Consider the following 71,903-nt stretch of genomic DNA (forward strand, 5'->3'; position numbering starts at 1 on the left):
TTTTGGAACATTTGGGTAATTTTCATATCTCAGCCATTGTAAATAGTGCTGCAATAAACATAAGGGTGCAGGCTTTGTTTTGAGTTAGAATTTTTGTGTTTTGGGTAGATTCCTGGGAGTGGAATTGCTGGGTCATATGGTAGATCCATGTTTAATAATTTGAGGAACGTCCACAAAGCTTTCTGTAGTGGTTGGACCAGTTATAATCCCACCAGCAGTGTAAGAAGATACCTTTTTCTCCACATCCTCATCACCATTTGTTGTTTTCAGGTTTTTTTTTTTTTTTTTAATATGGACCTTTCTCACAGGTGTGAGGTGGTATCTCACAGTGGTTTTGATTTCCATTTCCCTGATTATAAATGATGTTGAACATTTTTTCTTATTCCTGTTGGCCATTTGTATTTCCTCTTTGGAGAAGTGTCTTTTTAGCTCTTATGCCCATTTATTGAATGGTTGTTTGCTTTGTTTTTTTGAGCTGCACAGAAACATTTAATTTGATGTAGGGCCTCAGCTGTTTTCTCTTTCTTTGTTTTCCACTGTTCTTTCTCTTTTGTTTCCATTTCTGGACAGAAATCCTCAAAGATGTTTCTGAAGTTTAAGTCACAGAGTGTTTTGCCAATGTTTCTTCTCTATAGTTTTATGGTTTCAGGACTAACATTCAAGTCTCATCCATTTTGAGTTGATTTTTTTGTGTGATGTGAAATAGTAATTTCATTTCATTCTTTTGCATGTGGCAGTCAAGTTTTCACAGCACCGTTTGTTGACGAGGCTTTCCTTACTCCAGTGTATATTCTTTGTCCTTTTGTCATAGATTAGTGTAGTTTTATTACTGGGCTTCCCTTTTGATTCTATTGGGGTGTGTGTGTGTTGTTGTTGTTGTTGTTTCAATGCTATGCTGCTTTTATTGTAACACTTTGTAGTATAGTTTGGCGTCTGGGAGTGTGATGCCTCCATTCTCCTCCCCTCTAGTCAGGAGAGCCTTTGCTATTTGGGGTTTCTTTGTGGTTCCGTATGAATTTCATCAATATTTGTTCCATTTCCTTGAAGATTTTTCTTGAGATTTTTACTGGAATAGCATTGAATCTGTAAATTGGTTTTGGTAGGATGGCCATTTTGATGTCTTCTCCTATTTCTTTTAAAAGTATTTTGTAGTTTTCCTTGTAAAGTTCTTTCACCTCCTTTGTAAGGTTTATTCCCAAGTATTTAAATTTTCGGGGGGTACAATTGTAGATGAGATGATTTTCTTAATTTCTTCCTCTTGAGATTGATTGATTTATTGCATATAGGAAGGCTACTGATTTTTTTTTGTGTGTTGATTTTATAACCTGCTAATTTACTGAACTGGTTTATTGTTTTTATTAATTTTTCCATGGAATTTTTTAGGATTCTCTCTTTATATTATTGTATCATGTACATATAGTGACAGTTTCATTTCTTGTTTCCTGATTTGGGCTCCTTTCATGTCTTTCTCTTACCCAATTGCTCTAGCTAGGACTTCTAGCACTACATTGAAAAGCAGTGGTGAGAGTGGACATCCTTGTCTTGTTCCAGATCTTAATGGGAGGCTTTCAATTTTTCACCCTTGAGAATGATGTTAACTGTGAGTTTGTCATATATGGCTTTCATTATGTTAAGATCTTTCTCTTTTAAACCAAGATTTTTGAGTCCAGCATAAATAGATGCTGGACTTTATCAAATGCTTTCTCAGCATCTATTGATATGATCATATGGTTTCTATTGTTCTTTTTGTTGATGTGGTACAGTAAGTACATTAATTGATTTTTGGATGTGAATTGTCTCTGTGTCTCTGGGAAAATCCCGCTTGATTGTGATGTATAATCCTTTTGATGCATTGTTGGATTCAGTTTGCTAAGATTTATTGAGGATTTTTATCTGTTTCATTAGGGAGATTAGTCTGTAATTTTCTATTTTGTGTTGTCTTTGTTTGGTTTTGACATTAGTGTAATATTGACCTTGTAAAATGAATTTGGCAGTTATACTTCTTTCCTCACTTTGTGTAGGATAAACATTAATTCATCTTTGAATGTTTGGTAGAACTTGTTTGTGGAACCATCTGATCGTGGGCTTTTGTGTTTTGGGAGGGTTTTGATTACTGCTTCAATTTCACTGCTTGTAATTGGTTTAAGTTTTCGTTTCTTCTTTGTTCAGTTGGGTAATTGTATAGTCTTAAGAATTTGTCCATCTCATCCAGATTGTTGAACTTGTTTGCATATAAACTTTTTTGCATAAGCCCATAGTAATATAAACTTGTTTGCATATAAACTTGTTTGCATGTGTCCACAAGTAAAACTTGTTTGCATATGTCCATAGTAATCTTTTTTATCCTCCGGATTTCTACTGTGCTGTTATAGTTTCTCCTCTTTCATTTATAATCCTATTTATTGGAGTTTTCTTCCTTTTTTTCTTTGTGAACTTTGTAGGGGTTTGTTTATTTTGTTAAAAGTTTTTGAAGAACCAGCTTTTGGATCTTTTGGATTGTCTCTTTTATTTATCTTGCATTTATTTCTGCTTGCATTTTTATTATTTCTTTTTTTTCCTACCGGCTTTCAATTTTTTTTTTTTTTGTTCTTTAATTCCTCAAAGTGGGAGATTAGGGGCCTCCCCTGGTGGCGCAGGCAGTTGAGCGCCATGCTGTGGAGCTGTCCGCAGCTTCTGCAGCACAGGTTCCATCCTGGCTGGCAGGTGAGAATTCCACATGGCGCAGCAGACCTTTCCTCTCTCGCCCACTGCTCCCCTCTGCAGTGTATTTCATCAGTCTGCCTGTTCTGCTCCCCGCTCTGTCTCTGGTGAATCCTCTCATCCTCTTGCGCATCTGGCTTGTACCCCAGTTCTTGTGTAAAAATGAATAAAACAACATCTTAAAAATAAAAAGTGGGAGATTAGGTTGGTTCTTTGGATTATTTCTTGCTTCTTGATATGGGCCTGTATTGCTTTATACTTTCCTCCTAACACCACTTTTGCTGAATCCATAGGTCCTGGAATGGTATGTGATCTTTGTCATTGCCTCAAGGTATTTTTTTAATTTTTTCTTTCATTTCCTCAATAACCCAATGGTGTCTCAGTAGCATGTTGTTCAGTCTCCATGTAGTGGGCAATGTCCTTGCTTTCTTTTCATGGTTCATTTCTTGTTTGATGCCTTTACCATCTGAGGAGAGACTTGGTATGATTTCTGTCTTCATGTATTTTTTCATGTTTGTGTTGTGACCCCCGTGTGCTTCATCTTGGACAATGATTCACTTGTACTTGAGAAAAATGTGTAGTTAGTTTTGTTTTTTTTTTTTTTTTTTTTTGAGGGAGTAGCAGTGTCCTATAGATGTTTATTAGTTCCATATGATCTAGATTTTCATTTAGGGCTATTGTGTCCTTGATTATTTTCTGTCTTGTTACTCTGTCCCTTAGTGAGTGTGCAGTATTGAAGTCTGCTACCATAAATGTTTCCAGAGCTGACAATAATTGTCTAATGTATTTTGGGGCTCCCTCATATGGTACGTATATACTGATGAGTGTTATGACTTTCTGGTGTATTATCCCCTTGATCATTATATAGTGTCCATGGTGTCTCTTGTCATCATTTTTAGTGTGAAGTCTGTTCTATCTGCTATAAGCATGGCTACCCCTGCCTTCTTTTGGGGCCATTTGTTTGTTTGAAGAATTGTTTTCCAAACCTTTACTTTCAATCTGTGCTTATCTTTAGAACTTAAGTGTGTTTTCTGGAGGCAGCAGGAGTTTGGGTTCTTTGTTTGAATCCAGCGTGCTACTGGTGAGTTTAGTCCATTAACACTTAGATACATGGAGTCTGTTATTGCAATTTGGTGATTGTTTCCTGATTTTCTTCACTAACTTCAGTTCTTCCCGTTCTTTCCTCTGTTGGTTTAGATTTTAAGGCTTCTTGTAATAGTTCTTGGAGTGGGGATTTAATCATAATGAATTTCTCAGTTTGTGTTTTTATAAGAAGGTCCTTAATTTTCTCTCACAAAGGAAGGAGAGCTATGCAGAATAAGGTATTCTTGGCTCTTTTCCACCATGTTGTTGACATCATTCTCCCAAACCTAATAAATTTAAAAGGACATAAATAATATAACGTATGTTCACATACAGGGCAGAAAATACAATATCTAAAAGAAATATGGGAACATAACAAATATGCGCAAATGCACTTCTACATAACCAAAAGATCAAAGAGAAATGGAAATGGAAATTAGAAAATACTTTCAGAATAATTATAATGATAAAACAGCATCTCAAAATTTATTGGATGTATGAAAGCCTGTAGAGGGAAGTTTATAGATGTAAATAACTAACTTAATAAAGAAAATTCTATAAATAATTACAAAAAGGTCCTCTTTAAATCAAAGGAAAAAGAGGAGCAAAGCTAAATCCAAAACAAGCAAAGCAAGGAAAACTAAATAAGTCAGAAATGAATGAAATAGAGAAAAGAGATACAATACATAAAATAACTCAGTTAAATGTGTTCCATTGAAAGTCCAATGAAGGGCCTCCCGGGTGGCGCAGTGGTTGAGTGCTGGGTTGCAAAACTGCCCGCAGCCTCTGAAGCACCAGTTCAATCCCTGGCTGCTCTCCGGCCACCCGAGGAGGGTCCCGCATGGCGCGCAGACCTCTCCTGCTGCCCGCTGCTCCCCTCAGCAGTGTACTTCGGTCCTTCTGCCTGCTCTGCTCCCCACTCTGGCTCTGGTGAATTCTCTCACCCTCCCGTGCTTCTGACTGTACCCAGTGCTTGTATAAATAAAATAAATAAATAAATCTTTAAAAAAATAAAAAAGAAAGTCCAATGAAACTGACATATTTTCAGGTAGACACACTAAAAAAAAGAAAAAAAAAAGAATCTAACTTTTTGTGTATGTAGTGAAAGAGGGACTTTATGCGACCATACAAAAATAAAGAGAATTATAAAAGAACTCCTTGAAAAAGGATATGCCAAGTATTAGAGAACTTAGATAAATAACAGATTCATAGAAAAATATCAACTACGTAAGTAGTTTAAGATGAAACAGGCAATTTAAACATACCTATAATATTACAAGATTGAATCAGTTATTAAAATCTACCCAAATATAATGCTCTAGCCCAAATGTCCAAATAGTTTCAAAGTATATAGACAGTAAAACTACCCGATTCATTATATGAGGCCAATATTGTGCAGATACCAGAACAGATCAAGTTGTCATAAGTAAAGAAAACTGCAGGCAGATATCTCTTATGGATATACTCTCAAGAAATACTCAACAAAATATAGTAAATCCAAGCCTAAATAAGGGACCAGGAAAAAGACTAATTATAATAAAATCAAAATCAAAATCAAACAGCAACTATAAAACAGAGGCACACTACAGGGTGGGGAGAAGGGAGTAGGATCAAAACAGGGGTGGTGGGAATTTTACAGGGACAATAACCAAGATGAAAATGTATACATTGTACAAAAATGAAAAACGGGGCCTCCCCTGTGGCACAGCGGTTGAGCGCTGAGTTGCGAAGCTGCCCGCAGCTTCTGCAGCACCCGTTCTATTCCTGGCCGCCTGGCAAGGGTCCCACATGGCACGCAGACCTCTTTGGCCGTGCCTGCTGCTCCCCTCAGCAGTGTACTTCGTCAGTCTGCCTGTTCTGCTCCCCGCTCTGGCTCTGGTGAATTATCTCACCCTCCCGCGCTTCTGACTGTACCCAGTGCTTGTATAAGTAAATAAATAAATCTTAAAAAAGAAAAAAAGAAAAACAATGTAAAAAATATACGAAATAAAAAAAAATAAAGGAATTTTACTAAGGGGGAAGAAAAGAATGAAATTTTTTCAGTTGTCTTCTGGGGGGAGGGGGGGTAGAATAAAATGTCATTATACAATTTTCCAATCTGACAAAATCTACAACACCAAGAATGAACCTTAATGTAAACTATGGACTTGGGGCAATTATAGTGTATCAGTAGAGTTTTATCAGTTGTAACAAAGGTGTTAGTCTGTGGGAATGTTGGTAATGGGGGAGGTTATACATATGTGGGTACAGGAGCCATATGGAAATTAATGTACCTTCCCCACAATTTGGCTGTGAATCAAAAACTGCTCTAAAAATAACATCCTTTAAAAAATGAAAAAAAATAGTAAATCCAACCCAGCAACATATAAAAAAGAATTATGCAGAATAACTAAGTAGAATTTATTCCAAAATCAAGCCTGAGTTAACCTCCAATTCAATTACTGTAATACACCAAACCATGTAATAAAAAACAAAAACCTCAAGCTTATCTCAGAATGTGTTGTAAAGGATTTGACAAGAAGAGCCTGGCAAGTTGGCAGCAGAGTGAAGATACCGGCTCACCTCCTTCTTATATTCACAATAAAGTACAGCAGAACAAATTCATATCCCCTGAAAGATGAGCAACAGTTCAGCGGAACCGGGTGGGGAAATTTTTAATTGAACTTTGGTGCAGGGAATATAAATCATAAGGGGGACCCTCCACAGGACTGAACAGGTCTCCACAGAGACCCTGCACAGGAGGGTCCCACACTGGGGACCCTGGAGATCCAGCCCTGGGGACTTTGGAGGGGGTGCACAGAGTTGGTCTCCAGGACAGGGGGTGCACTGTTGGAGCACCACAGGGGCAGGGTGCAGAGTAATGACTGATGAAACTGGTGCTCCCGATAGAGAACAGCCGGAGCCCAAACTAGAGAGAAGGGGCAGGTGGATTCACTTGTCTCTCCTATAAGAGACTGTTATTTGTAGTGAGAGGTTGTGATGTTCTAAACAACAATCATCACTGAACCTCCTGACTCCCCCTGCCCACCAACTCCCCACCCTCCCATATCCCACTCTCCACACCGCCTCCCACCTGCTCCAAACAGGGTCAAAACACAACTAAATATTTTGTTATGTTGAGCCGTGTGAGTTCTTTGTATATCTTTGTGATCAGTCCCTTAGTTGAATGGAGTGCAAAGATGTTTTCCCAATCACTGGGGTGTCTCTCTGTTTTGGTTAATGTCTGTGTGGCTGTACAGAAGCTTTTCAGTTTGATGTAATCCCAGATGTTTATCTTTGCCTTCACTATCACTGCTTTGGATGGTGAGTCTCTAAGATGTTTCTGAGATGTATGTCTTGTAGTGTTTTACCTATGTTTTCTTCTATATACTTTATGGTTTCAGGTCTTATGTCCAGTTCTTTTATCCATTTTGAGTTGATTTTTGAGCACTGTGAGAGGTAGTGGTCTAGTTTCATTTTTTTGCATGGGGTGGTCCAGTTCTCCCAGCACCATTTATTGAACAAACTGTCCATGTTCCATGCATATTCTTTGCTCCTTTGTCAAAGATTAGTTGTTCATGTAAGTGTGGCATTATTTATGGGCTCTCTATTCGGTTCCATTGGTCTGTGTGCCTGATTTTGTTTCAATACCAAACTGCTTTAATTATTATGGCTTTATAGTATAGCCTGAAGTTTCCTTTCTCCTTTCTCCTTTGTTTTCATCAGTAGGGCTTTGGATATTTGAGGCTTTTTTGTGGTTCCATATGAATTTCATTAATATTTGTTCTATTTCTTTGAAGAACTCATGTCATTCGCAGCAATGTGGGTGGAGCTAGAAGGAATTATGCTCAGTGAAATAAGCCAGAAGGAAAAAGAACAATATCAATATCGGATGGTTTCACTTATAACAGGAATATAGGGGAACAAAATAAGACATCAGTATAAAAAAAAAGTACAAAACACAGCAAAGCAAAAAACAGATAGTTATAAATCAGAGACATACTGCAGAGGGAGAGGGATGAGAGGGAGGGAGGGAGGAGCACAGGGGACTGTGGTGATGGTGCATGGGTGCCTTGGGGAAGGAAATTGTATGGGGATTCAATCTGAGGGGGAGGGGGGAAGCAAATATTGTTTAAAAAATGATGTTAAAAATAAATAAACAAATAAATAAATAAAACCTGGGGAGAAAAAAAACCCACAACTAAATACATCCACTAGATGGTATTTAATATCAACTGGATTTTAACCCAGGAGAAAGCAGCCCAGGAGAAAGCTGTGCACAGGAAAGCTCAGTTTGTGTCCAGTGCTGAATTAAGTACTCAAACTTAGCATAGGGGCTGAGGTTAGCATAAGTCTATTCAAGATATTTAGGGTGAGGAGTTGCCCTAGAGGAGGGGATCACTGTGGACCCCTCCCCACAACTCTGGTACCTACAGCACAGGAGGAAGCTTGAGTCCTTGACACTCACTGGAGCTGATTCTTCAGGCCTCCTGCCCTGGATCATTTCCCTTATTACTCCTCATCAGTAACAGTTCTCCCATCACCCGAACAGGTGCAAAGGTGGCAGCCTGCAGTTTAGCCCTGGTCCCTGCTATAAACACTATAGTGAAGATACAGAAGAACAAATCACAAATGCTGGAGCAAACAACAACCAAAACCCTGAGAGAAGCCTCCATCCAGGAGACTGTGGAATCTGCCTGAAGAGGAGCTCAAGTGAACAGTTATAACACCACTGAACTTAAACAAAAAATGCATGATGTAAATCAGGAACAGAATAAAGACTGAGAAATATGATACTGTTATATTTAGAATCAGCATCAAAATATTAACAACAAATAAGAAAATACAGGGCTTCAATAACAGATGTACATAAGTAATGGACAAAATGAATGAACTCAAAAAGGATAATATCAGAGAAAATGCAAATAAAACAAATAGTGAAAAAATTTTAAATGAAAATAGTGTAAGACCGGGAGAGTGTAGCCCCTGCACCATTGTTGTTGGAAGTCAGGGACCTCACGATTCCCCTCTGGAGCTGAGAGGAGGGGGCCCTACAAACAAAGGCCAGCAGGAGAGCCTGCATGCCTAGCAAGGCTGCTGCAGGCCCCACACACCCTTTTGGACTTAGAAGAGACAGGGAGAGATCGCCATCAAGGTGAACTGTGGGCATTGGGAAGTGCAGCCCCTGCACCAGAGTTGGAAGTCAGGGACCCCCAGGATTCCCCTCTGAAACTGAGTAAATACAGGGGGAGGGGATCTTCCACAACATCACTACCCTTGTGGAGTCCTCTGTAGCAGAGCTGGACTCGGTCTGGCCACCCGTTCCCAAATCCCAAAAGGAGCACCCAAAAGCAAGGCCTACCAGAACCAGCGGCACAGTGTCCTCATGCATAGAACAAATTAGAAAACAAAACAACAGGGAGAAGGGAAAATACAAATAACCAAGAAGCCCTCGGGAGGAGGGCACACCACAAAAAGAAAATCAGCCACCAGAACTCAACAACAATGACATGGAAGAACCCCTCGGCCTGCCAGACAGACAATTTAAAATTGTCTTGATTAAAAAAAAAAAAAGAAGATGAAAAGGAAAAGAAAGATATGAGAAATGTAATGAATGAATTGAAGAATGAAATTGAGACCTGACAGAAGGAAATGAAGGAAGCGCAGGGAATGAAAAAAATGAGTGGAGGAGCTAAATTTAGAACTCTGAGAAAAGCAACAAAAACAGAAATGATGAAATAGAAGAACTAAATAAAAAGAACCAAAAAAGAAAAGAAAAGATATGTCCAAAGGAAAAAGAATGAGGAACTACTTCGAGAACTATCTGACACCATGAGGAAATGAAATATAAGAGTTATAGGTATCAGAGCCTCCTGGTGGCGCAAGAGTTTAAGCACCGTGCTATGAAGCAATCTGCAGTCTCTGCAGCACCAGTTCAATCCCCGGCCAGCCAGGGAGCTGCCCACATGGCTCAGCAGACCTCTCCTGTTTCCCCGCTGCTCCCCTCAGCAGTGTATTTCAGCGGATCTGCCTGTTCTGCTCCCCACTCTCTCTGGCGAATCTTCTCACCGCCCCCGTATCTCTGGCCTGTATGGAGCTCTTGTATGCATAAATAAATAAATATTTAAAAAAAAAAAGTTATAGGTATCAGATCTCCCTAGTGGTGCAAGGGGTTAAGACACAACCTATGAAACTATCAGCAGCCACTACAGCAGGAGTTCTATCCCCAGCCAGGGAGCTACCCACATGGCACAGCAGACCTCTCCTGACTCAGCGAAGAATTTCACTCAGTCTGCCTGTTCTGCTCCCCACTCTGTCTCTGGTGAATCCTCTCACCTCTGGCCTGTACCCCAGTTCTTGTATGCATAAATAAATAAATAAATCTTTAAAAAAAAAAGGAGTTATAGGTATCCCAGAAGGCAAGGAGAGAGCCCAAGGCACTGTGAAAATATTCAAGGAAATTAAGCATGGAGTTTGGTGATTGTGTCAACATTGCTTCATTAGCTGTAAAAAAAAAAATGACAACTTTAGTCACGTAAGATGTTGAAGTGGAAATGGTGTGGGATAAACAAGAACTGTATTACCTTTGCAACTTTTCTGTAAATTTAACAGTATTCTTTAAATGTTATTTTTTAAAACGTACTCAATACTAAATAGGCTGTAGAAGGAAAAATTGATCTACTTTCCGGTTTTCCCAGGTTTTGTTATCCAGGGACTGGAGAGAGGGGTTCTGGGAGAAAAGCTGGAAACCTCACACCCAGGGCAGGCTCCGGAGTCTCCTCTCCTCTGAGCCCTGCCTCTCTGACTCCTCACAGAGCATCTCACCCCAGGACGCAGCCCCTCAGGACCCCCAACTCTGCCCACCTCAGCCCCCGCCCCGTCCTGGCGGCTCCACCAAATCCGGAGCAGCGCGGCAGCGCCCCCGTGTGGCCACAGGGCTGAGCACAGGAGCCCAGAGCCGCCCTTTCTCCTGCTCAGCCAGGCCCTCCCCAGGCTCCCTGGGCCCCCAGCGGCAGGACAGGGATCTGCACACAAGGGGGCGCCCAAGTGCTGTGTCAGTTTAAGCATCCCCTTGTTTTGTCTCCGGTGGTCTCTGGGACATAACAACTGGCCCCTAGGTTCTGGGCAAATCCCTAAATATACAGGTCGCCTCAGTCTCTTGGGATGGAAACTTAGATCCCAGGGTCCCTGTAATTTGTTTCTGCTTCTGCTTCCAAGGATGAAAGCCCCTCCTGGGAATCGCCTGACATTCTCTATCCTTGGAGGAGGGGAGGGGCCTAGGAGAGCCCCCAGGGCGCTGGCTAGGAAGATGGGGAGGCTCCCGGAAAAGAGAGCAGAGGATGGAAATGGGGACTTTAGGGGACAGAGGTGGAAAGGGGTGCAGGGGGAGCCAGAGAGGACTGGGCAGGGAAGGGGCAGCACAGGGGACACTGTGAGGGGAAGGTCTGTGTGGGTGACATAGGCTCTCACTGGGGGCTGGAGCGTCTGTCTCCCCTGGGGGATGCAGCAGTGCTGGCCTGTGACTGCCCAGGGAACTGCGCACATCCGGGGCCTTGCCCGTCCTTGCAGGGCTGGTGTCACCCACACACATGCACATGCTGGTGACAGAGAGGACTGTAACAGGGGGGTCCCCAGGGGAGGGTCCGTGTTCCCTGCCCCACCCAAGAGGGGTGAAGCTGAGGAGGGAGAAGCAGCTGGAGAGGAGGCTGAGGAGGAAGGAAGCAGGATGGAGCCAGAAGGAGACCTGGGGGAGGCACATGGGACAGAGACACGTAAAGAAGCTGCACTTGCTTCTTGGCCTTGGACTGGGTGACACAGACGTGGGTGAGAAATCCATGGGGAGGTTGCAATGGCAGCTTCTACCTTGATTTTGCTTTTTTCCTTCCAGACTTGACAGCCCTGTCCCCCCTTTTCTATGGGTCCCGCCAGGAGGGGCTTTAGACTGTGACAGGCTTTCACCCCTGCTTGGGCCAACCCTGTTTGGCTGAACATTTACCCACAGGGGGATGGTGACTTTGGAGTAAAGATCCTTTCCATTAAAGTTCTTACATGTTTTGTCTTGATGCCACGGATGGCAGAGAGATGGGGGAAGACAGACAGTTAAAGGGAGGCCGCCCTCCTTATCCAGAACATCCCCACTCAGCTCTCCAATGCTGGGATGTCAGGGAGATTCAGGGATCCTAGAGGAGGGCAGAGCAAGGCCTGGGCCGCCCTGGAGGACCAGTGCTGGGGGCTGATTCTGGGGCTCCAGGGCCCCACTCCCTACAGGCAGGTCAGAATCAGCCCCATTCACAGCTCCAGGCTGCTGATCCCCTCTGTTCCATGACCCTGCAGACACCACTGGAGACGGTGTGAAAAATAAATGAACAGCAAAATTAAATGGAATCTAAAAACAGTAGAAACAATTTTTTAAAATTGCGTTTATTGTTTTTTTAAGGATTTATTTATTTATTTTATTTATTTATACAAGCACTGGGTACAGTTAGAAGCGTGGGAGGGTGAGAGAATTCACCAGAGCCAGAGCGGGGAGCTGAGCAGCCAGAAGGACCAAAGCACACTGCTGAGGGGAGCAGCGGGCAGCAGGAGAGGTCTGCGCGCCATGTGGGACTCTCCTTCAGTGAGCAGCCGGGATTGACCAGCGCTGCAGAAGCTACGGGCAGCTTTGCAACCCAGCGCTCAACTGCTGCGCCACCGGGGAGGCTCAAATCATGTTTATTTTGAAGGACTCTTTCAGGGGATGAGGAATCCTTGTCTGACAGCTCATTGCTATCCAGGACCTTGACTGTCAGGTGAGATACTCAGGCCTCCACTGTTTCTTGCAAGAAAACAGCCACTAATCACTTTATCGCCTTAATTTTTTACTGGTTTGTACCAAATCACTTCAAACTTAGCAGCTAAACCACAAATATCTGGCATCTGTTTGGGGGGGGAGGCAGCAGGAGGAGCCTCACTTAGAGGCTTCAATTTTGGATCTCACGAGGCTGCGATGGGGACGAGATGTTGGCGGATCTGAACGGCCGTGATCAGCGTGGAAGGACCTGCCTCAGAGCTCCTGCATGTGGCTCCTGGAGAAAACCCTCAGGTCCTTGTCCTGTGGGTGTCCCCTTAGCTGAGGGGAGCCCGGGTGGGAAGTCTCAGCCCCTGGGAGCCTGACTCTGTGACGTGGCATGTCCCTTCTGCTTTATTCTCCTCAGGAGGAAGAGCCAGCAAGTCAGACACACTGGGGGTTGAGGGGGGGAACTGTCTCCCCTCCTGTGTATCAGAAAATTTGTGGAAAATTGAAAAACAACACAATAGACTTTCTGAACACTATTTCCTTTCTTCCCACATGATAAATAAACTCCCTCCCACCCAAGGCCTATGTAAGTCTCTCCCATCACAGAAGCAGTGTGATGTCAGCATCTCATCACGTGACTCAGGACCACGCAGAGGAGGCTCCTTGAGAGCATCTGTGCTGTGAAGCCGTCTGAGCTCAGGCCCTCATGGGCTGAGGCAGTTTCCTGCACCACAAGCCCTGGATATGGATACAGTGGAGGACAGACACAGGGCAACTTGTAGAACCATTTTTTAATATGAATCTTGTTGGGAAAGACCCCGCGCAGTGAGCAGAAGGGCCTAAGTCCCTAAGTCATGTGAAAACACACGCGTCTCGGACGAAAACCTCTGAGTGACCGGAAATGGTGTGTGACCGGACTGGTGTTGAGTGCCTGGAAATTGACCTGTGGAGTCATGCCTCAGTATTCCACAGCCAAAAACCAATTAGGAGCAAAACTCTCTGCTCTAGCTAATGAGCAATCAGATGACGTATAGGAGTTGACTACCTGGCACTTAAAATTCGGGAGTAGGCAGATATCAGTAGCAAAGTAAAATAGTTAATCATTGAAGCTGTCACTGTATGGTACGCTTTGATGTTATGCCTAATGCACCCTGAGAAAGTATATAATGAGCACCAAGACAATAAAGATTCACTGCAGGCTGGACATGACAGTCCCCTGTGTCTGATTTCCCTCCCCGTCATGTCCCAGGTCCGGGACTCACCAGAAGTCCACAAGTGGCGCCAGAACAGGGACTTAAGGGGACCTACCACTAAAGTGACGAGGTGATGATGGCGGCTGTGGAAGTTTACAAAAGGTGGTGAGTAAACAAGAGGAAAAACACGGCATGGGGTTCTCTTCTCGTCTTTCTACTTTCACTTCTTTGTGGAAACATTTATTAGCTGAAAAGGGAGCAAAAGTCCCATTCTCTCAAATTCTTGACTGTTTATAGGTTGTTACTGAATATAATCCTTGGTTTCCTGATACTGGTACTTTTGATATAGAAACTAGAGAACAAATAAGAAAAGGTGACATGGTCTTGTAAATGGAAGAAGAAATGCTTCAAGCTTTTCCTGTTAATTATTTGGGGAGGAGGCCAGGTTTCTCCCTGCCAGAGTTTTGCCATTTGTTCTTTTTAAGAAAAATAAAAAAAGGTATTTCTATATAATAATATTCAAAGTTCATTCACAATTGTTAAAGTGATAGAAAATGGTTAAATATGACTATATGAGACTATATGACTATAATATGACTAAAAGGTTTTTATTAAAATAGAATAAACCCACTGTGGCAGACAGGTGGGGGCTTCCCCTGGTCTCAACAAGCTGCTGCCTGGACTTTTTCTCTGGTGTTGGGATCACTGGCAGGTCTCCACTGCCTTCCTGCTGTGGGGGACTGGACTTTCCTTTTGTCCACCTTAAAAAACTATTTGGTTCATTCTAGGAAAAAAGTTCCATTTCCCTGTGTTTTTCTGATTTTAAAGTCTAGATTGTCTAAGGCAAAAACTGCTGAGTTACTTTGGACTTGCTAACAAGCTATACAGAATGCTTATTGGTTGAATAAGAGCTTTTACATTTACTTATTGGACCTGTAAAAGGTTAAGCTTCTTGTTAAAACTAATTTACCTGGTAAAATATAAAGTGATAATTCAGCTAAATTCTAAACCTCAGATTTTGATAAAAGCCTAAAAATGGACAGACTGTAAAAATTTACCTATTCTCCTGCCCTCAGATAATAGTGTTCTTTTTTGTCTTAAAAATATGCTTGTTCTCAGTGAGATAAAGCATTAAGAACCTAAAGCCAAAGCCAAAGGATCATTTCTTTTCTTTTCTTTTTTTTTTTATTTATTTATACAAGACTGGGTATAGTCAGAAGCGTGGGAGGGTGAGAGAATTCACCAGAGCCAGAGCGGGGAGCAGAGCAGGCAGAGGGACCGAAGTACACTGCTGAGGGGAGCAGCGGGCGGCAGGAGAGGTCTGCGCGCCATGTGGGACCCTCCTCCGGTAGCCGGGGAGCAGCTGGGGATTGAACTGCCGCTGCAGAGGCTGCGGGCAGCTTTGCAACCCAGCGCTCAACCGCTGTGCCACCGGGGAGGCCCCCAAAGGATCATTTCTTAAAAATATAAAATCAAAAAATATTTTCTTATCTAAAAAAGCTAGTAAAAACTGCTGTGACTGTTGTGGTCTCGAGTTGAAGGTCTTTGGTAATAATTAAGATTAGACACTTATTCTATGTAAAGTTTTTAGCTTTTAACTCATTAAAAACCTTCTTAATATAAAAGTGTATAGAAAAAACTTGGTAAAGGAGAATTTTTTTTTTAAGATTTATTTATACAAGTACTGGATACAGTCAGAAGCGTGGGAGGGTGAGAGTATTCACCAGAGCAGAAGCCCGGAGCAGAACAGGCAGACCAATGAAGTACACTGCTGAGGGGAGAAGCGGGCGGCAGGAGGGGTCTAAGTGCCATGTGAGACCATCACCCAGTGGCCGGGGATTGAACCGGCGCTGCAGAGGCTGCAGGCAGCTTCACAACCTGGTGCTCAACCACTGTGCCACCGGGGAGGCCCAGTAAAGGAGAATATTAAACATAAATAAAAAGCTAAGGCATCTGAAAAACTAGGTTGTTTGAGATGTTTTATAAAGGTTCTTTTACTATTTTAAAGAAATTTTTTTTCCTATTTTTTTTTTTCTGGCCTTAAAATACTAATGTAAATTCTCTGTGCACAGTTTCTTTAAAGCCAGACTCACTCTTAAAAATACATGTTTAAAATATGGTTGATCTAAAAGAGTTGTTATAAAACTAAAATTAAATCATTAACAGGTTTCTCAGTGTCTTCACAAATATTGATATAATTACAATCTCTTAAAATATATACACATGGCCAAAATTTTAAATGTATATCAGGAGATCTCTGTGTCTGTTTGTGTCTGTCTTTGTGTTTTGTTTTGTTTTGTTTTTTTACCTCTGGAGGACTAATTATAAGCAGTGCCTATATAAATTCTCATAGAAACAAATCTTGAGACTGAGATCAAAAAATTTTTTGATAAACAAGAACTAGTTCAAAGTTTATGATATAATTCAAAGCATATATGCCTTAAAGTTATGTTAAGTATTAATAATTTACTTTGTTTAAATGTGTTTATTTCAAAAGAAACTTCTGGTATAAAAGGTACTTTTCTCTTTCCTGCTGTAAATGAAAAATGTACATAGTATCTATATGTTGCTTTGATTTTTTTTGGTTTTTATTAATTTGCCTAATACTTGTTTAATTATTAGCCAGCCTAGAAAAACCTTGGTATGTGCCACTGTTTTATTAACAGCTGTGCAAAATGGAATTCCAGTCATAACACAAACTAAAGTTACAACTAAACTTTCAGGTTTACTTTTTGCACCTATTTGTGAAAGCTGAAAATTCTAATGTCTGCCGCGGACCAGCACAGCAGTAGACGATGAGGCCACCTCAGGGTTGAGAGAAGCGTGCAGGGTGGTCAGGGAGTCGGCGAAAGAAATGACAAACAGACACACTTCAAGATGAGGCAACTGATAGTTTATTAATTTCAACTAGGACATCTTTTGGAAGGGCAGCTTGTCTGCGTACCTCAGCATATTTGTCTGTTCCCATGAACATAGAAAGGGAAATTTTCTCAGCCTTAACCTCATCATCATGCTTCTTAAGGAAGGCATGTACTTGGTCCTCATATTCCATGCGAAATAATACATACATTCCCGAGGGAAGTACAGCCTTGGCAAGATTTTGCCAATCATAAGGGGTCATCCAGGTGACTGATAACATGCCAATAATTTGATAAATATAAGGGGAGTTATGACCTGTTGTCTGAACAGCTAACTGTAATTTTTTAAGAGTTTTTATGGGGATGGCCTCCCATGCAGGGCCTTCATTAGCGAGAGACAAAGCCGGAGGTATGGGAACGGTAAAAGTAAATGAAAAATCTCCTTACTGGCCTTTTTTGCTAATCCTAAAATGCCACCTAGGGGCCCTTGATGGGCTTTGATATGATTAGGATTATTATGTAATGCAATTTTAGGTTTGGTAACAACTGGAAAAAGGTTAGCGGGTGGGCAGGAGGGTTTATCATTTTTGAAAGTTAATTTATCTAGCATTTCAGTATATTCATGATCATTAAACTCATCCTCTGACTGGGAAAGGGATTCCTTTGATACGGGAGCAGAGGCTTGAGTAGATCATTATTGTTTTTAGGATTATCCTGAACTTCATCCTGTTGGCCTTCCCACAATTCTGCCTCAGTGGCATCAACCAACAAATCTCTAATTTGTACCCACAAGGACAGAGCCTGTCTCGGAACCTGAGATGGTCCATGAAGGGCATAAAACTCTTTCACTTCTTTTCCTACTTTCTTCCAAGTTTCCAGTGACAAACTACGTTCTTCTGGAAACCACGGGCATACCCGTAATATAAATATATAAAGTTGCAGTAGAGCTTTCTTATTTACTTTAATACCTCGTGTTTCAATCATATTTTTTAATATAGATAGAAAAAGATTTTTGTTTTTGGTCTCGTGGTGCTTTTGTTCACTCAAGCAAAGATTTCTTTCAACTGTGCTGTCCGGCCCGTGTCCCTCGCGGGACCTTGCGGAGGTGTCTTAGCTAAGGTCTGTCCGTATAAGTCCCGGACCAGGCTACTCCGAAGAGCAGATGACCGTTATGCCATATGACATTCCTCCACGGGAATCGCGGGTGCAGCCCACTCAGACTCCGTAGACACGAGGCCGTGGAGCCGTAATCATACACTCTCACACACACACAGCACCACGAGCATTCACTCTTAGAAAAACTTCTCACTATCTCAAACTGATCACCCTTTATCAGCGAGCTCAGGACGCTCCAGTGAGGATCCTATCCCTGACTGTTTAAAAGAGGGTATTTTAAGGGAATCACATTCACACTCACACACAAGAAGGGAGATAGCTTACCCAACACGATCTCTTCGTTACTCACCTCTTCTTTGGGTGGAAGACACAATGAAATGAAATGAAATGTCGGGGCCCCACGTTCGGGCGCCACCTGCCGCGGACCAGCACAGCAGTAGACGATGAGGCCACCTCAGGGTTGAGAGAAGCGTGCAGGGTGGTCAGGGAGTCGGCGAAAGAAATGACAAACAGACACACTTCAAGAGTGAAAATCTGAGTGTAATTTTCTTTGAGTTTGTGACCAGTATATATATGTTTTCCAAAAGCACAGGAATGAATATCAAAGAAATTAGCTTGCTCATGGGCTCAGTCTATCACCATCAGGGAGGTGATCTACATAACAAGCAATGACCATTATGGAAGAAAGAAGGAAGTTTAGAAAGACAGATAAGGGATTAAAGTTTGTCTTGTAGTGGTTCCTGGTGGTCGTCATCTATTGATAAGCTTCTGCCTTTTCAGGGAACTTCCGCTGAGCTTCCTCTGCTTCAGGGTGTTATGCTGTTCTCCCCCTGCGTGCTGGTTGCCCAGCCGGACCTAGGGCCGGTTAACCCTAAAGGTCACTGCAGGGGGAGGTGCAGCAAATGTCATATTATCTTGTGTGTTCACGTTTAAGTCATCCAGTCCAAAGAGATGACATTATTATAATGTATGATAATGCCTGACTGCTAACAAAAGATGTGACAATCCTAAATCGATGTAAAGTGAGATGTGTGTTTACAAAGAAAAACATGTATTAAAAATAGATATTTTAATGGTCCTAAAAGTAAAGTAATGAGTGTTAAAGCTGTGGAACCAAGCTTAGCTGAGGTTTCGCCATTTTGTATATCCTCCACCTTGATATGTTAGTCCTTGTCCAGCCGCATTCCGGAGATAGTTTCAGCAGTCACAACCCTCACTCCACTTGGTGACGAAAAAGCAGACCACCCCAGCCGCCAATGAGGGCAGTCCTGTCCATAAATGGGACAGCATCTCTAACTGTCCAATCAGTTTGAAATTGTAACCGCGCGCGCCAAAATGCCTTTGTAGTAGCCAATGAATAATTGCCAGCTTCTTTCAAAGTTCCCGCCACTCGCGACCCTATAAGATACCCCAGCTTCCTCTGTTCGGGGCTCTCGACCTCTGCCGTTGCATCGGTGCGTGTCGAGGGCCGGGTCACGAGCCCGTATTAAACTCCTTTGTGCCCTTGCATCGGTTGTCTGTGTCCTTGGGGGCTGCACTGGTCGACGTGGGCACAACAAAAGCAAATGTTGAAGATCTAAAAAAGAAATTAAAAAAAAAGAGTTAAAAGTAACAAAGCTAAGGAAAGTGTTAAAGATATGAGAAAGGAATTTTAGGAAAAGAAATTTTAGGAAATTTTAGAAATTTTAGGAAAAGAAATTTTGTATACGCAAATTATTTATATTTTAGTGTTTTGGGAACACATTAGCTGAAATAATTTTTGGTTAATAGTAACTGAATTGTAATCTTATGGGTTGCTTCAAAATATGTACTTATAAACTAGCATTGGGTATAATCTTGGCTCTTGTCTGGGTTAATGATGTTGGGTACATAGTGTCTTTTTTTTTAAAAAAAGATTTATTTATTTATTTTATATAAGAACCGGGGTACAGACCAGATGTGTGGGAGGTGAGAGGATTCACCAGAGACAGAGAGGGGAACAGAACAGGCACTGTTGAGGGGAGCAGCGTGCGCGACAGGAGAGGTCTGCCGCCCATGTGTGACCCTCACCAGCTGGCCGGGATCGAACCATTGCTGCAGAGGCTGTGGACAGCTTTACAGTGCGGCGCTCAACTGGCTGCGCCACCAGGGAAGACCCCATAAAAGTCTTTTAGTGTCTGAAGAATTACTAAGGTTTTTGAGATGAAAATTAAAGGTTATGATTTGACTGTCAATAGTATACTTAGGGCCAAAACTTTCATAGAGATTAAATATGGTTGTTGTTGCTGTTTTCTAATATTTATGACAAAGCTTCCCAAAAATCTAAATTAAAGTAAAATTTGTTAGCCTGTAATTTGATCGATTAAAGGAAATTTTGTGGAACCTTAGTAGAGCTTCAGAGACACTCCACAAAATTTCTTCTTTTCCTCCTGGGAAAGGCACTAGATAAATTTGTCCTATGTGGTATACTTAATAACATTATGCTTAAAGGGAAGCATTTTCACTTGGGAAAATGGTAAAACTCTGATATGTACAAAAATGTTAACATTGGTTTTCTAAAACAAAATCTTTCAGTACCTCTTATGTATGTAAATTGTCAATGGTTATTGTTGTCTTGCAATGTTATATACTTCAATGGTTTGATGTCTGTGGAAATTGTTTCTACAAAAAATATGAAGGAAAGGCCTCAAATGATTCAAAGTGATACAACTTTTGATTTTTATTGTTTTAGCTAACTTGTATTTACATTTTGTGTAGCTTTGAGTAAAATTCTTCCAGGGAGTTGACCTAGAGCTGAACCAATAAGTGGAAAAACTACTGCTTTGTTTGTAGGGTTTCAGAGACCTCCAAAAATAATAAAAAAAAGCTTGCCTCCATTGACAGGAGTGGACAACCTGAAAAAAGAAAAAACTCTGGTGGAGTCTGGTGAGACCAACTTTGTTTTTAAAGCCTGTATGGACTGGATTTTAAGAGTTCACTCTGATCCTATGTGGAGTATTTTAGCAAAGCCAGCAAAAATTGCTGTTTGGTTATTCTGCCTGTGATTTTATGCAAAAATAGGTAAATTGGTCTAAAAGTAAATTTAGTTCACAAATATTTTACGTACTGTTAGATAAAATTGGGATCACAGTAGAAAAATTCTCCTTACTGGTATTCCTTACAATCCTCGCGGCCAAGCCATTGTTGAACGCTCTCAACATAACTTAAAAACACTGCTTTCCTCTTTAACTATAAACAGAAAAGGGGGACATGGAGGATGGCATCAAAGGATACAAGAAACCCTGTTATCAGCTCTTTTTACTTTAAATTTTCTGAATTTACCACAGGGGGACCCCATAACATGCAGCAATAAACATTTTGCTACTCAACCAGCATGTAGCATGCAAGAACCAGTATGGGTAAAAACCCCAGGAACAAATGTGTGGGAAGTGGGGGTCATGATTTTAAAGGGAAAAGGCTATGCTTCTGTCATTCTAGATGGATCCTCCGAAACAATATGGACACCTCTTCGGCTCATTCGGCCCGGGATCCCGGTCCTCCAAGAGACTGCCCCAGACTCTAGACGGGGTTCACTCCTGTGCTGTCCATTCTCGGGGTGTTGGACAAATGTATAATGACCTGTGTCCATCATGAGAATATCATGAAGAGTATTTTCACTGCCAGTAATGTCTTCTGTGCTCCAAGGAGACAATAGCAAAAAGAAACCAATGGAATCACATCAGACTAAAAAGCTTCTACATAGTGAAGGAAACTATCATTAAAATGAAAAGAATATCAAATTGGAGAAACTATTTGCACATCATCAATCCAACAAGGAGTTCTGCAAAGAACTCCAAAACAAGAAAACAACTCAAAACAGGGGCAGAGGAGCTAAATAAGTACTTTTCTAAAGAAGACACACATGTGGCCAATATGTGCGTGGATAAATGTTTGTCATCATGTGCTGTCAGGAAAAAGCCAATTAAAATCACAAGGAGTTACCACCTCACACTGTGAGAATGACCCATTGAAGGGTGTGGAGGAAAAGGAACTCTGGCACATGGTGGGTGGGAATGGTGTCTGGTCCTGTTAGTGGGCAGAATAAGGGGTTCCCTGGACCCTCAAAACTGCACACTCTACATGGGATCTGCCATCAGCTGCACAAAGACAAAATGTAATCTAAAGCGTAAGACCTTCGATAGAAAAGAACTTTAATACAATTAGTATAAAATAGAGAATAAGTGTGCAATAGAGAGAGAGAAGAGAAAGAATATAATTAGAATAGTTCCAAGTGAAGCACCTAAAGTTACCCATCCCCTCATGGGTAAATGCCCAGCCAAACAGGCTTGGCCCAAAGCAGGCCCACTGGGGCCCAAATGAACGCCTGCCACAGTCTAAGGCACCTACTGGTAGAGACCCATGGGACAGGGGCAGGAGGGGTCAGGCAAGTCTGGAAGGAAAAGAGCAAAATCAAAATCCACATCAAGATAACAGCTGCCACTGTCAGCCTTCCCATGGGCCTCTCACTCAAGTCTTTGTCTCTTTCACATGTCTCTTTCCCTGTCCCCAAATCCCTGGCAGAAGTCCAAGCCTGAGGAACAAGACTGGCTACTTTTTCACATGTCTCTCTGCTCCATGCGCCTCCTCCAGTCTCCTTTCCTCATCTTACTCCACATTTTCCTCCTCTTCTTTAGCTTCTCATCCCTGCCCAGCTCCACCTTTCCTTTGGCAGGGTATAACCTGGAGCCTCTCTTTTTTTTTTTTTAAGATTATTTATGTATGTATGTATGTATGTATGTATGTATGTATTTATTTATACAAGCACTGGATACAGTCAGAAGCGCGGGAGGATGAGAGAATTCTCCAGAGCCAGAGTGGTGAACAGAACAGGCAGACTGACTAAGCACACTGCTGAGGGGAGCAGCAGGAGGCAGGAGAGGTCTGTGCACCATGTGGAACCCTCGCCGGCGGCCAGGGATCGAACTGGCACTGCAGAGGCTGCGGGCAGCTTCGCAGCCCAGTGCTCAACAATTGCGCCACCAGGGAGATCCCATGGAAACTCTCTTTTCTATGGATAGCACATTGGTCCTGCCCCTATGGAGAAAAAAAAATGAAGAGGTGTGACTCTTGTCTCTGAACACATACAGTGTGTAAACCATTGCTGATCTCAATTGAATAATACAATGAGGGGGAAAAGAAAAAAAAAAGGAAATTATCTCCATCAGTCACTGACCTCAGCACTTTGCCTTCGCCTCCTCACTGTCATGCAGGGTGAGAGGCTGGTTTCTCACAAGGTCAGAGGCAGGAGGTGCAGGGACTCCTGGGGCTGCTCAGATACCGCTGAGTAGAGACACTGCAGAGAGGGAGGCTCTGAGGGGACCAGAGACAGAGGGTCAGAGTAACCCCAGTGCTGAGTGAGGATCTGGTTCCCAAGGAGAGGGGAGGGTGCGCGCGCTCGCGACGTGTGTGTGTGTGTGTGTGTGTGTGTGTGTGTGTGTGTGTAACAGGAATGACAAGATATACAACATAAGATGATGGGAAGTCAATTAACATCAAGCCCCAGAACAAATTAATTCAAATCGCACACAGATTAAAGAGTGTCAGAACAACACCTCAATAAATACAGTTCCATGGAGAAGCAGCTTCTGAGCAGGACTGAAAAAGCATTGGACCTGAAGAGGAGGAGGAGGTTTAGAAATATCGCATGGTTGGCTTGAGGTGTAAAGAGCTGGGCAGGACCCCTCCCCCCACCCTGGCCCCTGCTAGGATGTGGTGGCATCTTCACCCCTGACAGCTCCCGCCCCCAAACCCCAACGTTCATCTCCTTTGGAGACACCTGTATATATACATGTAATCCCAACTTCTTGATTTCCCACCTGTCTGGGGCATGTAGGTGGTTCCCATAGCTTGGCTACTGTAAATAGTGCTGCAGTGGTGACGGGAGTGCAGGGCCCTTCACAGGAGAGTATTTATCCTCTGGGAGGAGATCCTCAGTGTAGAATTGCTGGGTCCAATGGCAGAACCACATTTACTCTTTTAAGAAACCTCAATACTATTTCCATAGGGCTGGCTCAGTCTTTATCCAAAACAATGCAGGACTGTCCCCTTTTTTCCACATCCTTGCCAGCACTTGAGTTTCTGGTCTTTTGGATATGGGCCGTTCTCGCAGGTGTGAAGGTTTAAACCAAGGGATCATAAAGGCACAAAATGTGGGCAAAAAAGAAATCCTGTAACACTCAGGCCCACACAAGGCTGTCTCTCACTGTGAAAGAAAATAATCATGAAGAAATTCAGGTGAATGACCTGAGTGTTAACATTATCAATGGTCCACTGCATTCTCAAGATGTCCCTGAAAGCATCCCCATCACCTAGTCCCAGCCTCTCTGCCTCAACTCCCAGGCCCACTGCAGTCCTCCAGGGTCTCACCTATGAGATACACTTAAAAGCACTGGGACTAGGACTGCCTGGGGTGAACACAACAAAATTTGGTCAGAGATGAGACCATGGGAGGAACTGATGAGAGTGACTCTCCCATGGGCTCCATCTACACTGTCCCCAGGGGCTCAGGGATCAAACCCTTGATCCACACTTACCTGCACACTAAGTGTAGCTTCCTCCTTGTCCTCCTGTAGGAAGAAGCATCATGTGAGACCAGGGAGGAGTCAGGTCAGAAGCCTAAATGAATCTTCTAATCCTGCAGAACAGGGAAGTTTCCAGAACTGAGTAAAGTCCCAGGTCAGGACTGGGAAAAATGAGGAAAGGAGATGAGGGGGGATTGGACCAAATGCCCTCTGGGCAACACCCGTGTGTGTGGATGGTACTTCCCATTAACCAGGCAGGGCAAGTTCTCCCTGGGATATGAAAACCCTCAGTGGTCAAGATCCCCCCATTCCCTTCCCTACCAGAGCACTTCTTCTTCCCCTCTCACACATGAAGCCACCTTGTGTGCAATGAGCACACCTACAATGAAAACCAAGCCAGAAATGAGGACCATGGCAAGGATGGAGAACTGAGGAGGTGGCAATGGAAGGGAATTGAAGGTCAGACCCTGAACCTGAGGCCTCAGTCTGACCCTCTGAAGGTCTCCAGAAGGGCTTCTGATGCCCCTGAGTCATCTGTGTGCCCACATCACCCTCCTTACCCCCTCTCAGGACTCAGGGTGCTATCAACCCCTCATGCTGCACATGGCACATGTATCTCTGCTCCTCTCCAGAAGACACATCCTCAGCTGCCCACTTCTGGAAGTTTCCATTCCCTCCTCCCCAGCCTGGTGTTCACCAGCTCCGTTTCCTGGGCCAGGTCCTCCCCATCTCGCTGCCAGGTCAGGGTGATGTCATCAGGGTAGAAGCCCAAGGCCCAGCACTTCAGGGTGACCTCATGCTCAGAGATGGGGTGATGGGTCATGTATGGTGATTGGGGGTCTGAGTAGGAATAATCAGAAATTTCATGCTTTGTGTTTCCTCGATGGACACCGAAGCAGCCTCATGCGACCATCCTGCAGTGGACAGAACAGTATGTTTGGAGGGAGGAGCACAAACCCCAGAAACCAGCCTGGTCTGGGAGTCCGGGATAGCAGGTGAGAGCCCAGGGTGGGATGCAGGTCTCTGAGCATTTTGTTGCTGACTTGGGTGGAGGGTGATGACACAGACAGGCAGGAGGGAGATCTCCAAAAATGCTCTCTGACCAAAAAACAAGATCTCGAGAGAGAAACTCAATGTTCCCTACGACGCTGCTGGTCAAAAGGATCCTGTAAAAGGTGATTTCAGGGATGGTCTCCCCTCTTTTTCAGGAGAAACTGGATCCCTTAACTGTCCTACAGAAAAAGCAGGAGCCTCCGGGCCAGTCTCCATCCCAGAGCTGGAAAACGTGGCCGACAGCTCCCTCTCTGGCCAGAAGGGGGCGCTTCCTCACCATGATTCCATTGCCCTGCGGGGTGCGCGCCTCAGGGAGATCAAAGCCCCGCAGCCCTCTCACCTCTGAGCTGCGGCGCCTCCTTCCCCATCCCCAGGAGTCTGGGGGCCCCTCCCCGCACCCGCCCCCCGGGCTGCTCCCGTCCTGCTCTGCCCGACCTTCCCCCTCCCCCTCGCGCCGGGGAGCTGAGCCGCGGGCCCGCCGGGTCCAGGCGCGCAGGTCCCCGCCCAGGGCGCGTCCCCGGCGCCGTCGTGGGGAGCTGGTCGTGCCCGCGGGGGAGGCGCCGTCGGGCCCCGCGGCGTAGCCCAGAGTCCTCTGGATCGTGGGAGACCCTGAGCCCGCCCTTCAGTCACCCCGTGGTCTCCCGCCCGCACCCGATCTCCCGCCCTGAATAATCCTGAACTTAAATAAAACCTAAAGGGGGAAAGTCCCGCGGGCTCTTCCCTGGTCAAGGGGCCTGGCAGGGGCCACGGCCTCGGGGGTCACGGGGCCCCGAGACTCGGGGCGGGGGGTGGGGGGGAGCGGTGACCCGCCCCGGCCCGCGCTGCTCCCCGGCCCGGCTCTGGCTGCGGCGGCCGCGCGGGGCCTCCAGGAGCGCTTGGAGCCTCCGCGCCGAGTGTCTGCGGAGCCGCGTCTCCTCGCCCGACCCTCCCGCCCCGCCCGCCCGCCCAGGGGCCCGCGGCTCCGCGCTCTGGCCCGGGGAGTCGCCGTCGAACCCCGAACTGCGTGTCGTCCACGTAGCCCCGCGATGCACCGGGGCTCCCCGAGGCCGGGCGGGACATCACCATTTCTAACACCCTCAGAGAGGGGGAGCCTGGGGGCGGGGAGGGGTGAAGCCGGGCGGACCCTCCTCCCGGGGCAGGTCCTGAGTCCCGGGGAGATGGGGCAGGGGAGAAAGTGTCCAGGAGGGAGGGAGCTCCAGAGACTGAACATGGGCAGCGGGTCCAGAAGGGGCAAGACTCAGGGGACAAAAGGAGGAGGCAGGGTGGGGGGACAGAAAGGGACCAGGACTGAGGGGGCCACGGGGGTGACAGAGGGGCCTAAGGCAGCAGCTTCCTCTGCAGAAGCCTTTTCCCTCCACCCTGCACTCACCAGCCCAGGTGTCTGTCTGGGCCAGAGCCGTGGAGAGAAGCAGCAGGAGGAGGTTGGGGGCCCCATGACCAGCACTGCTGGGGTCTGGGGAGCTTCTGACTCTAGGCTGTGAAAGGTCCATGCAGGAGGCCAGAAAGCAAAAGCCTACCAGGAAGCCCACCTGGGGGCAGGAATGAGGACACCTGTCTGGAGGATTCAGGCAATGAGCCTCCCCCCTCTCCCTGAGTCTCTTCTCAGACAAAGAACCTCTACCTGCCCCACGAACATTTTCGGGCCCTACAAACTTTTCCCGCCATACGAACCCAACTTCCTACCTGACCCCTGCTTACCCTATGAAACCCTGCTTCCCCCTAACAACGTGCAGGACTCCACTGACCCCCCCACCCCCTTGGGTCCGTGAGGTCCGCCCCGGGAGCAATAAACTTTCCCTTACCCCAAGGAAGCTTGGCCTGGCTGTTCTTTACTGAGCCCTACCTTTCAGGCTGGTGGGTGGAGACTTACACTGGGGACTGAGAACTGGGGAGGAGTCACAAGTGTCCTCGCCCAGCACAGGTGGTGGAGACAGAAGGGAGGCTAAGGGGGCAGTGGGGTATCCCCAACAGTAACCTTCCTGCCCTAGACACAGCCCTGGGGCCTGGAATTATGAGAACCAGACTGGGGCCCTGGGGCTTTGCTCTGGCCCCTCCTCTCCTCACCCAAAGCTTCCTCACCCTGTCTCCATGACCCAAGCACTGGGTCAGTGATTCTCAGTCATTTTCCTTCCCGGATCCGTGTCCAGTCTTACAAATTAGGGAGGACGCCAAGTATAATCTTGTTTAGGAGGTATCGCTCCCCATATTTACCACCCTGGGAATAAAGCTGAGTTTGATCATGTAGCTGTTTCATTTAGAATAATAGTAATAATCCAAGCAGGTTAACACAAACTGTTGTTAAGAAAAATAACTAATTTCTGAAAATAATCAGGGCAATGAGAAGAGTGGATATTTTACATTTTTTATTTTTGCAATTGTCTTTCTTGTCTGTCTCATTAGAAGACAGTAGGATTTTCATGTTTCCTTGTGCATTTATTTATTTTTTAAGATTTTATTTTTAGGGCCTCCCCGGTGGCGCAGCGGTTGAGTGCTGGGTTGCGAAGCTGCCCGCGGCCTCTGCGGCGCCGGTTCAATCCCGGGCTGCTCCCCGGCCACCAGAGGAGGGTTCCACATGGCGCGCGGACCTCTCCTGCCGCCCGCTGCTCCCCTCAGCAGTGTACTTCGGTCCCTCTGCCTGCTCTGCTCCCCTCTCTGGCTCTGGTGAGTTCTCTCACCTTCCTGCGCTTCTGACTACCCAGTGCATGTATAAACAAACAAGCAAATAAATAATAAATAAATAAATAAATAAATAAATAAATAAATAAAACATGCCTCTATTTAAAAAAAACTCTAAAAAAAAAGATTTTATTTTTATTTATGCATACAAGAGGTGGGGTACAGGGCAGAGATGCAGGGCATGAGAGGATACACCAGAGACAGAGTGGGGAACAGAACAGGCGGACTGACTGATATATACTGCCAAGTGGAGCAGCAGGAAAGTCAGGAGAGGTCTGCTGAGCTATGTTGGTTGCTCCCTGGCTGGCCCGGGATGGGACTCTGTGCTGCAGAAGTTGCGGATTGCTTCACAGCGTGTTTCTTAACCCCTTGCATCACCAGGGAGGCCCTCCTTCTGCATTTAGTCTGTGGTTCTGGTTGAAGTCTATGAAAAATGTATACAGCCTCACACAAATATGTTGGAGCAGTATTCACATGATTATGAATATTCCACTTTGATACTAAATTAAAACTATATAGGTGGTATTTTCTGAAAGGTTACTTGCAAAGTCAAACCTGAAACAGTATCACTGATTATTTCTTATTCTGTTACATTTCCATAGTCCTCTCTTGCATATTAATGCTAATGTGTGATTTTTTTTAAAGATTTATTTATATCAGGTACTGTAAAATATGGATTGGAGGATAATAAAATAATGAAGATAATTTTCAATGTTTCAGCCAAGACCCTTTAAATGAAACTGGCTTGGAGTTGTGTTTCTGAGGTAAGAAGTGGTGAAGAATAACTACCACTACAGTTAGTAATATAAGCTCCATTTTTACTAAATTTTACCTCAGCAAAGTCAAAATAGTGAAAAGACAAAGGGTGTCTAAGCGACATTTTGAAAATAGTTTTAACCTCATGGACCTTGTGACAAATTCTGGGTAACTTCAAGGATTCCACAACCACACTTTGAGAAATGCTTTTCTCAGTGAACCAGGTGTAACAGGGTGGTCCCCAGGAAAGGGGGAGGTTCCCTTCCCCACCCAAGGGAGGGTGGAGCTGAGCAGGGAGAGAAGCTACAGAAGAGACTGAGGAAGGAAGGAAGCAGGATGGAGCCAGGAGACCTGGAGGAGGCACATGGAGCCTAGAGACACGTGAAGAAACTGCGCTTGTCTTTTGGTCATGGACTAGGTGACAGAGATGTGGGTGAGACCCATGGGGAGTTGACAATGGCAGCTTTTATCTTGATGTTGAATTTGCTCTTTTCCTTCCGGGCTTGTCTGGTTGTTTCTGACTCTTTTCTGTGGGTCCCCACTGGAAGATGCCTTAGACTTGTGGCAGGCTTTGGGGCCTTGCTCTGGGCCATTCCCATATGGATGGACTTTTACCCACGAGGGGACAGGTAACTTTGGGTGTTTCATTTAGAAACTAGACTCCTTGCCTTTCCTGTATTGTTTCCTAGTTTTATTAAAGTTCCTTCCCATTAAAGTCTCATATGTTTTGTGTTGATGCGGCGGATGGCAGAACCCATTTAGAATAGGCAGGTTTGTGGGGCTTGGGCTGCCCCTCTCCCTGCCCTATAACACAGGGAGCATCTCCCAAGTGTTCTCTGCCTTTGTCTCCTCATCACTTCCCAGCATCCCTCTCCCTGGCTTGCTCCTGCCTCCCCAGGATGCCTCCCCTGCAGACACAGTGGGGAGCAGAGAGAGGACCCTGGAGACATGGAGCTTGCTCTGTCAGGAGAGATGGACATTGAGTAAAGTGACAAACACACATGTAAACCCAACCTGAGCCCCGTACTGACAGGATGGAGTGTGTATACTATGAAAGCAGAGAAGAAGGAGCACTAACAGGTCACCTTCTATTATTTTAAATAGTATCAAAAGGTGTAAAAAATAAATTAAAAACAAGGCCTCCCTGGTGGCATCAGGGTTAAGTATCGATGTTATCACTGTGTAGGACTGAGTTTGACCCCCTGCCAGGGAGCTACCCACATGGTGCAGCAGACCTCTCCTGTCTCACCGACCATTCCCTTCAGCAGTGGATTTCAGTGGATCAGCCTGTTTTGCTCCCCACACTGTCTCTGGTGAATCCTCTCACCGTCTGCACCTCTGGCCTACACCACAGTTCTTACGTGCATAAATAAATAAATAAATCAATCTAAAAAAAAAAAAAAAAAAAGAATAACCTGCAGCATCAGGTACAAGATCCATCTCAGACCCAGAAAACAGCAGAGGCTGCGGACCCAGTGGTGGCGCAGTTGCAACAAGACACGATGGGGGACTCAGTCAGTGAGAGTCAGGCTTTGTTGTCAAATGAGTTTGATGCCAAAGTATAGAGGGTCAGTCCACCATCCAGCACTGCTGGGCCAAGAAGCCTGGGCTGGTCCGCAGCCAGCCAGGAGACTCAAGGGATAGCTTTTAAGTTTAGCTTAATCTAGCCCTTTGTCTAATTTCTCTATATCCATATCTAAGTGATGCATTTGTTTTTCTCTGTTAGGCTTATTTCAATTAGCTCCATCCCTGTTGCCCCAGATGGCATTAGTTTATGTTCCTTGATGAGCAGTATTCTATTATCTATGTACCACCTCTTCCACAGCTTGGCTATTATAAACAGTGCTGCAGTGATCATGGGGGTGCAGGTTTCCTTTGAAGTAGTGTAACATCCTCTGCGGGTTGCTGGTGCCTGCCCCCCTAAGGGGAGCTGGAGTCTCTGAGAGCACCTGCTTACTCTGCACAGGAGGTTCCAGGAGGTTAGAAGCTCTGCAAACAGAACTTCTTCCCCAAATTAACTTCTGTTCCCTGAGGACATGCTGACTTGTGGCATGATCCCTACTAATTAGAAAAACTTGTTCCAGCAGTAACTTATTCATGTGTATAAGCATAAACACAATTGCACGCTGTTTCCTTATCCCTTTGTTCATATCTTTAATAAGAGCTCAGGCTGGGAGAGTGAGAGGCAGAGCCGCTCTAGAGGGCTCTCCCCAGCCTCCCCCTGCTGCTAATTCATTTAGACTTCGAATCCAGTTCATAGCTGAGAACTTCTCATGGGCCATCTGAGGCAGGGTAGATACCTTGGAATGGGACTGCTGGGTCCTATGGCAGATGCTCAGTTAATTTGCTAAGAAACCTGGACACTGTTTTCCATCAGGGATGAACCAGTCTATATTCCCCAAATCAGTGCAGGACCGTCCCTTGTCTCCATGTCCTGCCAGCTCTTGATAGGTCTGGTCTTTTTGATATGGGCCCTTCTCACAGGTGTGAAGTAGTTTCTCATTGTATTTTAAATCAGGGGATCTTGAATGGCTCAAGAAGATGGGGTACACTTCAGTCCCATGAGAATGCCCACATTAAAAATGAAAAAAACAGAAACAACAAATGCTGCAGAGGATGTGGAGAAAAAGGAACTCTCCTGCATGGCTGGTGGGAATGCAAACTGGTCCAACCATTATTCAGAGATGTGTGGAGGACTCTCAAATTACTATAAATGGATCTACCTAATGATCCAGCAATTCCATTCCTAGGAATCTACCCAAAGGACACAAGAACACTAATTCAGAAGGAAAACTGTACTGCTATGTTCATTTCAGCAATATTTACAGTAGCCAAGATATGGAAACAAACCCAATGCCCCCAAATCAGCAAATGAGTCAAAAGGTTTTGGTATATTTAGACAATAGAATATTACTAAGTGATGAAAAAAGACAAACTCATCCGATTTGCAGCAACGTAGAAGGAGCTAGAAGGAATTATGCTCAGTGAAATAAGTCAGAAGGAAAAAGAAAAATAACAGATGGTTTCACATATAGGAGGAATATAGGAGAAACAAATAAGATGTAGGGGAAAATAATAACAGTACAAAGCACAACAAAGCAAAAAAAAAAAATACAGACAATTATAAACCAGAGACATCCTGCAGGGGAGCCTGAGGGAGAGGGATGGGAAGGAGGGAGGGAGGTGCACAGGGGGCTGAGGGGATGGTGCATGGCTGCATTGGTGGAGGAACTTCTATGGGGACTACACCTGAGGAGGAAAAAACAAACATTGTTTAAAAAGGAACAATGATGTAAAATATATATAAATAAGATAATTTTAAAATAAAAATAAAAGAACTTTTACAGTAAAAAAGTCTTATCTCCAATCCAGGTAACAAACACAGTAACAATGCTTGTCTGTCTGTGCTCCCCTCCAGTGTGGCCATGAATACAAGGAGATTCATCCTGACACTATAGTGGGGAGGGAGGTTGGGGAACCAGCCTGGGTTTATCTGAGACCCTCTCCCTGCTGCACACGGAGTGTTACCCTGGGGTAACTTTACATCTTCTAAGAGCTGATGGATCCTGCCCCATCTCTCCCTCCCTTCCTGCACCTTAAATGAAGGCTCAGCTCAGTAACTGGTGTGACCTGGGCTAATCCTGTCCCTGGGCCAGGCTAGCAGGGCACACACACTGTGTGACTCCCTCCAGCTCTGGTCTAGAGAGAAAGTAGCTGCAGCCCACGGAGGCAGTGACCCCTGGGAAACAGAGGGGGTGCCAGAGTGGACCTCCCTGACTCTGAGGCCTGTGTATTTTCTACAGTGACCCCAAAGAAGAAGAGCTTGAAGTGAACATTGGGGGTTGGGGAGGGAACTGTCAGGTGCAACCACATCCTGGCAGGGGTCTTGAGTGGGTCCTACGCAGCTCCTCAGGTCAGTCCAACCACAACATATTTCTAAACTTCCTTCTATTCTGAGACCCAGTGCTTCTTCACGTTCTACTCAAAGACGGCTTCTTCATGGAACTGTACTTACTGAGGTGTTGTGCTGACATTCTCCCTCTCTGTGAGATTTGAATTTATTTAGGCTGTGACTTGATGTGTAATTCTCCCCTATTTTCTTATGTTGTGTGCCCTGTCTCTCCTGTTACACACACACACACACACACACACACACACTCCCCTCCCCTAGGGAACAAGACCCTCACACAGGACTGGGGCTTACTCTAACTCTCTGTCTCTGGTCCCCTCAGAGCCGCCCTCTCTGCAGTGTCTCTACTCAAAGGTCTCTGAGCAGCCCCAGGAATCCCTGCACCTCCTGCCTCTGCCCTTGTGGGAAACCAGCCCCTCAGCCTGCATGACAGTGAGGAGGCGAAGGCAAAGTCCTCAGGTCAGTGATGGATGGAAAAGACAATTTTTCTTTTGCTCAAGATAGTTTCTCCCCCCAGCCATGACTGTATTATTTCTACTGAGGTAACATGGGTTTACACACTGTATGTGTGCAGAGGCACAGGGTCACACCTCTTCACGTGTTTGTTACCACTTCACATCCACCTAAGGGCACCAAAGTCCTCACCACCATCACCGGGCCCTCTTCCCACTTTGTTTCCTACATCACACCCTCTCCCTCCCCTCCCACATAGCCTCATATTTCTAGAGTATGTTTTGGTTTAGTCTTGTCTGTCCCTGCTTGGTTTCTTTATATTCCATTAATGAGTGACATCACTCAGTATTTTACTTTCTCATTCTAACTTATTTCACTTAGCATAATTCCATTGTGTAGTAGCATTCCATTGTGTCTGTCTACCACCTCTTCTTAACCCACTCATCTGTCATTGGGCACTGAGGTGTTTCCATAGTTGGTTATTGTGCACAGGCTGCAGCAAGCACAGGAGGCACACATCCTTTGGAATTAGTGTTTTTACCTTCTTTGGATATATACCAAGGAATGGAATACTTGACCATATGGAAGTTGTATTTTCGATATTTTGAGAAATCTTCTTTTTTTTTTTTTTTTTGCCTAGGGGCAGGACTGTAACAGTGTGATATCCACAGTAAAAGGAGGTTCTGTTACCAGGCAGGGTGAGAGAACCCAGAACTCCCAAACCTGCCCACGCTAAATGGGTTCTGCCATCTGCCTCATGAAAACAAAACATACTCTAGTGCATAAGACATTTAATGGGAAGGACTTTAATACAATCACTGTGTAAGAAAGAGAATGAAGGGACAGAATAGAGAATATGTTTCCCAATCAAGCACCCCAATTTACCCATCCCCTTGTGGGTCACCTCAGCCAAACAGTTTGATCCAAAACAGGGACACTGAGGCCCCCAAACCTGTTAAAAGTCTAAGGTACCTTCTGGTGGGGACCCATAGAAAAGGGGCAGAAAGAGCCAGACAAGTCTGGAAGGATAAGAGCAAAATCAAAATCAAGATAAATGTTGCCACTGTAATCTCCCCACAGGTTTCTCCCAGTGTCTCCTCCTATGTACCCCAAGTCTCTGGTACAAGCCCATGGCTGAGAAGCAATCACAGCTTCTTCACCTGTTCCCAGCTTTGCTGCTGGAACTGGAATTTATTTAACTAATTAATTTATCCATTTATTTAATTTACTCTAATGCATAAGGTCCTCAATAGAAGAGGACTTCAATACACTTAATGTGCAATAAAGAGAACAGAAAGACTATAGTTAAAGTAGTTTCTAAATGAAACACCCAAAGTTACCATCCCATTGCATGTAAATGTCCAGCCAAACAGGGTTGGCCCAGAGCAGGACCACTGAGGCCTGAGAGCTTACAATAAGACTAAGGCACCTTCTGGTGGAGACTCATAGGAGACGGGCAGAAGCGGCCAGGCAAGTCCGAAGGGAAAAGAGCAAAATAAAAATGATACAGGGCAAAAGAGTCACGAAAGCTGGCCAAGAACAGTGCCCAAATAGTTTACCAGTCTGAGTTCTTCCCCCGTGCACAAAATTTCAAGACCACTCAGGCTCAGAGGACAACAATAATGGGGTTTATTTAAAAACCAGGGAAAAACAAAGAGTTCCTGAGACCACAAATGGCCATTTACCTCACCTGAAGCAGTGTCCAGTGTTTTAAAGTCCTAAACACAAATGTTCCCAAGCAGCGTCTGGACCTGGAGCATGTGGCCACCAGACTATAGGCCAGGATCCAACTCACGAAGACAGCAGAAGACACAACAGGAGATGCTCAACGGAGCTGCCGAGATGCCCCAGCACAGCACCAGACAAGCGACACTCAAAACAGCAGCTGCAGTGGCCGAAAGGCCTGACAAATGGCCACACTCAAAGCTTAGAGAGGCTCCCGCGTCCAGGTCTTGCCTTCCCTGCCAGGCTGTGACAGCAGCAAAACTGGGAACAGTTTCAGTCACTCAGCTACTTGCAAAGCCTCTGAACATTTCCTCTCTGAGGTTGGCTGCAGAAAACACAAATAAATGGACATATATACCTTTCCCTTTAAAAAAAGAAGAAATTGCAAAATTTACAGTACCTGAACTCAAAATTTACTAAAGCTGCATTAATTGGGACAGTGTGATCCTGGCCTAAGTCCTGTCAGGCATCAGCAGAACAGATTGGAGTGTCCGGAAATAGATACACTTGGGCAATCACTTTATTTTTAACAAACACAGCAAAGTAACGCATTGGGTCAAGGAAAACCTTTTCAATGAAAGGTCCGGGAACAATTTGATATTCAACTGGAAAGTTTATTTAAAAGGAACCTGAATGTTCTTCAGCATTGCTCTTATCCAGCACCACACTCTGCTCTTACCCTTTTCTGGTGACACATTACTAATGTATCACTACTGATTCGTGTCAGCAATCAAGACAGTGTTTCCACTATTCCAGTGCTATTCCCACTACAGGGATAGCACCTTCTCTTTATTAAAAAAAAAAACTTTTTAAATTATTAAAATAGCAGTAGTCAATAATAACAGTTCCAGTATTAATGAAAAAGTGCACAATAGTTGTCCATTATCATACAACCCAGGAATCACTGAAATTGAGATAATGTTTTCAAGCTTCTACAAATGATATCATAAAATTTGTATAGTGCCTTTTTACCTAATACTGTTTTGCACATGCTTCTCTTTTTATGATTCCTTGCAATTTTATTACTTTTGTTGAATGTAATGTGACCATATTAGCTTTCATTTCAGCTTATTCTCATGACATTTGTATGTCATTTTCACGACATTTCATTTCCCAAAGAAATAAATTTTAACTGCAAGCTATATCCAAATTGTATATCTAATAAACATCTATTTCTAGAATATCTAGCAAACTCATGACTCTTCTGTGGAAACTGCCCATTTTACAATCCTCTACAAAAATGTAATTTGACTGTTGAGCAGGCAAGGGAGTAAGTGTGTAACAAATTCATTTTTGTCTTTTTTGTTATGTTAGACATATTTGTGTACTATGTGTACATAGTTATGACACTGTCCACAAGGAAACTTAGGGCAGATTTCAAAACTGAGCACTTCAAAATTATATTCAAGCATTCTGTTACAAGAAAAACCACAAAAGCAGTCTTCAGGCAGTAAAATGGATGACAAGTAAGATGGTCCATGGCCACTGTTGATTGTTGAAGTTCTGGCAACATGAACTAACTGGTCAACTATGGTCTCATCCAGGAATTTCAACATTACGTACAAGAATAAATCTTGCCACTTCATGTGGCCTTCCACTATAGCCCACTTTGTGAAGTGAAGACCAGAGAGAGGCAAACTTCAGGGAGAAAGAAGACAGGAGGAAATGCAAAAAGGAGAAGCAGATTTGGACCAAGAGCATTTCCTGGAATCTGTCAGCTTAGTTGCAAGTTTCACTCCTTCCAGAACTCCAGTGCATTCCTGCCTTTGAACTCTGCGAAACTTCTCAATCATTGCAATACCGAGATCCCAACTTTATGTCAAATCAAGTTTCTCTTAAAAAGGCCCATATAATACAAAAAGAATATGACTTGTGGGAGATTTTTCTCTCATCAGCAACCAACCCTCCTCATGTTTAGTATATTCTTTGACTTTGCCCTTGGAGAGATTTAGTCCTTCAACCTAAGGGTCCCTATGAGCTATAAACTTAGTGTTTCCAGCTCACTTACTGAGATGCTGATAGAATTACCCAGGTCATCTCTGCTCTCTTGAAGTCTCAATGTCAAACTTGTATGCATATTCTTCTGGCATGAGAGGATTTCTTGTCAGAATGCATAGGATTCAATAATCAGTGACTCCTTCAAGTAGTTTAATTCTAGTCCCTTTCGAATCTTGGAAATGAAATCAAATTTAATTTGCTCTATTATTGTTCCCAATGTAGTCAATAATTTCAATACTCTGAGAAGGAAGCATTTGTTGATTTTTGAATTTCAATCTGTTTTCAGAAATTTTTTGTTGCATAAAACAAATTTACATGGCATATTTTCAGTGACTACAACAAGAATGACATTCACTAACAATGTTAAAATATTTTATTTTATTTATTTTTTAAAGATTTATTTATTGATGCATACAAGAACTAGGGTACAGGCCAGAGGTGTGGGGAGTGAGATGATGCACCAGAGACAAAGTGGGGAACAGAACAGGAAGACTGACTGAAATACACTGCTGAGGGGAGCAGTGGTTGAGGCAGGAGAGGTCTGCTGCGCCATGTGGGTAGCTCCCTGGGCAGGGATCAAACTCATGCTGCAGTGGCTGCAGACAGCTTCATAGGCTGTGTCTTAATCACTTGCACCACCAGGAAGGCCCCTGTTAAAATATTTTAGTATCACCAATACAATTTTTATTGATCCAAATAGCTGAAGGGTATGTCTAGAAAGACAATAAAATCATAAAGATATGTCTAAAATTAAGACAACTAGAAAATATCCTGACATGAATTTTTCTCTCACATGACCAAGAAAATTGTATTTGCAATGCATTTGGCAATTCTGTCTACTTTGTATGAGATATTTTTAAATTAGAAAACCAGTTTATAGATATATTAGATTTTAGACACTTGATTTCTCTGTGCTTCTGTAAAACACCCACTCTTAAACTATTGTGAACATTTATTAAAACAAGTAACTCAAATAAATACTGTTCATTAAATATTCAACACTCTTCTAGGTGCTGTAGGTGACATAGGAAAAAAGAGATGAGCTGTGTTCTTTTCCCTTCTTTACCTGGTAAATTAGCTGGGGAGTCTATAAAACAGTAGTGATAAAACAGGACAATGTAGAGTGATGTGTGTGCTGATTTTCTTTTTTAAGTTATGAGATGAGGAGACAGAACCAAACATAAAAGGGAAACAGAAGGAAGAACAAAAAATTAACAAAAGTACACTTTCACTTCTGACAACTTTTCTGTTGTTCCCTTTTTGGGGAGCCACTGGAATGAATCCAAACTGAAGTGGTTAGAGAGAACTTCCTAGAGAGATGAGATTTAATTTAGGGACTGAAGGTAAACATAGAGCTTGAAAGGAGAAATGACTAAAAGGACAACCTAAGTCAAAGTATGTTGTCAGTTGCCATAATTATGTCAGCCAATTCCTTGCAAAATTTGTAAAAAATCATTTACACACACACACACACACACACACACACACACACACAATCTACAGGACTATTTGCCTAGACAACTCTAATGCATCTACCCTTTCATTTTTAGCTATACTGCTATGTACAGTTGGGCATCAGTGCCGCCCTCTTTTCCACCAATAATGCTGTAACTATCCCATGTTGGGGACAGGGCGGGGCTCTGTGTTTAAGGGCCATTTTCATTAAACTCATGGTTCTCCTATTCTCAATCTCCTCTCAGTTCTCTTTTCTGAAACAACATTTCTTCTCTCCTGTGTTAAACTCTTCCTCTGCGCCCCAGCATTCTCCCCACACTGTCATCAAAAGAAACATAGGGTGCTGATGGTGCAAGAAAAGCAGCAATTCGGGCCTCCCTGGTGGTGCAGCGGTTGAGCGCTGGGTTGAGCGCTGGGTGCTAAGCGGCCCAGCAGCCTCTGTGGCGCTGTTTTGATCTCCTGCTGCTCCCCGGCCACCAGAGGAGGGTCCCACATGGCGCGCAGACCTCTCCTGCCGCCCGCTGCTCCCCTCAGCAGTGTACTTAGGTCCTTCTGCCTGCTCTGCTCCCCGCTCTGCTGGTGAATTCTCTCACCCTCCTGCGCTTCTGACTGTAGCCAGAGCTTGTATAAATAAATAAATAAATCTAAAAAAAAAAAAAAAAAGAAAAAAAAGAAAGAAAAGCAGTAACTCACTGGCAGCACTGGTTTTAGGGCATCGTCATCCATCTTCCCATCACAGGGACCTTCTCACTGGCCATTTCTCTTCTCGGCCCTGTCTGTCGCCATCGTGCTTAACTCCCCTCTATTTTTAAACCTTGCTCCCAATTTCTTCACTCTTACCGGAGCCCCACTTTGCTGACCTGTCTCCCCAAAAGGGTTGGGCGGGCTTCTGCCCACATGCCCAGGGAGGGTCTCCTCCAGGGATGTTACCAGCGTGGAGACCCTGTGCCTAAGGAAGCTGCTACTGTCACTTCAATAGTGCAGAATATTTTAAATAAAGAGTCACGAGGACTTAGTAGCTTTTGGTCCTTTTCCTTTTCCTGATAAAAGAAGCGATCACGGCTCCCCCTTTTGGACCCCACAAGAATGTGTCAGCAGTTTGGAGGGAACCATCCTGGTCACGTGTACAGTGACCATGTCTTTATCCCCGAATCTCATCTTCACTCTCAGAAAGAAGCTGAGTCACCCCCTTCTCATCTGCCCAGCCTGGGACATCTCTCCCTCCCTCTCCTGATGCTTCAGGGCCCTAAACACAGAGTAAACATCACAGGCTCACGCCATTATTCTTCAGAATTCATAAGCATGTAATTCTCCACACACATGCTATTAAATTTTGGTCTGTTCGCCCACGAATCTGTCTGTTGTGAATTTGTCCATCCATGTAGTCTTAAAAGAATCCAGATGGGGCGGGGGGAATTCTCCCTTGACCCAACACAACTCCCTCATCTGGAGAAACCCTCATTTCTGTTACCTTAGTGGGCAAAGGAATTTATCTCTTTTGATTAAGCCTCTATCATCAAAAGTTTTAACTTTAATTAATAATAAAAAGATGTGAATTTTAATGTCCTCTTATCTATTAGTTCTCAGAGAACCAGTGAGATGACAGTAATTTATTCCAGAGTTTTTAAGATATGCTGTGCCAGGCATGGCCATAGGTGCTAGGGAGAAACCAGTGAAAAATCAGGCAGTCCCTGCTCCCCTGGAGGACAGTGGCAGACCCTAATGTTTGCCTACTGTAAAGACCATTCACTCCTCTTTTTTTTTTTTTTTACTAAAAGATGCTAATTTTATTTGGAGCCAATATGCCATGTTTTTTCAGTCTCATTTCCCAGCTCCCTATGTACCTATAACAGACCACATGACATTATTTTAACTAATGAAATATAGGTGAAAAACTTATATTCTGAGTTAGCATTGGTCAAATTTCTTTAAGGGGAATTAGAGGGCAATGAGTGTGGACCTCTGGGCATAGAGTGTTCCAGACAGAGGATCAGTGATTGCAAGCGTCCTGGGAGGGACCATGTCTGGAGTGACCAGGGAGAGCAAGAACGGCAATGTTGCTGGAATGCAGGTGTTGGGGAAGAAACTAATCGCTGTCCATCCTGGTATAGATTTACGGGCGCACCACACAATATAATTACAGAACAATCAAAACAATTCCCTTCTGTTAAATCTTCTGTCACACACTCCTTCACTGCAAAGTTTAAAAACTGAACAATTTTCAGTTGTTACCATTTTGTCTGGAAGAAGGTCATACACATGGAATGATGCAATAGGCAACATTTTGAGACATATTTTTTTTTTCCCCTCTGCATATCACCTTTAAGCCTCATCTGGGTTGTTGAGTGCATCAATAGGTTTTTTTTTTTTAATTTTTTTTTAATAGAGGCATGTTTTATTTATTTATTTATTTACTTGTTTGTTTGTTTATACATGCACTGGGTACAGTCAGAAGCGCGGGAGGGTGAGAGAATTCACCAGAGCCAGAGCGGGGAGCAGAGCAGGCAGAAGGACCGAAGTACACTGCTGAGGGGAGCAGCGGGCGCCAGGAGAGGTCTGCGCGCCATATGGGACCCTCCTCTGGTGGCCGGGGAGCAGCCGGGGATCGAACTGGTGCCACAGAGGCCGCGGGCAGCTTCGCAACCCAGTGCTCAACCCCTGCGCCACCGCGGAGGTCCCATCAATAGGTTTTTATCTATTTACTATTGAGTAGTATTTGGATGGTTTGTATACATTTTTCATCCATTTACACATTGAAGGATATTGGGTTGTTTCCAGTTTTTTGTGCTTGTGAATAAATCTACCATAATCTTTCTATTATCAAACCCATTCAGTGACCTTTTAATTTTAGTTACCGCATTTCTTGATATATATTTAAATATCCTTTATTTTTTATACAAGTTTTAGGTTCATAACAAAAGTGAGCAGAAAGCACAGAGCCTCCATATACTCTGCCCCAAACATGGCAGCCCTCCCTGCTCTCAACATCCTGCCCTGGAGCGGCACACTTTCATACAGCCAACCAATGTTACTATATTTTCAGTTCTAAAATTTTCATTTATATCTTTGTTATATCTTATCTTCTCTCCCTGAGATTGTTTGTAATTACTGGTTTGATTCATTTTCATAAGGGCTGCTTTAAAGTTTTCAGATGATTCCAAATCCTACGTGTAGGGTAAATGAAATAACCAGGCCCTTTCATGCCCTCCCACATGCCTGGATGACCAGGGCCCACAGGTGTGGGTGGGGCACGCACACCTTTGGTTATGGGCACCTGGACCCAGGAGCACAGGGTACGCATGTGTCAGCACAGGCACCTGTAAGGGCAGCTTCACAACCACCAGACAAACTGGGGGACCATGTTTAGGTGAGGCCACGAGATGACAGGAGACTGAGATTGCCAGAGTACACCAGAGAGAGATCAGAGAAAGAGAGCAAAGATTTGCCAGGAGCTGGGAGGCTTATCAGTCTCCAGGCTCCCCGGACACCCTGCCTGGCCCATGCCTGCCTCTATGCACGCCAGCCTCCCTGCCTGGTCCCTGAGAGAGCATTAAGGCCTGTAAAATCCACCGAGCACTCTGGGACTCTTGTGACCCGCCTCCTGAAGTGACAGTGAACTGGCCCTGTGCATGTTTGCACTAGACCGTGCCCTCCTGGAGTTGACATCTGTCATTGTCTCTCCCATGAGAACTGAAATTTTCCTGCCAATTCATATGTCCAGTAATTTTGGATGACTGATTAGATTACTTGGCTATTTTGAGTAGACTCTGTACCTTGTTTAAATTTTATGGAAAATATTGACTTTTATTTTTTAAGTCAGCAATCAGTGTGGTTAAGTTATAACCATAAGTTCATACCAGTTTCCTGTGCATTATGTTTTCAAAGTCTTTGCAGCACTAGTTGGAGCTATTCCCCATGTTTACAACTGCTCGTGGCCTGTTTAGTACTTAGGTGGTGATTTATTTTAGCCAGCCAGTGCTGCTATAATAAATTTCATAGATTGGGTGCTTAAATAACAAATATTTATTTCTGACTGTTCTGGAGGCCAGGACGTCCAAGATCAATTCACATTGGTGAGGGGCCTTTAGATAGCCACCCTCTTGCTGTATCCTCACCGGTCAGAGGGCGATCATCTGTGACAAGTCTCTTCTCAAAAGGGCACTGATCCAATTTTTTTAAAGATTTATTTATTTATGCACACAAGAACTGGGGTACAGGCCAGAGGTGGGGGGTGTGAGAGGATTCACTAGAGACAAAGTAGGGAACAGAGAAGGCAGATTAACTGAAATACACTGTTGAGGGGAGCAGTGGGCGAGTCAGGAGAAGTCTGCTGTGCCATGTGGGTAGCTGCCTGGCCAGGGATTGAACTCATGCTGCAGTGGCTGCAGATAGCTTCATAGTGCTGCATCTTCACCCCTTGCACCACCAGGGAGGTACAAACTTTTTTTTTTAAGATTGCTTTATTTAGGCATACAAGAACTGGGGTACAGGCCAGAGATGCAGGGGGTGAGAGGATTCACCAGAGACAGAGTGGGGAGCAGAACAGGCAGATTGACTGAAAATACACTTTTGAGGGGAGCAGCAGGTGAGGCAGGAGAGGTCTGCTGGGCCATATGTTGGTCATCTCCCTGGCAGGGTTCAACTCAGGCCATAGCAGTGATAGCTCAGAGACTTAACTCCTAGGCCACCAAGGAGGCCCCCATATGTCTACTTTCATCTCATCATATCAAATACTACTAAAATGTGGATCTCAGAATGACAAAATAAGAAGGCAATTTTTATTGCTTCAACCAGGACATTTTGAACTGAAGTCCTCGGGTATTTTATTCTGCAAATAAGCGTTGGTGAAGAATAACTACTACAACAGTACTAACAACAGTAGCAAAATAGTGTCAAGGAGGGGACAGGCCACTGTCAATGAGTTGTCATCTGTGTGCACAACTGCACAAGCATTGAGGCTCAGGGTCCAACAACAAGAAGTTTATTTAATTAAGTCATTGCCATGAGTGAAACGGAGCTCAAACCCGATTGGTCCATCACCTGATTAGTCCATTTATGACCTAGGTGCCAGATTTAAAAGGGAAAAGCCTCGAGCCTGCACAGAGGTCGGGGCAGGCTTTTGGGCTGGAGTGGGCACAGTGGGGACGGACGGAGGCACACCATACCCAGTGCGCTTGGATGGGCCAGTGTAACTGCAGCAGGAAGGGATGGGGGGGCGGGGTGGGGGTGGAGGAGGTGGCTGCAAAGTGGGCTCTGCTGGGAGCCTGCCATGTTGATCTGGCACTCAGTGGGTCCCTCTGCTGGCAGCTCCAAGGATCAGCAGCACCAGAACTTCCCCAGTGAGGCCCAATGCTCTCCCAAGTCCCCCTGGGCCAGAGACCATAGGGCTCAGCGCTGCCTCTGGTACCAGAGACCCAGGGCTGCCAGCTCTGGGATGGCAGGACCTGGGAACCATGGCCGCCTGCTGCCCCTGCTGTGAGTAACTGGGCCAGCTGGTCCACAGGCAGCACACGTGGGCAGTGGGCAGGGAAATTCCCTTCTCTGCTGCTGCTTTCTGAGCTGCCTGTGCTGACTAACTCACAAGCTACATAAAAGGGTGGTGCCCAAAAACGGGTAGGTTCCAAGTTCTCTTGCCCAACCCACGGAAGGGTGAAGCTGAGTGGGAGGAAGAGGAACTGGAGAGAGACTGGGAGAAGGAAGGAAGATGGGGAGCCAGAAGGAGGCCTGGAGGAGGCACATGGAACAGAGAGACACGTGAAGAAACTGCACTTGCTTCTCAGTCTTGTTCTGGTTAAAACAGATGTGGATGAGAGGCCCGTGGGGAGGTTAACAATGGCAGCTTTTATCTTGATTTTGATTTTGCAGCTTCTGTCCCAGACATGCTGGGCTTCTTCTGTCCTTTTCCTACGGGGCCCACCAGAAGGTACCTTAGCCTTGTGGCCGGTTTCAGGCCTCAGTGGCCCTGCTTTGGCCCAACCTTGTTTGACTGGGCATTTACCCACGAGGGGGTGGGTAACTTTGGGTGCTTGATTTGGAAACTATATGATCTATTTTTTTCCCCATCTCTTTGCTTTATTGCTCACTAATTGTATTAAAGTTCCTTTCTATTAGAGGTCTTATGCACTAGAGTATGTTTTGTCTTGATGCGGTGGATGGCAGAACCTATTTAGAGTGGGCAGGTTTGGGGGTGCTGGGCTGCCCCTCACCTTGCTGTGTAACAGGTGTCCATGCTGGGACCACAGGCCCTAACACAGCAGCACACCTGCCGCTTAGGCTATGGAGGAATCCTGTTTTGTCCTGTGACTTGTGCCGTGGGGATCTGTTTCACTACTACTCAGTTACAATAATCTCCATTCTTACTAGTCTCACCTCAGTGTGTGATGGCCAAAATAAAAGAAATTGTGGGCAGTAGGATGAGTTGTCCCAGTCCCATTTGAACAGGTGGACTAAATCATGGAGTGGCCAGCCCTGGCCAAGGAATTGGGCCCACTACACTGACGTGAAGAAACCTTGGAAGATAAAAATTAGATCTGGCGTGCCTCCCTGATGGCACAGCGGTTGAGCGCTGGGTCTCGAAGCTGCCCACAGCCTCTGCAGGGCTGGTTCGATCCCTGGCTGCTCCCCGGCCACCAGAGGAGGGTCCCACATGGCGCGCAGACCTCTCCTGCTGCCTGTTGCTACCCTCAGCAGTGTACTTTGGTCCTTCTGCCTGCTCTGCTCCCCTCTCTGGCTCTGGTGAATTCTCTCACCCTCCCGCATTTCTGACTGTACCCAGTGCTTGTATACATAAATAAATAAATCTTAAAAAAAAAATAAAGTAAAATTGAAATAACCTATAATAATAATAATAATAAATTAGATCTGGCACCTTTGTGGTGTGGTCCCTCTAGGCTTCTCACTGCTTTGCACATGGACTCTCAGTAATTTTTCATCCTGCACCACACGTCCTGAGGAGACAACTAAAGATTATCTCTTCATTTCCTGGAGGGAGGAAACTGAGTGCCCACACAGCCTGACTGTGGAATCGAACCCACGCTGTAGAAGCTCCAGACAGCTTTACAGTGCTGCACTCAACCCGCTGCGCCACCAGAGAAACCCTGAATTTTTTATTTTATTTTATTTAAACCAAAAAATCCCTATATATGACTACTAGGTACCACATTGGTAATGAATATCTATGATGTCCTTAGTTTTCAGCATCCGTCCCCTCAAAATACTGTGTGACTCAAAGGTAAATGTGTATAGAAAATATCTTTTTTTTTTTTTAAAGATTTATTTATTTATTTATTTATACAAGCACTGGGTACAGCCATAAGTGCGGGAGGGTGACAGAGTTCACCACAGCCAGAGCGGGGAACAGAACAGGAAGACTGATGAAATACACTGCTGAGGGGAGCAGCGGGCGTGGCCGGAGAGGTCTGCCGCACCATGTAGAACCTTTGCCAGCAGCCGGGAATTGAACTGGCACTGCAGAGGCTGCAGGCAGCTTCACAGCCCAGCGCTCAATGGCTGCGCCACCAGGGGAGGCCCTAGAGATTATCTTTATATGGCTGTCATGGATTAGTCTGTGTGGGTCTGAGACATACCATTAAAATATAACATGCCCAAAGAAATTTAATTAACATGTATTTTAACAACTAGATCATAGAGATATTAGACAAAAATGATTTATTACGCCAAAGTCATAACTGTCCCAAAGTGCCCATCGTGGAGCCGACTTCTGGCTCTGTTACAGTGGGAATCTTGGTGTTTTAATTAACCTGGTAAATATAAGCCGGCACAGAATTCTCCATTTATCCCCAGAGAAATATTTATTGAAATAACACAGTACAAGGTAAGTAGAAGAAAGAAAATAAAAGTTAGAGCACATAAAAATAAAATAACAATATAAAAGACAGGGCCTCCCTGGTGGCCTAGTGATTAAGCCTTAGCACTATCACCCCCAGAGCCTGATTCCTGGCCAGGGAACTACCCACATAGTGCAGCAGATCTCTCCTGCCTTATCAGCTACTCCCCTCAGCAGTGTATTTCAGTAGATCTGCCTGTTCTGTTAAGTGTATGGTACACACTCACTCCCAGCACCTCTGGCCTACACCCCAGTTCTTCTATGCAAAAATAAATTTAAAAATTTTAAAAAGATATAAAGACGGGGTGGGGAGAGACAAAACTAGGAGGCCGGCTATGAATCCAGATATTCAGCTGGGGAGGGAGAAAAAGAGGGATCAAAACAGGGGAGGGAAGAGGACAAGATTATAGTGACGGTTCATAGATATCTATCTTGGTGGTGGTATTTTGTGGGGATTACATCTGAGAGGAGAATGAAAATGGTGTAAAAATATATAAATAAAAAAAATTAAAAAAGAAATAAAAAGACAGTCCAGAAGAGCAAGAAAACCCAAAGCTCTTTCTTTGAAAAATGAATAGTAGACAAACCTTTAGCTAGACTCACTGATAAAAAGAGGGAGAAAAATCTAATAAATAGGGCCTCCCCTGTAGGCACAGCCATTGAGCGCTGGGCTGCGAAGCTACCCACAGCCTCTGCAGTGCCAGTTTGATCCCCGACCACTGGCAAGGGTCCCACATGGTGCGGCAGACCTCTCCTGCCGCGCCCGCTGCTCCCCTCAATGGTGTATTTCATTGGTCTTCCTGTTCTGTTCCCGCTCTGGCTGTGGTGAACTCTGTCACCCTCCCGCACTTCTGACTGTGCCCGGTGCTTGTATAAATAAATAAATAAATAAATCTTTAAAAAAAAAAAAAATCAAATAAAAAGGAGCCAAAATGAAAGAAAAGTTGCAAAAGACATTGTAGATATTCAGAGGATAATAAGAGATTTATCTGCATACAAATTCAACATCCAAGATGAAGTAGACAGATTCCTTGAATTATACAATCATCCAAGAGTGAATAGGGAAGAAATAGAAAACCTGAACAAACGAATCACAAGCAAGGAAATTGAAACAGTAATCAAAACTCTTCCCCAAAATGTAAGTCCAGGACCAGATGGCTTCACAAATGAGTTATGTCAAACTTCCAAAGATGAAATAATAACTATCCTGCCCACATTCTTTCCAAAAGTTGAGAAAGAATTTTTTTCCAAACACACTTCTATGAGGCCAACATTACACTAATACCAAAACAAAGAAAACTGCAGACTAATCTCCCTAATGAACCCAGATTTAAAAAACTCAATAAAATCTTAGCAAACTAAATGTGACAATGCTTTAAAATGATTATACACCACGATCAAGTGGCATTTATAACACAAACACAAGGAAGGTTCAAACATCCAAAAAGCAATCAATGTAATGCACCATATCAGCAAAACGAACAGGAAAAAAACGGGCCTCCCTGGTGACACAAGAGGTTAAAACACAACCTATGATGCTATCCGTGGCCACTGAAGCATTAGTTTGATTCCCAGCCAGGGAGTTGCCCACATGGTGCGGGAGACCTCACCTGACTTGCCCACTGCCCGCCTCAAGAGTGTATTTCAGTCAATCTGCCTGTTCTGTTTCTCACTCTATCTCTAGTGAATCCTCTCACCTACCACACCTCTGACCTGTATCCCAGCTATTTTATGCATAAATAAATAAATCTTTAAAAAAAAAAAAGGAAAGGGGCCTTCCTGGTGGTGCAGTGGCTTGAGCACAGCACTGCGATGCTGTCCGCAGCCTCTGCAGCATGAGTTCAATTACCAGCCGGCCATGGAGATACCCACATGGTGCGGCAGACCTCTCTGCTGCTCCCCTCAGCAATGTTTTCAGTCCATCTGCCTGTTATGCTCCCTGCTCTGTTTCTGGTAAATTCTCTCACCCTCCTGCTCCTCTGGCCTGTACGCCAGCTCTTACAAATAAATCTTAAAAAAAAAAAAAGGAAAGGAAAAACCACATGGTCATATCAGTAGATGCTGAGAAAGCATTTGATAAAGTTCATCATCTACTTATGATGAAAGCCCTTGAAAAACTTGGAATAGAAGGAACATATCAATATAAGTCACATGTGACAAACCCATAGCTAATAACATTCTCAGTGGTGAAAACTGAAAACCTTTCAGTTCTGGTACAAGACAAGGATAGACACTGTCATCACTATTATCCAACATAGTATAGAAGTCCTAGATAGAGAAATTAGGCAAGAAAAACAAAATAATCCAAGTTGGGAAAGTGTTAAAGCCACCATTATTTGCAGAAATATGAAAATTTACATAGAGAGCCCCAAAAACTCCACATGAAATCTAATTGATGCAATAACCCAGTTCAATGAGGTAGCAGAATACAAAATCAACACACAAAAATTCCATTTCCTTTCTAAATGTAAATAGTGAACGAAAAGAAGGAGAAATGAAGAAAATCATCCCATTCATAATCTCATCAAAAAAATAAATATCTGGGGGAAAAAACAAGAAGGTAGAGGAACTTTACAAGGAAAAATATAAAATATTATTAAAAGAAATAGAGAAGACAAAAATAGATGGAAAGATATTCAAGTTCATGGTTTGTAGAATCAACATTGTCAAAATGGCCATCCGACCACAAGCTATTTACAGATTCAATGAAATTTCAATACAAATCCTAATGGCATTCTTCAGAGAAAAATAACAAAGATTTTGAAATTCATATGGAATCACAAAAGTACCCTAATGGCCAAAGCTCTCCTGATCAAAATGGAGAAAAATAGAAGTCTGGTACTTCCTGACATCTGTACTAAAAAGTCACAAAAATTTAAACAGCATGGTTGTGGGGAGTGGGGCTGTAGGGAAACAGACACACAGACCAATGGAGTAGAATTGAGAGCCCAGAAATCCAGAAATAAGACATAGATTTATGAATAATTACTCTTTTTTTCCCTAAAGATTTATTTATTTATGCATACAAGAACTGGGGTACAGGCCAGAGATGTGGGGGATGAGAGGAGTCACCGGAGACAGAGTGGGGAACAGAACAGGCAGATTGACTTCAGAACACTGCTGAGAGGAGCAGCGGGTGAGACAGGAGAGGTCTGCTGTGCCATGTGGGTTGATCCCTGGCCGGCCAGGGATCGAACTTGTGCTACAGAGGCTGTGGCTTGCTTCATAGTGCGGTGCTTAACACTTTGCGCCACCAGGGAAGCCCGACAATTACTCTTTGACAAAGGAGCAAAGCATCAACACAGGAACAAGGATTGCCTCTTCAGTATCAATACTGGGGATATTGGACTGCCACATGCAAAAGAATGAAACTAGACTACTTGCTCACACCATACAACTCAAAATAGATAAAAGTCTTGGATGTAAGATCTGAAACCATAAAATACATAGAAGAAAACGAAGCAAAACACTCCATGAAGTAAACCTCAAATTAAACAAAGGGGAAAATAAACAACCGGGACTATATCAAACGAAAAAGCTTCTGTACAGTGAAAGGGACAGTGGCCAAAACAAAGAAGCACCCCGCCGAATGGGAGAAAATATTGGCACAGCACACATGTGACAAGGAATTGACATAGAAGACCTACAGAGCACTTGCGCAGCTCAACCAGAAGAAAACAAACAACTCAATCAGAACATGGGCAGAAGAACTAAACGGGCACTTCTCCAGAGAAGACATGAAGATGGCTCGTGACATGTGAAATACGCTCATCATCAACCCGGGAAATTCAGATCAAAACCACAGTGAGATACTCCTGTGAGAATGGCTCATATTTAAAAAACAACAAACAAGTGCAGGTGAGGGTGTGGAGGGGAAGAAGCCCTATCACACTCTTGGTAGACAGGTCCAGCCCCTGTGGAAGGAAGTCTTTTCTCAAAAGACAAAATATGGACTTCCCAGATGATCCAGGGATTCCAATATATGGAAGCAACTTAAATTCCTAAGGACTTATGGGTGGATAAGAAGACATGGCATATGTACTCAATGGAATTTTATCAATGATCAAAAAAAAAAAAAGATAAACTCATGCCATTTGCAGCAACATGGATGGAGCTGGAAAGGATGATTCTAAAAGTGAGCCAGAAGGATAAAGGGAAATACAGATTGTGTCACTTATATGTGGAATCTAGAGACACTAAACAAAGGATCAGACAAAGACACACAGTAAGTCTGACCCTAGAAATCAGACCTTAGACCTGACACACAGGAGCAGAAGGGGAAGGAAAGGGGGAGAGTAGGGAATGGGGAGGCTGGTGGAGGAGGCTGTGTGAGTGTTGGTGGTAGAAAAACTGTATGACCCCAACTGAGGGGAGAAATTCTACATAGTGAAAAAATAAAGAAGAATGATTCACTAACTGAAAAAACAAAAACAAAAAATAGCTGTAGAACACAATGCAGCAAAGTAAATGATCTCGAAGGAAACACCAAGATAATCCTAATTCTGCTCCCTATTGCGTAGTGATACAATTTTTCTAGGCTCAGTTTTAAATAAGGGGCAATAAGTCCTTGAGGACACAGCTATGGGAGTGGAAACTGCACCCCCTTCCACCTGAGGGAAAGAAAGGTCAGTCAGCCGGTGACTCCTACTCACCCCTTCTTGGGGTTAGGTGTCCTCAAGCCTGGAAACCCTCCTGCTGTCATCTAGGAGGGGCCTTTGATAATGCAGGTATTTATGTTCAAAAGTAATTTTTAACAATACAACTAGATTCAAAGAGATGCTAGTGTTGCCAGCAGCAGTGATTTGAGAATGTAGGAGTTTATCTCTCTAGGATAGTGCCTGGTAATAGATAATAGAACAAGCCACCAAGACTTTCAAATTTATTTATTTATTTATTTATTTATTTATTTGTTTATTTATTTATTTATGAGTTTTATTTATTTATGAGTTTTATTTATTTTTGTATGTATTTATTTATTTAATTTATTTATACAAGCACTGGGCACAGTCAGAAGTGCGAGAGGGTGAGAAATTCACCAGAGCCAGAGCGGGGAGCAGAGCAGGCAGAAGGACCAAAGTACACTGCTGAGGGGAGCATTGGGCGGCAGGTCTGCGTGCCATGTGGGACCCTCCTCTGGTGGCCGGGGAGCAGCCAGGGATCGAACCAGCACTGCAGAGGCTGCAGGCAGCTTCTCAACCCAGCGCTCAACCGCTGCTCTACCAGGGAGGGCTACTTTCTAAGGATAAAGAAATACCAGGTGCAGGCAGCCTTAATTCTCTGAGTTTTTAATTTATTTTCTCTGTCAGCCAAAGCCTAAGCATAAAAACTTTTCTTATTCGCATGGCCTTCGGCTGGAGACCAGCTGCTACTCAGCTATCAGAACTTTTTCTTTCTAGAAACTCCTTAACACAAATAACTTCATTTAAAAACTTTCCCAAGAAACTTCTAAAAAAAAGGGAACTTCTTAAAAAAGCAAACGAAAGACTTACTGTAATTGTTGTGCTGGATTGCCTGACAAGCCCATTGTCAAGTGGGCCAAATTGTTTAATAACTAATTTCTAAACAGATAATTTTCCATGCCATTTACTTATAGTATGGTGATACATATAATTCATTGCCTAATGTACTTTCTGAGAAATTTTTCTCTTTTTATGATCAAGAACAAAAATCAAAGGGATGTTAAATCTTCAGCCCCACAGTGTGAGGCTCTTTGGATATCTTCAGCCCCACGGTGTGAGGCCCTTTTTCTTCAGCCCCACGGTGTGAGGCTCTTTGAGCTTCAGCCCCACGGTGTGAGGCCCTTTTTCTTAGCTGCTTGCCAGTGTCTTAGATGGCTGGGGCATCAAGGCCCCCTGCAATCACCTTATATATTGGTAATCAAATCCAATTACTGCTAAAATAAAAAAAACTTTTTATTCCTATAACTAATCTATTCTAATTTAATAAAAGTAGTAAATTCTTAAAAGGAATTAAAAACCCAAAGAATCTCAGTGCCACATAACTTGCACTGACCTTTTTCTATGCCCAAGCTTTAATAGGAAACTCCTTTTACTTTCTCAAGGGAATATTTTTTACCTATTGCTTCTTTATCTTGTCAACTAACTGCTATCTCTAACTTCAAGTCTCCTCTCCATATAGTGCTTCTTCATTTACCTTGTCAAATAACTGCTATTTCTAACTTCAACTATCTATTAACTTCAACTATCTCTAACCTCCCCATATGGTCTCTGCCTTAAAAGACCACAAATCTATGTCAAAGACATGGCCGGGAATGTTTACAGCCTTTAGTTCCCAGAGGTTTTCAGGTATGATATATCACTTGTTTTTATAAGACCAAAATTTAAATCACTGCTTCCAAGCAGAAAAATACTAATTGTTTCAAAATGTAGTGCTTATATCATGCAGTGCCATTGTTGTCAAATTAGTTATTTAGTCTTGTTCCTCCCCCTGAAATACTTACTCATTGTTATTCAGGAGGATGGATCACACCCACCTTTGTTAAGACAGTTAATGGCATTTATATGTATACTGAGCTATTCAAATTGCTTGTAGCCAACTGCAAAGTGATTTTAAAAGACCAGAGAGGTATTAATAATGTCTCTCTTGTCACTGCCTATGTGGGCCATCCCCATGCTCTTCTTTTCAGGGCAAGGTTGTTTTACATATTCAATTTGTTCTGCAATCCTTTCATGTCAATTGTTCTGGCTGTATGTTAACTAATTGCATTGACTCTACCATTGGCCCCATCACCTTCGTTATGTTCATCAGCCTGCTTATGTTGTTCTTCCTGTACATCTGAATGAGACCTGGTATGAAGATTCAGGCATTTATGCCCTGCAATTGGTGGAGCAAGGCTTAAGTCGTCCTAAGAGATTTGTTGCTGCATTGATTTTAGGTATTACTATTCTTTTTTTTTTTTAAAGTCTAAAGACTTTTTTTTTTTTTTTTTATAGAGGCATGCTTTATTTATTTGTTTGCTGGTTTGTTTGTTTGTTTTGTTTATACATGCACTGGGTACAGTCAGAAGCGCGGGAGGGCGAGAGAATTCACCAGAGCCAGAGCGGGGAGCAGAGCAGGCAGAAGGACCGAAGCACACTGCTGAGGGGAGCAGCGGGCGGCAGGAGAGGTCTGCGCGCCATGTGGGACCCTCCTCTGGTGGCCGGGGAGCAGCCGGGGATCGAACCGGCGCCGCAGAGGCCGCGCGCAGCTTCGCAACCCAGCGCTCAACCGCTGCGCCACCGGGGAGGCCCGGTATTACTATTCTTATTGCTATTATTGGTTCCTTTGCCATTTCCACTACTGCTATATCAGATTAGCAAATTCATACTGCCTCTCATGTTAATGATTTATCTCATAATATATCTCATGCCCTTGTTCTTCAAGAATGCATTGATAAAAAATTTGAGGCTTGTTTAAATGTTCTGGAGGAGACACTTTTATATATTGGTAATCAAATTCAGCGTATTAAAACTCACTTGCCCACTAGATGTCACTCAGACTATAAGGGGATTTGTGTAACTCCACACACTTACAATTCTTCCTCCATTCCTTGGGACAACATAAAAAATCACCTTTTAGGTGTCTGGGATGATAGTAATGTTTCATTTGATTTAGATTCCCTTCAGTCTTCAATAAAGGTGATTAGTTTAGCTTATGTTCCCTCTTCTACTCCTTCTGAGGTTGCAAACTCATTTTTGGCTGCTTTAGAACATTTTACTACCAAAGCTGCTTGGTTCCCATCTCTTATTAACCTTGGCACATCGATATTGCTTATTCTTTTTTGTTTCTGTTTCCAGTCCTCATCCAATTCCTCAGCAGAGCCATCAAACAGACCCACGTCAAATTAAAGACATTACAACTTCTGGCCAAAAACAAAAAAGGGGGAGATGATGCGAGCCATGCTACTCATGTCATCTGACAAAGGTCCGGACGTGGGGCAGATTTCTGAAAAGTCAGGATTCTCATTAGCTGACTCCTGCTAGATTCTTCTCATTTGTTTATGGCTGATTCTTCTGAATATGGCAATTGTTAATACATGTATTTGAAAAGTAAAACTGCAAATGTTGCATGACCAAATACTAAATAACTGATTTGACAACAATGGCACTGCATGATATAAGCAGTACATTTTGAAACACTTAGTATATTTCTGCTTGGAAGCAGTGATTTAAATTTTGGTCTTATAAAAACAAGTGATATATCATACCTGAAAACCTCTGGGAACTAAAGGCTGTTAACATTCCCGGCCATGTCTTTGACATAGATTTGTGGTCTTTTAAGGCAGAGACCATATGGGGAGGTTAGAGATAGTTGAAGTTAATAGATAGTTGAAGTTAGAAATAGCAGTTATTTGACAAGGTAAATGAAGAAGTGCTATATGGAGAGGAGACTTGAAGTTAGAGATAGCAGTTAGTTGACAAGATAAAGAAGCAATAGGTAAAAAATATTCCCTTGAAAGTAAAAGGAGTTTCCTATTAAAGCTTGGGCATAGAAAAAGGTCAATGCAAGTTATGTGGCACTGAGATTCTTTGGGTTTTTTAATTCCTTTTAATAATTTACTACTTTTATTAAATTAGAATATATTAGTTATAGGAATAAAAAGTTTTTTTATTTTAGCAGTAATTGGATTTGATTACCAATATATAAGGTGATTGCAGGGGGCCTTGATGCCCCAGCCATCTAAGACACTGGCAAACAGCTAAGAAAAAGGGCCTCACACCATAGGGCCAAAGCTCAAAGAGCCTCACACCGTGGGGCTGAAGAAAAAGGGCCTCACACCGTGGGGCTGAAGATATCCAAAGAGCCTCACACTGTGGGGCTGAAGATTTAACATCCCTTTGATTTTTGTTCTTGGTCATAAAAAGAGAAAAAATTCTCAGAAAGTACATTAGGCAATGAATTATATGTATCAGCATACTATAAGTAAATGGCACGGAAAATTATCTGTTTAGAAATTAGTTATTAAACAATTTGGCCCACTTGACAATGGGAGACAATTTATTGTTCATGCCTGACAAGCAATCCAGCACAACAATTATAGTAAGTCCTTCTTTTGCTTTTTTTAAGAAGTTCCCTTTTTTTTTTAGATGTTTCTTGGGGAAGTTTTTAAATGAAGTTATTTGTGTTAAGGAGTTGCTAGGTAGAAAAAGTTCTGATAGCTGAGTAGCAGCTGGTCTCCAGCTGAAGGCCATGCGAATAAGAAAAGTCTTTATGCTTAGGCTTTAGCTGACAGAAAATAAATAAAAAAACTCAGAGAATTAAGGCTGCCTGCACCTGGTATTTCTTTATCCTTAGAGGACCTCAAACAGGACTCAGCAGACAGCCCCATATTAACAAAACAATTGCCTTAACAGATAGGTCATTTTTGCCTGGCTGGAGGCAAACCAGAAAGATGCTAAACAAAAAGTAAAAGAAAAACTGGCCAGCAGTACTAGGGAAAGTGATCAGGATTCATCAGATGATGAAATTATTTTTCAAAAATCAAAAATCAATCCCAGAGCCAGTACTGATCTCTTTGCAGATGCATCAGCTCCCAATTGTGAGATCATTCCAAAATCCATCCGGACTTGGCTGAAATTGTTACGAGATAAAAATAAAAACTCAAAAACAAGTAAGAGATAATGTGACATAATCTTACATGGAAGAAAAAAATGCTTCAAGCTTTTCCTGTTAATTATTTGGGGAGGAGGCTAGGTTCCCCCCACAGTTAAAGTTTTGCCATTTATTTCATTTAGGGGGGCAGGGGCGGGAGGGGAGGGATTGGGGTCAGAATGGGGGCGCTGCAATTGTATGGGGAATATAACAATAAAATTTATTATCTAATAAAAAAAATAAAATAAAATAAAATAAATAAATAAGGTATTTCTAAAGAATAGTATGCAAAGTTCATTTACAATTGCTAAAGTAATAAAAAATGGTTAAATATGACTATGTGAGACTATAAGACCATAATATGACTAAAAGGTTTTTATTAAAATAAAATAAACCCACTGCAGTGGACAGGTGGGGGCTGCCCTTGGTCTCAACAAGCAGCTGCCTGGACTTTTTCTCTGGTGTTGAGATCACTGGCAGGTCTCTACTGCCTTCCGGCTGTGGGGGACTGAACTTTTCCATTGTCCACCTTAAAAAACTATTTTGGTTCATTCTAGGAAAAAAGTTCTATTTCCCTGTGTTTTTCTGATTTTAAAATCTAAATTATCTGAGGTAAAAACTGCTGAGTTACTTTGGACTTGCTAACAAGCCAAACAGAATGGTTACTGGTGAAATAAAAGCTTTTAAATTTACTTATTGGACCTGTAAAAGGTTAAGTTTCTTGTTAAAACTAATCAACCTGGTAAAATATAAAGTGATAGTACAGACATTTTTGAGCTAAATACTAAACCTCAGATTTTAATAAAAGCCTAAAAACAGGCAGACTGTAGAAATTTACCTCTTTTCCTGTTCTCAAGATAACAGTGTTCTTTTATGTTTTAATATATGCTCGTTCTCAGTGAGATAAAGTGTTGATAACCTAAAGCCAAAAAATCATTTCTTAAAAATATAATCTCAAAAAATATTTTCTTATCAAAAAAAAAGTTAGTAAACACTGCCATGACCGTTGTGATATCGAGCCCAAGGTCTCTGGTAATAATTAAGATTAGACACTTATTCTGTGTACAGATTATAGCTGCTAACTCATTAAAAACCTCAGTCTCTTCACACATTGGTAAAATAACTATCTCTTAAAATATATACATATGGCCAAAATTTTATATGCATGTCAAGAGATCTCTGTATCTGTTTTTGTCTTTGTGTTTTTGTTTTGTTTTGTTTTTTACCTTCGGAGGACTAATTATAAATGGCACCTATATAAGTTCTCAAAAACATTTTAAGATCATGATCCAAAATTTTTAATATACAAGAACTAGTTCAAATTTTATGATATAATTCCAACCATATATGTCTTAAAGTTATAATGGTAAATATTAATAATCTACTCTGTTTAAATGTATCTTGAAAGTATTTTTCTTTCCTTGACTAAAAACGTATGTATAGCCTTTAAAGATGAGTCTCAACATTTAATGTTTTGCTTTGCTTATGCAGAAAAAGCTAAGGCTATTAAGACAGATAATGCACCTGCTTACACCTTCTCTGCCTTCAAAAATTTTTTTTAATTCATTTAACTTGTGGGAGAGGCTATGCTTGTATTTTTCTACAGGATGCAGATTCACCCATCCGGATCCCTGATAGACTAATCCGATGCGTTGGTTTCTCCTCTTCACCGATTGCGACTTGAGGAGTCACAGACCAGCCCTACTTCGTCACCAACTTCTGCCACGCTACACAGCAACATGCCTCCCTCTATTCCCCTGTGTGAAACCTTGCTTGTTGATTTAAATAGTGCTTGGGATAATGTAGACAAATTGTTTTTGTAATTGTTTATCAGCCTCCTTATATTATACTGCCTGTAGATCCAAAGAAATATTGGTATAATAATTTTAATATTTATGCTCTTAGATAAAAAATTTTGAGACTCGCTTAAATGTTCTAGAGGAGACACTTTTGTATATTGGAAATCAAATTCAGCATATCAAAACTCACTTGACCACTCCATGTCGCTCTGATTACAAATGGATTTATGTCACTCCACATGTTTATAATTCTTCCTCTGTTTCATGAAATAATGTTAAAAATCATTTGCTAGGAGTTTGAAATAATACAAATATTTCCCTAAATCTTACCAATCTTCAGAATAATATTAAAGCAATTAGTTTAGCTTTTGTATCTTCTTTAACTCCGGCCAAGATTGCTGATTCCTTCTTGGCCTCCTTACAGCACTACACCACTAAAGCTGCCTGATTCCCATCATTCATTGCTATAGGTATTGTTTTGCTTGTCACTATGATTATTTTGTTTCACTTCCCATTGTTCACCAAATTACTTTTCAGTGCTATCAATCAAATGTGTAGAGTTAAAAATTTTGCAAATAATGGCCAAAAACAAAAAAGGGGGAAATGCTGCAGGGGGCCTTGCTGCCCTAGCCAGGTAAGACACTGGCAAGCAGCTAAGAAAAAGGGCCTCACACCTTGGGGCCGAAGCTCAAAGAGCCTCACACCTTGGGGCTGAAGAAAAAGGGCCTCACACCGTGGGGCTGAAGAGGGGCTGAAGATTTAACATCCCTTTGATTTTTGTTCTTGGTCATAAAAAGAGAAAAAATTCTCAGAAAGTACATTAGGCAATGAATTATATGTATCAGCATACTATAAGTAAATGGCATGGAAAATTATCTGTTTAGAAATTAGTTATTAAACAATTTGGCCCACTTGACAATGGGAGACAATTTATTGTTCATGCCTGACAAGCAGTCCAGCACAACAATTATAGTAGGTCCTTCTTTTGCTTTTTTAAGAAGTTCCCTTTTTTTTAGAAGTTTCTTGGGAAAGTTTTTAAATGAAGTTATTTGTGTTAAGGAGTTTCTAGATAGAAAAAGTTCTGATAGCTGAGTAGCAACTGGTCTTGGGCTGAAGGCCATGCGAATAAGAAAAGTCTTTTGATTCTTAGGCTTTAGCTGATAGGGATGTACTGGCGGCTATCAACTGTCTTAGGTAATTGTCTAGCTGAAATAATGAGTTGTAGTGTAAGGTTTAGTTTTTTATCTATTAACCTTGAAGGGTACCGTCTAGCTGAGACCCGTAGGAGCCAGTAGTCCATGGGAATAGAATACTCTGATTGTCTCTGTTTTATACATGATGATGTAATTTTTCTGCTTGCTAAAAATGAATAAAGACTTGCTGAGTCCCTTAGCAGGAGATACTTGCACCAAACAGAAGTGTGCTTGTCTGCCTCATTCCCTTCCCTTAGGCCGTCTCATCCTTTCAGGAACCCCTGACAGGACATTTTGCCGAGACCATCAGCAGGTCATTATGTTTTTTAATGTTTAAGATATAGGAATTTTATGAATTTTGATTAATTAGTAATTTAGCAGTTATAAAGGAGTTAAGTTTTAGTCATATAAGTTTTTTTGTTGTTTTGCTGTTTTTAGCATTAACAGAATGATTCCTGGGCAGTGGAAAATAAATGATTGTTAGTGGACACTTTGTGTGGTCATTGTATTTACCTTTAGAACAAAGTGAAATGGCTATTATCACCTCAGCAAGGGGTTGTAGGTCCCCAGGCTGGTTTTGAAAGGGTGTCACAGTTGTTAGTCTTTTTTACTACTTGAAAGCACTAGCTAATGTACTCCATGGCTTGCTCAAGATAAATAAAGAGCTGCTGAGACCCTGGGCAGGAGATACTTGCACCCTGAGCAAGTGTCTTTGTCTCCTCATTCCCTTTCCCCTCACCCCCTCAGATTCGTCCACACTGTCTCGTCCTTGCAGGAACCCCTGACTCGACAGTTTGCTGGAACTGGCTTCCGACACCACTCAGTGAAGGGCACCCACTAACTGGCCAGGCAGCCCTTTTATTGTTAAATCTTATAAAAAAAAAAAACTTCCTCCTGATGTTGCTCTTGTGGTGGAAGGCGATGCATGGGGAGGGAGGGGAGGTGATGACAGAGGCTGGGCTGCAAAACTTCTGCAGAATGACCAATTTCTGACCTCTGCTCAAACAGAATAAGGATGATTTTTCACATAATAGCCCTTGAAATATCTGAAACCTCTGTGTGCATAAGCAGGGCAAATCCCAACACAATACATGGTGGTTTGCAGTATGTTGGTTGGTGTGAAAGTCCTAACCTACCATTACCAGAAACAAGAGTCCTCCTGAGCTGCTTTTTGCATAACAGTATTAATTTTTTAACTCACATGACATATATTGGGGTGCCACCCTCCAGGCACTGGGGTACAGAGTGAGCAGTCCCAGGACTCTGAGTCTGTAACCCAGGGTCCAGCTGGAGCCGGGCCCAGGAGCACAGAGCGACTGGGCCCTGACCTGGGAGCTGCTGGGGCTCCTCCCTGAGGAGGTGACAGGTGACCTGAGCCCCAGGGGGAGCAGGTGGTGACAGGGAGGTGAGGGTCCTGGGTGTTGCACGTGGGGTGGGTTCAGGGCTGGGCACAGGCAGGAGCTGGAGCCGCGGCAGCGGGTGCTGAGGGACGTGGGCCTTGCCCTGGGCCTGGACTCCAGCCTGTCCCCCCAGCATGAGAATGTGAACCGCACAGGGACTCCCCCCACGCCCAACAGTCTCAGTTTCCTCACCTGTGTGTGGTGAGGTTAGGGACGCAGTGAGGACTGAGCTGATGCTTGTGAGTCTCAGCTCAGGACCTGCAACATCGTGGATGCTCAGCCCCTGTCTGCTCTCCTGGGTGCAGGGAAAGGAGGTGGGGGAGAAAGTGGAGGTGATGCCAGGCTTTGTGAGCCCTTCCTGCCTGGTGTGGGGAGCAGAGAAGGCAGGTGAGGGTCCATGTTGAGAAAGGCCTGGGGCGCCATGGGGAGCAGAGACTGGAGAGGGTGAGAGTGTGCAGAGCAGGGAGGAGGCTCCTGTGGCTTGACCAGGGCATGTGTGGTCCCCTCCACCCTGAGCATCTCCTTTGCCCTCCATTTGTTCCCTTTCCTCACCCACCTTGTGGGACAGTCATGACCTTGGGGCCACGACTGGACACCCCTGGCATGGGGGACCTGCAGCGTCTGCCTGGAGACAGGGGCCCGGGGAGCACCTCCTGTGACCACAGCTTCTGCCAGGCCTGTCACAGCTAAGTCACCCTCAGACCCACCAAGGGCCACGTGCTGTCCATGCTGCCAGGAGCCACCCCAGAGGTGACAGCAGCCCCGCTGGGTCCTGGTCAGTCTGTGCTCTGGTCCCAGCACTGGACCCCAGGGGAGAGAACCCAGACAGGAATGAGGTCTTTGGGCAGCACAGGAAGAGGATATTTTCCATGTCCAGAAGATTAGGAGGGTGTGGTTTGCAAAGACCTCAAACACAAGTGTCACCCCGTGCTGCAGAAGGGGAAGGTTCTAGGTCTTTTGTGATTGGTAAACTCTAGGACTATTATTCTGAATTTTATTTATTTATTTATTTATTTATTTTAAAGAATTTTTTTTTTAAAGATTTATTTATACATACAAGCACTGGGTACAGTCAGAAGCACGGGAGGGTGAGAGAATTCACCAGAACCAGAGCGGGGAGCAGAGCAGGCAGAAGGACCGAAGTACACTGCTGAGGGGAGCAGCGGGCAGCAGGAGAGGTCTGCGCGCCATGTGGGACCCTCCTCAGGTGGCCGGGGAGCAGCCAGGGATCGAACCGGTGCTACAGAGGCTGCGGGCAGCTTTGCAACCCAACGCTCAACCACTGCGCCACCGGGGAGGCCCTATTCTGAATTTTTAAATTTGAAAGTGGTTCTCCCTGGTGGCACAGCGGTTGAGCACTGGGTTGCGGAGCTGCCCGCAGCCTCTGCAACGCCGGTTCAATCCCTGGCTGCTCCCCGGTCACAGGAGGAGGGTCCCACATGGCACGCAGACCTGCCGCCCACTGCTCCCCTCAGCAGTGTACTTCAGTCCTTCTGCCTGCTCTGCTCCCCACTCTGGCTCTGGTGAATTCTCTCACCCTCTCACGCTTCTGACTGTGCCCAGTGCTTGTAAAAATAAATTAAATAAATAAATAAATTTGAAAGTCTTGGTGGCTTGTTCTATTATCTATTACCAGGCACTATCCTAGAGAGATAAACTACATTCTTAAATCACTGCTGCTGGCAACACTAGCATCTCTTTGAATCTAGTTGTATTGTTAAAAATTACTTTTGAACATAAATACCTGCATTATCAAAGGTCCCTCCTAGATGACAGCAGGAGGGTTTCCAGGCTTGAGGACCCCTAAGCCCGAGAAGGGGTGAGTAGGAGTCACCGGCTGACTGACCTTTCTTTCCCTCAGGTGGAAGGGGGTGCAGTTTCCACTCCCATAGCTGTGTCCTCAAGGACTTATTGCCCCTTATTTAAAACTGAGCCTAGAAAAATTGTATCACTACGCAATAGGAGCAGAATTAGGATTATCTTGGTGTTTCCTTCGAGATGATTTACTTTGCTGCATCGTGTTCTACAGCTATTTTTTGTTTTTGTTTTTTCAGTTAGTGAATCATTCTTCTTTATTTTTTCACTATGTAGAATTTCTCCCCTTAGTTGGGGTCATACAGTTTTTCCCCCACCAACGCTCACACAGCCTCCTCCACCAGCCTCCCCATTCCCTACTCTCCCCCTTTCCTTCCCCTTCTGCTCCTGTGTGTCAGGTCTAAGGTCTGATTTCTAGGGTCAGACTTACTGTGTGTCTTTGTCTGATCCTTTGTTTAGTGTCTCTAGATTCCACATATAAGTGACACAATCTGTATTTCCCTTTATCCTTCTGGCTCACTTTTAGAATCATCCTTTCCAGCTCCATCCATGTTGCTGCAAACGGCATGAGCTTTTCTTTTTTTTTGATCATTGATAAAATTCCATTGAGTACATGTGCCACGTCTTCTTGATCCACCCATAAGTACTTAGGAATTTAAGTTGCTTCCATATATTGGAATCCCTGGATCATCTGGGAAGTCCATATTTCGTCTTTTGAGAAAAGACTTCCTTCCACAGGGGCTGGACCTGTCTACCAAGAGTGTGATAGGGTTCCTTCCCCTCCACACCCTCACCAGCACTTGTTTGTTGTTTTTTAAATAGGAGCCATTCTCACAGGAGTATCTCACTGTGGTTTTTTTTTTTTTTTTTTTTTTTTTTTATAGAGGCATGCTTTATTTATTTGTTTGCTGGTTTGTTTGTTTGTTTTGTTTATACATGCACTGGGTACAGTCAGAAGCGCGGGAGGGTGAGAGAATTCACCAGAGCCAGAGCGGGGAGCAGAGCAGGTAGAAGGACCGAAGTACACTGCTGAGGGGAGCAGTGGGCGGCAGGAGAGGTCTGCACGCCATGTGGGACCCTCCTCCGGTGGCCGGGGAGCAGCCAGGGATCGAACCGGCGCCACAGAGGCCGCGGGCAGCTTCGCAACCCAGCGCTCAACCGCTGCGCCACCGGGGAGGCCCTCACTGTGGTTTTGATCTGAATTTCCTGGGTTGATGATGAGCATATTTCACATGTCACGAGCCATCTTCATGTCTTCTCTGGAGAAGTGCCTGTTTAGTTCTTCTGCCCATGTTCTGATTGAGTTGTTTGTTTTCTTCTGGTTGAGCTGCGCAAGTGCTCTGTAGGTCTTCTATGTCAATTCCTTGTCACATGTGTGCTGTGCCAATATTTTCTCCCATTCGGTGGGGTGCCTCTTTGTTTTGGCCAGCCACTATCCTAGAGAGATAAACTCCTACATTCTCAAATCACTGCTGCTGGCAACACTAGCATCTCTTTGAATCTAGTTGTATTGTTAAAAATTACTTTTGAACATAAATACCTGCATTATCAAAGGTATTTGATACCTCTCACTGTACAGAAGCTTTTTGGTTTGATGTGGTCCCGGTTGCTTATTTGCCCCTTTGTTTAATTTGAGGTTTACTTCATGGAGTGTTTTGCTTCGTTTTCTTCTATGTATTTTACGGTTTCAAATCTTACATCCAAGACTTTTATCTATTTTGAGTTGTATGGTGTGAGCAAGTAGTCTAGTTTCATTCTTTTGCATGTGGCAGTCCAATATCCCCAGTACCAATACTGAAGAGGCATTCCTTCTTCCAGTGTTGATGCTTTGCTCCTTTGTCAAAGAGTAATTGTCAGGCCTCCCTGGTGGCGCAAGGGGTTAAGCACAGCACTATGAAGCAAGCCACAGCCTCTGCAGCACAAGTTGGATCCCTGGCCAGCCAGAGATCAAATGCTTATCAAATGCTTTCTCAGCATCTACCGATATGACCATGTGTTTTTTCCTTTCCTTTCCTTTTTTTTTTTTTTTAAAGATTTATTTGTACAAGAGCTGGAGTACAGGCCAGAGGCACAAGAGGGTGAGAGAATTTACCAGAAACAGAGCAGGGAGCAGAACAGGCAGATGGACTGAAAACATTGCTGAGGGGAGCAGCAGAGAGGTCTGCTGCGCCATGTGGGTACCTCCCTGGCCAGCCGGGAATTGAACTCATGCTGCAGAGGCTGCGGACAGCATCACAGTGCTGTGCTCAAGCCACTGCACCACCAGGAAGGCCCCTTTCCTTTTTTTAAAAGATTTATTTATTTATGCATACAAGAGCTGGGGTACAGGTCAGAGGTGTGGGAGGTGAGAGGATTCACTAGAGACAGAGTGAGAAATAGAACAGGCAGATTGACTGAAATACACTCTTGAGGCGGGCAGCGGGCAAGTCAGGAGAGGTCTCCTGTGCCATGTGGGCAGCTCCCTGACTGGGAATCCAACTCATGCTGCAGTGGCTGCAGATAGCTTCATAGGTTGTGTTTTAACCCCTTGTGCCACCAGGGAGGCCCAGTTTTTCCTTTTCGTTTTGCTGATATGGTGCATTACATTGATTGCTTTTTGGATGTTTGAGCCATCCTTGTGTTTGTGTTATAAATCCCACTTGGTCATGATGTATAATCATTTTAAAGCATTGCCACATTTAGTTTGCTAAGATTTTATTGAAATCTGGGTTCATTAGGGAGATTAGTCTGCAGTTTTCTTTGTTTTGGTGTTAGTATAATGTTGGCTTCATAAAAGTGTGTTTGGAAAAAATTTCTTTCTCAACTTTTGGAAAGAATGTGGGCAGGATAGTTATTATTTCATCTTTGGAAGTTTGACAGAACTCATTTGTGAAGCCATCTGGCCCTGGACTTTCATTTTGGGGGAGAGTTTTGATTACTGTTTCAATTTCCTTGCTTATGATTGGTTTGTTCAGGTTTTCTATTTATTCCCTATTCACTCTTTTTTTTTTTAATAGAAACATGTCTTATTTATTTATTTTTTGTTTGTTTGTTTGTTTATACATGCACTGGGTACAGTCAGAAGCGCGGGAGGGCGAGAGAATTCACCAGAGCCAGAGCAGGGAGCAGAGCAGGCAGAAGGACTGAAGTACACTGCTGAGGGGAGCAGCGGGCGGCAGGGGAGGTCTGCGCACCATGTGGGGCCCTCCTCCAGTGGCCAGGGAGCAGCCGGGGATCGAACCGGCTCCACAGAGGCTGTGGGCAGCCTCGCAACCCAGCGCTCAACCGCTGCGCCACCGGGGAGGCCCCCTATTCACTCTTGGATGATGGTATAATTAAAAGAATCTGTCCACTTCATCTTGGTTGTTGAATTTGTATGCATATAAATCTCATTATCCTCTGAATATCTACAGTGTTTTTTGCAAATTTTCTTTCATTTTGGCTCCTTTTTATTTGATTTTTTTTTTAAAGATTTATTTATTTATTTATTTAGACAAGCACTGGATACAGTCAGAAGTGCAGGAGGGTGAGAGAATTCACCACAGCCAGAGTGGGGAACAGAACAAGAAGACCGACGAAATACACCGCTGAGGGGAGCAGCGGGCATGGCAGGAGAGGTCTGCGCACCATGGGGGACCCTAGCAAGTGGCCGGGGATCGAACCGGCACTGCAGAGGCTATGGGCAGCTTCGCAGCCCAGCGCTCAACTGCTGCGCCACCAGGGGAGGCCCTATTTATTTGATTTTTCTCCCTCTTTTTATCAGTGAGTCTAGCTAAAGGTTTGTCTACTATTCATTTTTCAAAGAAAGAGCTTTGGGTTTTCTTGCTCTTCTGGACTGTCTTTATTTCTTTTTAATTTTTTGTATTTATATATTTTTACACCATTGTTCATTCTCTTCTCAGGTCTAATCCCCACAAAATTGCCACCACCAAGACATCTATGAACCGTCACTGTAATCTTGTCCTCTTCCCTCTCTTTCTCCCTCCCCAGCTGAATATCTGGATTCATAGCTGGCCTCCTAGTTTTTTCTCCCTGCTGCCATGAGTGTGTACCAGACACTTAACAGCACAGGCGGATCTACTGAAATACACTGCTGAGGGGAGTAGCTGATAAGGCAGGAGAGATCTGCTGCACTATGTGGGTACTTCCCTGGCCGGAAATCAGGCTCTAGGGGTGATAGTGCTAAGGCTTAATCCCTAGGCCACCAGGGAAGCCCTGTCTTTTTTATTGTTATTTTATTTTTATGTGCTCTAACTTTTATTTCCTTTCTTCTACTTACCTTGTACTGTGCTATTTCAATAAATATTTCTCTGGGGATAAATGGAGACTTCTGTGCCGGTTTATATTTACCAGGTTAATTAAAACACCAATATTCCCACTGTAACAGAGCCAGGGGTCGGCTCCACGATGGGCACTTTTGGACAGTTATGACTTTGGTGTAATAAATTATTTTTGTCTAATATTTCTACAATCTAGTTGTTAAAATACATCTTAATTAAATTTCTTTGGGCATGTTATATTTTAATGGTATGTCTCATGCCCACCTAGACTAATCCATGACAGCCATATAAAGATAATTTCTGGGGCCTCGCCTGGTGGTTCAGCAGTTGAGCGCTGGGCTGCAAAGCTACCCACAGCCTCTGCAGTGCTGGTTTGATTCCCTGCCGCTGGCGAAGGTCCCACATGGTGCGACAGACCTCTCCTGCCATGCCCTCTGCTCCCCTCAGCAGTGTACTTCGTCAGTCTGCCTGTTCTGTTCCCCGCTCTGGCTCGGGTGAATTCTCTCACCCTCCTGCACTTAGGACTGTACCCAGGCTTGTATAAATAAATAAATAAATCTTTTAAAAAAAAGATAATTTCTATACACACTTACCTTTGAGTCACACAGTATTTTGAGGGGACGAATGCTGAAAACTTAGGACATCATAGATATGCATTTCCAATATGGTACCTAGTAGTCATATATGGGGATTTTTTGGTTCAAGTAAAATAAAAAAAAAATTCAGGGCCTCCCTGGTGTCGCAGCGGGTTGAGCACAGCGCTGCAAAGCTGTCTGGAGCCTCTACAGCGTGGGTTCGATTCCCGGCCATCCAGGGAGCTACCCACGTGGCTCAGCAGACCTCTGTGTCTCACCCGCTGCTCCCCTCAGCAGTGTCTTCAGTACCTCTGCCTGTTCTGCTCCCTGATCTGTCTCTGGTGAATCCGCTCACGCTCCCACACCTCTGGCCTGTACCTCAGTTCTTGTATAAATAAAAATAAATCTTTTAAAAAAATTTAAAAATTCAACATCTCAGCTAAAAAGCCCACATTTCAAGTGCTCAATAACCAATGAGCTAGAGGCATCACATTGTGCAGTGCACACATGGAATTATCCTTTGTCTCAGAGTATCTTGTGTGACAGTGCAGCTCTTCATGCTCTGTGGCCATCAACTCAAATGCATTAGACACATGAAAAATAAAAGGGCCTGTAATATTCCTCTTAAGGAATATGTCAGATCTCTCTCTGAGCTGAGATGCCATATTAAGCTGGTATAAAACAAGACTAAAACAGGTATAAACTTCCCAGTCCCAAAGGGAAGCACCCGTCCCTCCATCTCCTGTCTCAAGCAGTGGACACTCTCTGGCATCCCATTTCTGAGGGGTGAGTTGCAGAAGAGTTCAGGGCAAAGATCTAAAACAAGCTTTGGAAGTCAGGGAATCCAACCCAAGGAGAGGGATTCTAGGAAATGAAGAGGAGGCAAAGACATAGAAGAACACTTGGAAAACTCTCCTAGTTGACCTGCCGGGGACCAGCCTCCAGCAAAATGTCGCGTCAGGGGTTCCTGAAAGGATGAGACAGCCTCGGCGATTACTAATGAACTGAAACTTAGGGACTGAGGGGAAGGGAATGAGGAGACACCGACACTTGGTGAGGTGCTAGTATCTTCTCCGGAAAGGCTCAGCAGGTTCTTTATTTATACATTTTTTGCAAGCATTGAGATTACATTATCATGTGCATAGAAACAAAGCAGAAACAATAAGTGCATCTCTTTTTCCGTGCTCTCAGCAAGAAGGCAACCTTCAAGGTTAATAAAAAACTAAGTCTTTCACTAAAATTCATTGTTTCAGCTAAACAATAACCTAAGACAATTGATAGCTGCCAGTACATCCCTATCAGCTAAAGCCTAAGCAAAGACAAGACTTTTCTTATTCTCATGGCCTTCACACCAGGGGCTGGCTGCTACTCAGCTATCAGAACTTCCTCTACCTAGAAACTCCTTAACTCAAATAGCTTCATTTAAAAACTTTCCCAAGAAACATCAAGGGAAGGCAAAAGAAGGACTTAAAATAATAGTTGTATTGTAATGCTTGTCAGGCATGTTCAATAACTTGTCTCCCATAGTCAAGTGGGCCAAATTGTTTAATAATTAGTTTTTAAGAGATAATTTTCCATGCCGTTTATTTACAGTATGCATATAATGTAGTGCCTAATGTACTTTTTGGGGAAATTTTTCTCCTTTTATGACCAAGAACAAAAAGTGAAGGGATGCTAAATCTTCAGCCCCACGGTGTGAGGCCCTTTGAGCTTCGCTGCTTGCCAGTATTTTATCTGGCTGGGGCTACAAGGCCTCCTGCAGCATTGACCAGAAAAGCATTTCTCAAAGTGTGGTCTGTGGAACTCTTGAAGTCCCCAGGAAATTTTCATGGAATCCATGGGTCAAAACTATTTTCAAAATTTTATTTAGACATCATTTCTTTCTTCGTTATTTTGCCATTTGCACTTGTTAGAGGACCACAACTCAAAAGAGTGGGTTCTTTGCACTCTAGGGAAAGAATTCACCAGACAGTGCTAGTGGTAGTTGAACCAGGTGAGGATTTATTAGACTCATGCATAAGGGAGCCAGTTTGGGAAAGCAGAATATGACCCAGTTCTCCTAAGGGTTTTAGGAGGAGCTATTTAAAGGGTAAGTTCAGGTCCCTTCTGCAGCATGAGTTCAATCCCGGCCAGCAGGAATTCGATCCGGGCCCACGGGCGAGATTCCCACATGGCGTGGCAGACCTCCTCTGTCGTGCACGCTGCTCCCCTCAGCAGTGTATTTCATCAGTCTGCCTGTTCTGTTCCCCCCTCTGTCTCTGGTGAATCCTGTCACCCTCCCGCGCATCTGACCTGTACCCTGGTTCCTGTATGCATGAATAAATAAATCTTAAAAAAAAAAAAATAAAGGGTAAGTTCCTGAAGTGGAGAGGAGGAAGCAGCTTCTGGGTTGGGCTCTGCCTAAGCCTGCGCACATGGTGATAGTCCAGTTGCGTGGGCGCTCAGTTTCCTCCCTCCAGGAAATGAAGAGATAATCATTAGTGTCTCCTCAGAACGGGTGTTGCAGGATGAAAAAAATTACTGAGAGCCCATGTGCAGAGCAATGAGAAGCCTGGAGGGACCACACCACAAATGTGCCAGATCTAATTTTTATCTCCCAAGGTGGTTCACGTCAGTGTAGTGGGCCCAATTGCTTGGCCAGGGCTGGCCAGTCCATGATTTAGTCCACCTCTTCAAATGGGACTGGGACAACTCATCCTACTGCCCACAATTTCTTTTATCTTGGCCATCTCACACTGAGGTAAGGCTAGTGAGAATGGAGATTATTGTAATAACTGAGTAGTAGTGAAACAGATCCCCACGGCACAAGCCACAGGACAAAACAGGCTCCCCCCAAAGCCTAAGCGGCAGGTGTGCTGCTGTGTTAGGGCCTGTGGTCCCAGCATGTACACCTGGTACACAGCAAGGTGAGGGGCAGCCCAGAACCCCCAAACCTGCCCACTCTAAATAGGTTCTGCCATCCACTGCATCAAGACAAAACATACTCTAGTGCATAAGACCTCTAATAGAAAGGAACTTTAATACAATTAGTGAGCAATAAAGCGAAGAGAGGGGAAAAATAGATCATATAGTTTCCAAATCAAGCACCCAAAGTTACCCACCCCCTCATGGGTAAATGCCCAGTCAAACAAGGTTGGGCCAAAGCAGGACCACTGAGACCTGAAACCTGACACAAGTTTAAGGCACCTTCTGGTGGGCCCCGTAGGAAAAGGACAGAAGAAGCCCACCACGTCTGGGACAGAAGCTGCAAAATCAAAATCAAGATAAAAACTGCCATTGTTAACTGCCGCAGACCAGCTTTCAGCAAAATGTCGTGTCAGGAGTCCCTGAAAGGAGGAGTCGGCCTAGGTGAAGCAAAGGGGCTGAGGGGAAGGGGATGAGGCAGTGAGGAGACACTGATACTCGATGAGGTGCAAGGATCTTCTGCTGAGAGACTCAGCAGGTCTTTATTTATTCATTTTTAGCAAGCAGAGAAATTACATCATCATGTGCAAAGCAAAAACAATTAGTGTATTTTATTCCCATGGACTACTGGCTCCTACGGGTCTCAGCTAGACGGTAGCCTTCAAGGTTAATAGATAAAAAACTAAGCCTTACACTAAAACTTATTATTTCTGTCTAGACAAATACCTAAGACAGTGGATAGCCGCCAGTACACCCCTATCAGCTAAAGTCTAAGCATTAAAAGACTCTTCTATTCATATGGCCTTCAGCTGGAGACCAGCTGCTACTCAGCTATCAGAACTTTTTCTACCTAGAAACTCCTTATCACAATTAACTTCATCTAAAAAACTTTACTAAGAAACTTCTAAAAAGCAAAAGAAGGACCTACTATAATTGTTGTGCTGGATTGCTTGTCAGGCATGTACAATAAATTGTCTCCCATTGCCAAGTGGGCCAAATTGTTTAATAACTAATTTCTAAACAGATCATTTTCCATGCCATTTGCCTGCAGTATACAGATACATATAATTTATTGCCTAATGTACTTTCTGAGAAATTTTTCTCTTCTTATGACCAAGAACAAAAAGCGAAGGGATGTTAAATCTTCAGCCACATGGTGTGAGGCCCTTTATCTTAGCTGCTTGCCAGTGTCTTATCTGGCTGGGGCATCAAGGCCCCCTGCAGCAGTTCACCTCCCCACAGGCCTCTCACCCACATCTGCTTTAACCAGAACAAGATCGAGAAGCAAGTGCAGCTTCTTCACGTGTCTCTCTGCTCCATGTGCCTCCTTCTGGCTCCATCTTCCTTCCTTCTCCCCGTCTCTCTCCAGTTCCTCTTCCACACACTCAGCTTCACCCTTCCGTGGGTTGGGCAAGAGAACCTGGAACCTCTCCTTTTCTGGGGACCACCCTTTTATATAGCTTGTGGTCAGCCAGCACAGGCAGCTCTGAAAGCAGCAGCAAAGGGAGTTTCCCTGCCCACTGCCCGCGTGTGCTGCCTGTGGGCCAGGGGCCCAGGCACTCACAGCAGAAGCAGCAGGTAGCCACAGTTCCCAGGTCCTGCCAACCCAGAATGAACAACGCTGGGTCTCTGGCCCAGGGAGACTTGGAGATGCATTGGGCCCCACTGGGGCACTTCTGGTGCTGCTGATCCTTGGAGCTGCCGGCAGAGGGCCCCACAGAGTGCAGATCAACATGGCAGGCTCCCAGCAGAGCCCACTTTGCAGCCACCTCCTCTGACCCCCCTCATCCCCGCCCCCTCATCCCTTCCTGCTGCAGTTACAGTGGCCCATCCAAGTGCCCTGGGTATGGTGCGCCTCCGTCCCACTGTGCCCACTCCAGCCCAAAAGCCTGCTCTGTGCGGGCTCCAGGCTTTTCCCTTTTAAATCTGGTGTTCTCTGGCATTCTCAGTCTCCTGTCATCTCGTGGCCTTGCCTCACTGTGGTCCCACAGTCCGTCTGGTGGTTGTGTCGCTGCCCTTACAGCCCCGTCAGCACAGGTGCCTGTGCTGACATAAGAGCACCCTGTGCTCCTGGGCCCAGGTGTCCATAACCAAAGGCGTGTGTGCCCCGCCCACACCCGTGGGCCCTGGTCATCCGTGCAGGCGGGAGGGCATGAAAGGGCCTGGTGACTTCATTTACCCTACACGTGGGATGTGGAATCATCTGAAAACTTAAAGCAGCCCTTATGAAAATGCTCAAACCAGCAATTGC

General features: G+C 44.0%; 3 long non-coding RNA genes across 7 annotated transcripts in view; 2 read left to right on the forward strand and 1 right to left on the reverse strand.

Annotated features, from left to right (window-relative positions):
• Positions 1-13,726: 13,726 nt before the first annotated feature.
• On the forward strand, positions 13,727-25,673 carry LOC129146403 (uncharacterized). Its single transcript, XR_008553077.1, has 3 exons — positions 13,727-13,896; positions 25,141-25,239; positions 25,453-25,673. It is a non-coding gene; the product is annotated as an uncharacterized LOC129146403 (long non-coding RNA).
• On the reverse strand, positions 18,674-27,140 carry LOC129146402 (uncharacterized). 3 transcript variants are annotated; one of them, XR_008553075.1, is made up of 7 exons: positions 27,100-27,140; positions 24,805-25,158; positions 24,257-24,357; positions 23,540-23,925; positions 22,897-23,033; positions 22,564-22,757; positions 18,674-19,281 (listed from the first exon to the last, which is right to left on the reverse strand). It is a non-coding gene; the product is annotated as an uncharacterized LOC129146402 (long non-coding RNA). The 3 variants fall into 3 exon arrangements; XR_008553076.1 differs by lacking the exon at positions 18,674-19,281 and having other exon boundaries at positions 20,426-22,757; positions 24,257-24,289; XR_008553074.1 differs by lacking the exon at positions 18,674-19,281 and having other exon boundaries at positions 20,426-22,757.
• A 28,819-nt stretch (positions 27,141-55,959) lies between these two features.
• Positions 55,960-71,903, forward strand: part of LOC119252017 (uncharacterized) — a 29,298-nt gene continuing 13,354 nt past the window's right edge. For all 3 annotated transcript variants that reach the window (XR_008553079.1, XR_005126690.2, XR_008553078.1), the window contains exon 1: positions 55,960-59,012. This is a non-coding gene — a long non-coding RNA (uncharacterized LOC119252017). The remainder of the gene's footprint in view (positions 59,013-71,903) is intronic.

The sequence above is a fragment of the Talpa occidentalis genome, unplaced genomic scaffold, assembly GCF_014898055.3.
Source record: "Talpa occidentalis isolate TD23 unplaced genomic scaffold, MPIMG_talOcc4v2.1 talOcc4.2, whole genome shotgun sequence".
Classification (NCBI taxonomy): domain Eukaryota; kingdom Metazoa; phylum Chordata; class Mammalia; order Eulipotyphla; family Talpidae; genus Talpa; species Talpa occidentalis.